The sequence below is a fragment of the Coregonus clupeaformis genome, chromosome 40 (genome assembly GCF_020615455.1).
Source record: "Coregonus clupeaformis isolate EN_2021a chromosome 40, ASM2061545v1, whole genome shotgun sequence".
NCBI lineage: Eukaryota > Metazoa > Chordata > Actinopteri > Salmoniformes > Salmonidae > Coregonus > Coregonus clupeaformis.
In genome coordinates this window covers 1,460,001-1,520,948 of record NC_059231.1, presented here as the reverse complement: position 1 = coordinate 1,520,948, position 60,948 = coordinate 1,460,001, and the positions used below count along the sequence as shown (strand labels likewise).

The 60,948-nt window shown below is 43.1% G+C and overlaps 2 protein-coding genes across 5 annotated transcripts; both read left to right on the top strand.

The window, feature by feature from the left end:
- The first annotated feature begins 2,555 nt into the window (after positions 1-2,555).
- LOC121555162 (1-acyl-sn-glycerol-3-phosphate acyltransferase gamma) lies at positions 2,556-34,465 on the top strand. 3 transcript variants are annotated; one of them, XM_041868970.2, is made up of 11 exons: positions 2,556-2,770; positions 3,389-3,416; positions 27,674-27,735; positions 28,947-29,160; positions 29,870-30,039; positions 30,429-30,590; positions 31,740-31,893; positions 32,335-32,437; positions 33,212-33,287; positions 33,495-33,693; positions 33,937-34,465. In XM_041868970.2, exons 4-11 carry the CDS (start codon positions 28,983-28,985, stop codon positions 34,026-34,028), a joined length of 1,134 nt encoding a protein of 377 aa, XP_041724904.1. In that variant the 5' UTR covers positions 2,556-2,770; positions 3,389-3,416; positions 27,674-27,735; positions 28,947-28,982; the 3' UTR covers positions 34,029-34,465. The 3 variants fall into 3 exon arrangements, with proteins under 3 accessions (XP_041724904.1, XP_041724903.1, XP_041724905.1); XM_041868969.2 differs by lacking the exon at positions 3,389-3,416; XM_041868971.2 differs by lacking the exons at positions 3,389-3,416; positions 27,674-27,735.
- A 13,222-nt stretch (positions 34,466-47,687) lies between these two features.
- LOC121555159 (major histocompatibility complex class I-related gene protein) lies at positions 47,688-57,704 on the top strand. 2 transcript variants are annotated; one of them, XM_041868968.2, is made up of 10 exons: positions 47,688-47,840; positions 52,050-52,307; positions 52,407-52,682; positions 52,988-53,285; positions 53,322-53,332; positions 53,666-53,725; positions 53,952-53,990; positions 55,592-55,685; positions 55,838-55,881; positions 56,024-57,704. In XM_041868968.2, exons 1-9 carry the CDS (start codon positions 47,783-47,785, stop codon positions 55,863-55,865), a joined length of 1,122 nt encoding a protein of 373 aa, XP_041724902.1. In that variant the 5' UTR covers positions 47,688-47,782; the 3' UTR covers positions 55,866-55,881; positions 56,024-57,704. The 2 variants fall into 2 exon arrangements, with proteins under 2 accessions (XP_041724902.1, XP_041724901.1); XM_041868967.2 differs by having other exon boundaries at positions 52,988-53,332.
- Positions 57,705-60,948: the final 3,244 nt, after the last annotated feature.

Genomic DNA, 60,948 nt, shown 5'->3' with positions numbered 1-60,948 from the left:
AGAAGCACGTGATCAATGGGGCCAGGGTTCCATCCAGGCTCTGTCATAGCCGGCCGCGACCGGGAGACCCATGGGGCGGCGCGCACAATTGGCCCAGCGTCGTCCAGGGTAGGGGAGGGAATGGCCGGCAGGGGATGTAGCTCAGTTGGTAGAGCATGGCGTTTGCAACGCCAGGGTTGTGGGTTCGATCAAATAATGTATGCACTAACTGTAAGTCGCTCTGGATAAGAGCGTCTGCTAAATGACTAAAATGTAAATGTAATGTAAATGTTCTGGTCTAGAATCACGGTTTCGACTGCTCCTACAGTTTTGCTTCAGTACTGCATGTTAACTGACGTCCAGCCCAGAAAGACAATTTCCATACTCGGCTACATAGAGAAGTCAGATTAGAAAATTCCTAATAAAACATTTTAGTCATCACCTTTGTTCACAAATCATCCACTGAATTATTCAAATAATTGTCGCTGAGGCCGATTTTTTTTTCAATCACTCACAACCGAAGATATTAACATTTTATATTCATCCAATGTCTGCCATGTTTTTGGATGACGTGATGCTCACGCTGCTCCCTGTGCGCCCTGAGTACTCTTGCGCATGTGATGTTGGTCCATATAAACCGGATTCAACATACACTACCGGTCAAAACTTTTAGAAAACCTACTCATACAAGGGTTTTTCTTTATTTTTACTATTTTCTACATTGTAGAATAAAAGTGAAGACATCAAAACTATTAAATAACACATATGGAATCATGTAGTAACCAAAAAAGTGTTAAACAAATCAAAATATATTTTATATTTGAGATTCTTCAAATAGCCACCCTTTGCCTTGATGACAGCTTTGCACACTCATTTTCAATCTCTCCTTGTCCCAGTCTGTAATCCCAATTTCAAGTTCACCACCATTGTCCCTGTTCCCAAGAACTCCAAGGAAACGTACTTAAATGACTATCGCCCTGTATCACTCACATCTGTAATTATGAAGTGCTTTGAAAGGCTGTTCATGACATACATCAACACCATCATCCCAGACACCCTAGGCTGCGCCTCTTCCCCCTCAGGAGGCTGAAGAGATTTGGCATGGGCCCTCAGATCCTCAACAAGTTCTACAGCTGTACCATGGAGACAATCTTGACTGGCTGGCATCACCGCTTGGTATGTCAATCAAATCAAATCAAATGTATTTATAAAGCCCTTTTTACACCAGCAGAGGTCACAAAGTGCTATACCGCAAAGCGCTACAAAGGGTGGTGTGGACAGCCCAGTACATCACTGGGGCCGAGCTACTTGCCATCCAGGACCTTTATATCAGGCGGTGTCAGAGGAAGGCCCGAAAGCCATAGACTGTTCACTATGCTACCGTCCGGCAAACGGTACCGGAGCATCGGCTCTCGGACCAACAGGTTCCGAGACAGCTTCTACCTCCAAGCCATAAGACTGCTAAATAGCCAAACTGCTAAATAGTCATTTATTGGTACCCAAACTATCTGCACTATAAATAAATAAAATACACTATCTTGCACTGACCCTAAGCACACTTACTAGACTTTATATACACACTCACTTACACAAACTGTCACTCCCACACAAATTCCTCATACATTGAAACACTACATACGCACACACACACACACACACACATAACACACACGCATACCGACACAACACAAACAAACATACATACACACTTTTACACTCACCACGTGCTGCTACTCTGTTCTTTATTTTGCTCTTGTTATTATCTATCTTGATGCCTAGTCACTTTACCCTGCCTTCATGTACATATCTACCTCAAATACCTTATTATTATCTATCCTGATGCCTAGTCACTTTACCCTGCCTTCATGTACATATCTACCTCAAATACCTTATTATTATCTATCCTGATGCCTAGTCACTTTACCCTGCCTTCATGTACATATCTACCTCAAATACCTTATTATTATCTATCCTGATGCCTAGTCACTTTACCCTGCCTTCATATACATATCTACCTCAAATACCTTATTATTATCTATCCTGATGCCTAGTCACTTTACCCTGCCTTCATGTACATATCTACCTCAAATACCTTATTATTATCTATCCTGATGCCTAGTCACTTTACCCTGCCTTCATGTACATATCTACATCAAATACCTTATTATTATCTATCCTGATGCCTAGTCACTTTACCCTGCCTTCATGTACATATCTACCTCAAATACCTTATTATCTATCCTGATGCCTAGTCACTTTACCCTGCCCTCATGTACATATCTACCTCAAATACCTTATTATTATCTATCCTGGTGCCTAGTCACTTTACCCTGCCTTCATGTACATATCTACCTTAAGTACCTAGTACCTCTGCACATTGATTTGGTGCTGGTACTCCCAGTATAGAGCTCCATTCTTGTGTAGTTAATTGTATTCCTCTTGTGTTAGTTTCTATGTTTTGTTTTATTGTATTATTTCATGCAGGAACCAATGGGATACTCGAGGGGGGCGTTCATGCAGGAACCAATGGTATGTTCGGGGGGCGTTCGTGAGGGAACCAATGGGATACAGGAATGCCCACATGCATGAACGCCCCGAATTGCGGGCCGCAATCTCACACTATTGGAGTTTTTAAGCAACAAACAATGGTAACCATCCTGAGTGAATTAGCAAACTACTGAGAATAATTTATCTCGGAATCCAAAAGCAACCAAGGTGGCAGCACTGGTCAAGTTCCTAGCATCTGCAAAACTGTAACAAATCCGGAGACTCAGCCCACGCAGAAAATCAGGTAAGGTTTGCTAGCGTTTCACGCCGTATTACAGCAAGGGTTAATAACGTTAGAATTGTCTTGCTGTTGGGTAGCTAGCTAACGGTATATCGCTAGAACAAAAACATTAATTGTGAAGTTGTATACCTTCCATGCTACATCACTACAATCTCGTATTCGTTTCCTAGACGTATAACTAGTTAGCTAGATTGGTCTCATCATGCATTATGATTTGACGTTTGTAGTTACGTTTGCTGAGCAGTCGTCTAGTTAGTGAGCTTCAAGCTTGCTAGGCAGATAACGGTATTATGTGCTAAGTGTATTGATGAAGAATTCGCAAAATGAATATCACAAACAGCTTTGTGCTAAAATAATATGCAATTCCTGATGCACTCTCTGGGTTTCGGTGACACGGCATGTGTTGTTCTGTGTCAGTCGCGCTGACCTGGCTTGCAGACGTTGTCGTACCACCTCGGGGTTACTTCAGTGCAAACTCTCCTCCTGCGTGGCTTTGCGGTTCTGAACTGCGTAATACCCTTTTATTCTATTGCACCAGTGAAACCAATCTCCTTGAGTGAATTTAAGAAAGCATTAAAAAAAAAAGTTAATTAATAACAAACTGTTTGTTTTAAATATTAGAAACATCACCATGTGGCTGAATATATTCGTAAGTATGTATATATTATATGTACTTAGTTGTATTGGTAGTTGTGGCAGTAGTTTTTATTAGTTGTGTAGTTTTATTAGTTGTATTGGTAGTTGTAGCAGTAGGTTGTGTAGTTGTATTAGTTGTATTGGTAGTTGTAGCAGTAGTTTTTATTAATTGTGTAGTTGGTAGTTGTAGCAGTAGTTTTTATTAGTTGTATTGGTAGCTGTAGCAGTAGTTTTTATTAGTTGTATTGGTAGTTGTAGCATTAGTTTTTATTAGTTGTGTACATATTAGAAGCTCTTGATCATGACTCGCATGCTGTTTTCACATAGGACTTATGTTATTTTGCCTGTAAAGAAAAATTGGCCAATGTTTGTGACCCCCTTGCAAACAGGTCAATTTTTTTACCACATTCTTGCCTGCATACAACTTTTTATACCTGCTGAGTGGTAATAGTGGTGTGCAGATGTGGGTGGGTGTCAATTTTAATATATTTAATATACACCATCAAAAATAAATACATTATTAATTTGTTCAGGCACGTCATAAGAAACATTAAGACCAATAAAATGTATTTTCGTTTTTATTGTACATTTCAAAGATGTACATGTTAGTTTCAAACATATTTTTTTCCCTGTTGGGGAGAACAGAGGTACTATGGGTAACAGGGGTGGCAGGTAGCCTAGCCAGCTCTGGATTCAAACAAGCAACCTTTCGGTTAATGTCCCAACGCTCTAACCGAAAGGTTGCTTGTTTGAATCCCGAGCTGGCAAGGTGGAAAAATCGGCCGTTCTGCCCATGAGCAAGACACTTAAGTTCAAGTTATCTTTATTGTCCCAATTGGGAAATTTGATCTGCAGTCAGGGTTCAACAATAAAAATAAACATTAAAAACAGTGACAACCAATATACACATAACATGAAACAATGAGATCGATTAAAAGGAGCAATCATTGTGCAAAAGTGCAGTAATAAATATACATTTAATGTACAGATTCAGAAGTTTATGGCCTGTGGGATAAAATAGTTCTTGGATCTGTTGCTTTTGAGTTTGGGAAGTCTAAAACGACGACCTGAGGGGAGAAGCACAAAATGGCCGAGGAGGGGGTGATCAGGACAGTCTAGGATACTGTTAGCTCTCCTCACCACTCGCTTTCTGAATGTCACTGAGAGCTGTGCCTGTTGCACCCCGATGACCCTGCTGGCCACCTTAACCACCCTGTCCAACCTATTATTGTTGCAAACATTAAAGATTGTCCAATCCAGGCCACCATCGAGAACATCAATACGGATTCAACAAAACTCCTGTAAAACAGTGTCATTGTCTTGCTGACATTAAAAGAGTTCCATCTTTCTCAACAACAGAAAAGCCGCTGCTGTCCCTTTTTTACAGATGGCATCTGTGTTCTCCTCATCAACGTGTTGTCCAGCGCTGTTCCCAGGTACTGACCAGCTACCAATACCTGCACCCCTTTTCAGTGCTGAAAACAAAAGCCACTGAGAGTGTAAAGGTGTAAAAATGCCTTTTCCTCTCAAACCTACTTTCTGAACCCAAAGTAATCTACGAAGCAATCATGTTTATTTTTTCAGAAGTACAGTGAGGGGAAAAAAGTATTTGATCCCCTGCTGATTTTGTACGTTTGCCCACTGACAAAGACATGATCAGTCGATAATTTTAATGGTAGGTTTATTTGAACAGCGAGAGACAGAATAACAACAAAATCCAGAAAATCACATGTAAAAAAATTTATAAATTGATTTGCACTTTAATGAAGGAAATAAGTATTTGACCCCTCTGCAAAACATGACTTAGTACTTGGTGGCAAAACCCTTGTTGGCAATCACAGAGGTCAGACATTTCTTGTAGTTGGCCACCAGGTTTGCACACATCTCAGGAGGGATTTTGTCCCACTCATTTACATTTACATCATTTAGCAGACGCTCTTATCCAGAGCGACTTACAAATTGACCCTCTTTGCAGATCTTCTCCAAGTCATTAAGGTTTCGAGGCTGACGTTTGGCAACTCGGACCTTCAGCTCCCTCCACAGATTTTCTATGGGATTAAGGTCTGGAGACTGGCTAGGCCACTCCAGGACCTTAATGTTATTATTCTTGAGCCACTCCTTTGTTGCCTTGGCTGTGTGTTTTGGGTCATTGTCATGCTGGAATACCCATCCACGACCCATTTTCAATGCCCTGGCTGAGGGAAGGAGTGTGCTCCTAATCTCAGCTCGTTACCTGTATAAAAGACACCTGGGAGCCAGAAATCTTTATGATTGAGAGGGGGGGTCATACTTATTTCCCTCATTAAAATGCAAATCAATTTCTAACATTTTTTACATGCGTTTTTCTGGATTTTTTTGTTGTTATTCTGTCTCTCACTGTTCAATTAAACCTACCATTAAAATTATAGACTGATCATTTCTTTGTCAGTGGGCAAACGTACAAAATCAGCAGGGGATCAAATACTTTTTTCCCTCACTGTATATCCAATCTGATAACAATTTTGTTGCTGGTAACGCAACTGATCACACCCACAGTCCTTCTGTAATCAGACTACATGTAACTGATCACACCCACAGTCCTTCTGTAATCAGACTACATGTAACTGATCACACCCACAGTCCTTCTGTAATCAGACTACATGTAACTGATTACACCCACAGTCCTTCTGTAATCAGACTACATGTAACTGATTACACCCACAGTCCTTCTGTAATCAGACTACATGTAACTGATCACACCCACAGTCCTTCTGTAATCAGACTACATGTAACTGATCACACCCACAGTCCTTCTGTAATCAGACTACATGTAACTGATCACACCCACAGTCCTTCTGTAATCAGACTACATGTAACTGATCACACCCACAGTCCTTCTGTAATCAGACTACATGTAACTGATCACATGTTAGTCACTCCCCAAAATAATAAAATAGGCCTAGCATATTTTGAGTTTAATTATGTTACATCCAAATGAATGAAATCAATAGTTCATTATTTTGTTCATTAAACAGACAAGACACCTACCCCATCAGTCAACACAAAACATTTTTATAGTAAGAATATAATGGAATATAACTGAATAAAATACAAATAATATTTTCCCCATATAATTGTGTCACAGGAACGTGTGAAACCGCTTTCATATAAAAAAGTGCTATTCCGAAACAGAGCCCATGCCGATTCTTTTTAATCCATGTTTCATCTCATTCCTACCATCATTCCACTTTGCGAGGGAGCAGGTCTTCTCTTCATACCGATAGAAATTAATAGCAATCCTATTTTCAAAAGCATTTGAGTCTCGTGTTCATTTTTCACAACCTCCGGCTTTTGGAGTTGCCTATACGCGATCAAGCTAAATAATAGGCCTACACTTGATTTGGGCTCCATTATAGCATGCTAAATGTTTCTGATCGGTGATAGATGAGCAAACGAATAGATGAGCTATACCACCACTTATTTGCCCAGCCAGAAACCAATTAACCAATTAACCAAATAGCCTATACAGACAGAGATTCAGTGAAGAAAGAAATCCGTCCGTGAAGTCACACAGGCTTTTGGTTGGGCGTAGGCCTAGGCTACTAAACTGTCAAAATGTTCTAATAAATGAGTCAACTAGACAACATGACCATAAGCAGGACTCACCTCAACATAGCTAACACTTCCACAGCCTAATTGTAGCCTAACCAATATCCAAATAGAGATGAAGTGAAAACAAACATCTGACATTTGATTGATTTCTCAAGACTAGTCCCCACGCTTGTCTCAAAGCAGCGCGATTGGCTGTCCCAATCGAAACGGTGCTGAAATTATCATCTAGTTGAACACGCGGGTAGGCTATTGCTTCAAATTTATTACAATGATTGGATGACTTGGGAATTTTTCACGACGCAACTATTTGATGCATGCCTTCAATTGCATTAGCATGCTTTATTCCATTATTTTTGTAATTCTGTGATATTTATTACCACAGTAATTCTTTATGGATCCATCCAGTTGTGGTTAAGAAAACAGTATATGCTTCGTGTTGGGCTATGCGAAGAGCTGGGTGAAGTGTCATGCCTCGCAAAGTTTAGAGCTGCCAGGAGGATGGTAATGACGCTGCCTAGCAACCAGCAACCAGCAAAAGTTTAAGAGCGTAGTGCGTGCCAATGCCGCCTCAGCATAAAATAAAATAAAATGTATTGGTCACATACACATGGTTAGCAGATGTTATTGCGAGTGTAGCGAAATACTTGTTCTTCTAGTTCCGACGGTGCAGTAATATCTAGCAAGTAATATCTAACAGTTCCACAAATATCTAATACACACAAATCTAAGTAAAGGAATGGAATAAGAATATATAAATATATGGATGAACAATGTCAGTATCATGATCAGAGTGGCATAGTCTAAGATGCAATAGATAGTATAGAATACAGTATATACATATGAGATGGGTAATGCAAGATATGTAAACATTATTACGATAGTATAGAATACTGTATATACATATGAGGTGAGTAATGCAAGATCTGTAAACATTATTTAAAGTGGCATTATTAAAGTGACTAGTGTTCCATTTATTAAAGTGGCCAGTGATGTTCAAGTCTGTATGTAGGCAGAAGCGCTGTTTAACAATCTGATGGCCTTGAGATAGAAGCTGTTTTTCAGTTTCTCGGTCCCAGCTTTGATGCACCTGTACTGACCTCGCCTTCTGGATGATAGCGGGGTGAACAGGCAGTGGCTCGGGTGGTAGTTGTCCTTGATTATCTTTTTGGCCTTCGTGTGACATCGGGTGCTGTAGGTGTCCTGGAGGGCAGGAAGTTTGCCCCTGGTGATGCGTTGTGCAGACCGCACAACCCTCTGGAGAGCCCTGCGGTTGTGGGTGGTGCAGTTGCCGTACCAGGCGGTGATACAGCCCGACAGGATGCTCTCAATTGTGCATCTGTAAAAGTTTGTGAGGGTTTTAGGTGACAGACCAAATTTCTTCAGCCTCCTGAGGTTGAAGAGACGCTGTTGCGCCTTCTTCACAACACTGTCTGCGTGGGTGGACCATTTGAATTTGTCAGTGATATGTACGCCGAGGAACTTCACTTTCCACCTTCTCCACTGCTGTGGATAGGGGGGGTACTCCCTCTGCTGTTTCCTGAAGTCCACAATCATCTCCTTTGTTTTATTGACGTTGAGTGAGAGGTTATTTTCCTGAGACCACACTCCGAGAGCCCTCACCTCCTCCCTGTAGGCTGTCTCATCGTTGTTGGTAATCAAGCCTACTACTGTTGTGTCATCTGCAAACTTGATGATTGAGTTGGAGGCGTGCATGGCTACGCAGTCATGGTGTGAACAGGGAGTAAAGGAGGGGGCTGAGCACACACCCTTGTGGGGCCCCAGTGTTGAGGATCAGTGAAGTGGAGATGTTGTTTCCTACCTTCACCACCTCTGGGCGGCCTGTCCTGAAGTCCATGACCCAATTGCAGAGGGTGGGGTTGAGACCCAGGGCCTCAAGCTTAATGATGAGCTTGGAGGGTACTATAGTGTTGAATGCTGAGCTATAGCCCATGAACAGCATTCTTACATAGGTATTCATCTTGTCCAGATGGGATAGGGCAGTGTGATGGCGATTGCATCGTCTGTGGACCTATTGGGGCGGTAAGCAAGTTGAAGTGGGTCTAGGGTGACCGGTAAGGTGGAGGTGGTATGATCCTTGACTAGTCTCTCAAGGCACTTCATGATGATCTTTAGTGAGTGCTACGCGGTGATAGTCATTTAGTTTAGTTACCTTTGCATTCTTGGGTACAGGAACAATGGTGGCCATCTTGAAGCATGTGTGGACAGCAGACTGGGATAGGGATAGATTGAATATATCCGTAAACACTCCAGCCAGCTGGTCTCTGAGGACGCGGCTAGGAATGCCGTCTGGGCCGGCAGCCTTGCGAGGGTTAACACGTTTAAATGTCTTACTCACATCGGCCACGGAGAAGGAGAGCCCACAGTCTTTGGTAGCTGGCCGCGTCGGTGGCACTGTGTTATCCTCAAAGCGGGCAAAGAACTTGTTTAGCTTGTCTGGCAGCAAGACGTCGGTGTCCGCGACGTGGCTGGTTTTCCTATTGCAGTCAGTGATTGTCTGTAAACCCTGCCACATACGTCTCGTGTCTGAGCTGTTGAATTGCGACTCCACTTTCTCTCGATATTGACATTTTGCCTGTTTGTTGATTGCCTTGTGGCGGGAACGACCACTCTGTTTGTATTCTGCCATATTCCCCGTCACCTTGCCATGGTTAAATGCGGTGGTTCGTGCTTTGTTTTTTGTGAATGCTGCCATCTCTGGTTAGGGTTGGTTTTAATAGTCACAGTGGGTACGACATCTCCTGTACCCACTCTGAATCAGCGTATACGTCTATATTATTCTCAGAGGCTACCAGGAACATATCCCAGTCTGCGTGATCAAAACAATCTTGAAGCGTGGATTCCGATTGGTCAGACCAGCGTTGAATAGCTTAGCACAGGTGCTTCCTGTTTGAGTTTCTGCCTATAGGAAGGGAGGAGCAAAATGGAGTCGTGGTCAGATTTGCCGAAAGGAGGTCGGGGGAGGGCCTTGTATGCATAGTGGAAATTAGTGTAGCAGTGATCCAGTGTTTTTCAAGCGCGAGTGCTACAGTCAATATGCTGATAGAATTTAGGTAGCCTTTTTCTCAAATTTGCTTTGTTAAAATCCACACCTACAATAAATGCTGCCTCAGGATATATGGTTTCCTGTTTGCATGAAGTCCAGTGAAGTTCCTTGAGGGCCGTCGTGGTATCGGCTTGAGGGGGGATATACACGGCTGTAAAAATAACCAAAGAGAATTCTCTTGGGAGATAATATGGTTGGCATTTGATTATGAGGTATTCTAGGTCGGGTGAACAAAATGACTTGAGTTCCTGTGAGTCGTTAATCATGAAACAAACCCCCCCACCCTTCTTCTTCGCGGAGAGATGTTTATTCCTGTCGGTGCGATGTACTGAGAACCCAGATGGCTGTATGGACAGGGACAGTATATCCCGAGAGACATATTTCCTTGAAACAGAGTATGTTACAATCCCTGATGTCTCTCTGGAAAGCAACCCTTGCCCTGATCTCGTCCACTTTATCTAGGGACTGGACGTTAGCGAGTAATATACTCGGAAACAATGGGTGGTGTGCGCGCCTCCTAAGTCTGACTAGAAGACCGCACCAGCTGCCTCTCCTCCGACGCCGTTGTTTTTGGTCGGCCTCTGAAATCAGTTCCAATGCCCTGGGTGGTGCGGACGAAGGATCCGCTTCGGGAAAGTTGTATTCCTGGTCGTAGTGTTGGTAAGTTGACGCCACTCTGATATCCAATAGTTCTTCCCGGCTGTATGTAATAACACTTAAGAATTTCTGAGCTAACAATGTACGTTTCCTAAGGACTAGAAGCGAGGAAGCCCTCTCTGGCGGCGCCATTTTCGAAACCGTAGGCTGAACATTACAGAAATTATTTTTTACATAGCAGGGTTGTCCCCAGCACACGGTGCACCCGTGTGATGATCATGCTGTTTAATCAGCTTCTTGATATGTCAGGTGGCTGGATTATCTTGGTAGAGGAGAAATGCTCACTAACAGGGATGTAAACACATTTGTGCACAAAATTTGAGAGAAAAAAGCTTTTTGTGCGTATTGACACATTTCTGGGATCTTTTATTTCAGCTCATGAACATAGGATCAAATCAAATCAAATTGTATTGGTCACATGCGCCGAATACAACAGGTGCAGACATTACAGTGAAATGCTTACTTACAGCCCTTAACCAACAGTGCATTTATTTTAAACAAAAAAAGTAAAAATAAAACAACAACAACAAAAAAGTGTTGCGAAAAAAAGAGCAGAAGTAAAATAAAGTGACAGTAGGGAGGCTATATACATTTACATTTTTACATTTTAGTCATTTAGCAGACGCTCTTATCCAGAGCGACTTACAGGAGCAATTAGGGTTAAGTGCCTTGCTCAAGGGCACATTTACGGCATTTAGCAGACGCTCTTAAACAGAGCGACTCACAAATTGGTGCATTCACCCTATAGGCAGTGGGATAACCACTTTACAATATTTTTTTTGGGGGGGGTAGAAGGATTACTTTATCCTATCCCAGGTATTCCTTAAAGAGGTGGGGTTTCAAATGTCTCCGGAAGGTGGTGAGTGACTCCGCTGTCCTGGCGTCGTGAGGGAGCTTGTTCCACCATTGGGGTGCCAGAGCAGCGAACAGTTTTGACTGGGCTGAGCGGGAACTATGCTTCCGCAGAGGAAGGGGAGCCAGCAGGCCAGAGGTGGATGAACGCAATGCCCTCGTTTGGGTGTAGGGACTGATCAAAGCCCGAAGGTACAGAGGTGCCGTTCCCCTCACTGCTTCATAGGTAAGCACCATGGTCTTGTAGCGGATGCGAGCTTCAACTGGAAGCCAGTGGAGTGTGTGGAGGAGGGGGGTGACGTGGGAGAACTTGGGAAGGTTGAACACCAGACGGGCTGCGGCATTCTGGATGAGTTGTAGGGGTTTAATGGCACAGGCAGGGAGGCCAGCCAACAGCGAGTTGCAGTAGTCCAGACGGGAGATGACAAGTGCCTGGATTAGGACCTGTGCCGCTTCCTGTGTAAGGCAGGGTCGTACTCTCCGAATGTTGTAGAGCATGAACCTGCAGGAGCGGGTCACCGCCTTGATGTTAGCGGAGAACGACAGGGTGTTGTCCAGGGTCACGCCAAGGCTCTTTGCACTATGGGAGGAGGACACAACGGAGTTGTCAACCGTGATGGCGAGATCATGGAACGGGCAGTCCTTCCCCGGGAGGAAGAGCAGCTCCGTCTTGCCAGGGTTCAGCTTTAGGTGGTGATCCGTCATCCATACTGATATGTCTGCCAGACATGCAGAGATGCGATTCGCCACCTGGTTATCAGAAGGGGGAAAGGAGAAGATTAGTTGTGTATCGTCAGCGTAGCAATGATAGGAGAGGCCATGTGAGGATATGACAGAGCCAAGTGACTTGGTGTATAGGGAGAAAAGGAGAGGGCCTAGAACTGAGCCCTGGGGGACACCAGTGGTGAGAGCACGTGGTGCGGAGACCGCTTCTCGCCACGCCACTTGGTAGGAGCGACCGGTCAGGTAGGACGCAATCCAGGAGTGAGCCGCGCCGGGAGATGCCCAGCTCGGAGAGGGTGGAGAGGAGGATCTGATGGTTCACAGTATCAAAGGCAGCAGACAGGTCTAGAAGGACAAGAGCAGAGGAGAGAGAGTTAGCTTTAGCAGTGCGGAGAGCCTCCGTGACACAGAGAAGAGCAGTCTCAGTTGAATGACCAGTCCTGAAACCTGACTGGTTTGGATGAAGAAGGTCATTCTGAGAGAGATAGCAAGAGAGTTGGCTAAAGACGGCACGCTCAATAGTTTTGGAAAGAAAAGAAAGAAGGGATACTGGTCTGTAGTTGTTGACATCAGTGGGATCGAGTGTTGGTTTTTTGAGAAGGGGAGCAACTCTCGCTCTCTTGAAGACGGAAGGGACATGGCCAGCGGTCAAGGATGAGTTGATCAGCGAGGTGAGGTAGGGGAGAAGGTCACCGGAGATGGTCTGGAGAAGAGAGGAGGGGATGGGGTTGGGCGGCCTGCAGTCACAAGTCGCAGGATTTTATCTGGAGAGAGAGGGGAGAAAGAAGTCAAAGCATAGGGTAGGGCAGTGTGAGTAGGACCAGCAGTGTCATTAGACTTAACAAACGAGGATCGGATGTCGTCAACCTTCTTTTCAAAGTGGTTGACGAAGTCATCCACAGAGAGAGAGGAGGAGGGAGGGGGGGTGGATTCAGCAGTGAGGAAAATGTGGCAAATAGCTTCCTAGGGTTAGAGGCAGATGCTTGGAATTTAGAGTGGTAGAAAGTGGCCTTAGCAGCAGAAACAGATGAAGAAAATGTAGAGAGGAGGGAGTGAAAAGATGCCAAGTCGGCAGGGAGTTTAGTTTTCTTCCATTTCCGCTCCGCTGCCCGGAGCTCTGTTCTGTGAGCTCGCAATGAGTCATCAAGCCACGGAGCTGGAGGGGGAGGACCGAGCCGGCCGGGAGGATAGGGGACACAGAGAGTCAAAGGATGCAGAAAGGGAGGAGAGGAGGGTTGAGGGAGGCAGAATCAGGAGATTGGAGGGAGAAGGATTGAGCAGAGGGAAGAGATGATAGGATGGAAGAGGAGAGAGTAGTGGGAGAGAGAGAGCGAAGGTTGCGGCGGCGCATTACCATCTGTGTAGGGGCAGAGTGAGTAGTGTGGGAGGAGAGCGAGAGAGAAAAGGAAACAAAGTAGTGGTCGGAGACATGGAGGGGGAGTTGCAGTGAGATTAGTAGAAGAGCAGCATCTAGTAAAGATGAGGTCAAGCGTATTGCCTGCCTTGTGAGTAGGGGGACGGTGAGAGGGTGAGGTCAAAAGAGGAGAGGAGTGGAAAGAAGGAGGCAGAGAGAAATGAGTCAAATGTGGACATAGGGAGGTTGAAATCCCCCAAAACTGTGAGGGTGAGCCATCCTCAGGAAAGGAACTTATCAAGGCGTCAAGCTCATTGATGAACTCTCCAAGGGAACCTGGAGGGCGATAGATGACAAGGATATTAAGCTTAAATGGGCTAGTGACTGTGACAGCATGGAATTCAAATGAGGAGATAGACAGATGGGTTAGGGGGAAAAATTGAGAATGTCCACTTGGGAGAGATGAGGATTCCTGTGCCACCACCCCCTCTGACCAGATGCTCTCGGGGTATGCGAGAACACATGGTCAGACGAGGAGAGAGCAGTAGGAGTAGCAGTGTTTTCAGTGGTAATCCATGTTTCCGTCAGCGCCAGGAAGTCGAGGGACTGGAGATTAGCATAGGCTGGGATGAAGTCAGCTTTGTTGGCAGCAGAACGGCAGTTCCAGAGGCTGCCTGAGACCTGGAACTCCAGGTGTGGGGTGCGTGCAGGGACCACCAGGTTAGAGAGGCAGCAGCCACGCGGTGTGGGGCGTTTGTGTAGCCTGTGCAGAGAGGAGAGAACAGGGATAGGCAGAGGCATAGTTGACAGGCTGTAGCAAATGGCTACAATAATGCAGAGGAGATCGGAATGAAATGAACTAAACATCTGGGAGAGTAGAGAGCAGGGCCTCCCTCACCAAAAACTTCTACCTCAGAAACTATAATTGTTTCACTGAACCACCCGAACAACAGCTCTACCAACTTCCACCTTTAGAAATCAGAATTGTTGTGAACCACAGCGGTTCAATGTTTAAAGGAATAGACTCAACCCACTTTATTCAGCTAGCTAACTTATGACACCATAGCTAACTAGCATGCTAGCATCCAATAACACACAGTTTAGCACCAACACTTGGTCACAACAAACCACCAATAGTGTGTTAACACACTAAGCAGATAATTCGGCTATGTAGCACAACTATATTGTATTTAGCTACTACAGTACAGTTAGCTGGTCATATATATACAGGGGGGTACCGTTGCAGAGTCAATGTGCGGGGGCACCGGCTAGTTGAGGTAGTTGAGGTAATATGTACATGTGGGTAGAGTTAAAGTGACTATGCATAAATACTTAACAGAGTAGCAGCAGCGTAAAAAGGGTGGGGTGGCAGTGCAAATAGTCCGGGTAGCCATGATTAGCTGTTCAGGAGTCTTATGGCTTGGGGGTAGAAGCTGTTGAGAAGTCTTTTGGACCTAGACTTGGCACTCCGGTACCGCTTGCCGTGCGGTAGCAGAGAGAACAGTCTATGACTAGGGTGGCTGGAGTCTTTGACAATTTTGAGGGCCTTCCTCTGACACCGCCTGGTATAGAGGTCCTGGATGGCAGGAAGCTTGGCCCCAGTGATGTACTGGGCCGTACGCACTACCCTCTGTAGTGCCTTGCGGTCGGAGGCCAAGCAGTTGCCATACCAGGCGGTGATGCAACCAGTCAGGATGCTCTCGATGGTGCAGCTGTAGAATTTTTTGAGGATCTGAGGACCCATGCCAAATCTTTTTAGTCTCCTGAGGGGGAATAGGCTTTGTCGTGCCCTCTTCACGACTGTCTTGGTGTGTTTGGACCATGATAGTTCGTTGGTGATGTGGACACCAAGGAACTTGAAGCTCTCAACCTGTTCCACTACAGCCCCGTCGATGAGAATGGGGGTGTGCTCAGTCCTCTTTTTTTTCTTGTAGTCCACAATCATCTCCTTTGTCTTGGTCACGTTGAGGGAGAGGTTGTTGTCCTGGCACCACACGGCCAGATCTCTGACCTCCTCCCTATAGGCTGTCTCATCGTTGTCGGTGATCAGGCCTACCACTGTTGTGTCGTCGGCAAACTTAATGATGGTGTTGGAGTCGTGCCTGGCCATGCAGTCATGGGTGAACAGAGAGTACAGGAGGGGACTGAGCATGCACCCCTGAGGGGCCCCCGTGTTGAGGATCAGTGTGGCAGATGTGTTGTTACCTACCCTTACCACCTGGGGGTGGCCCGTCAGGAAGTCCAGGATCCAGTTGCAGAGGGAGGTGTTTAGTCCCAGGATCCTTAGCTTAGTGATGAGCTTAGAGGGCACTATGGTGTTGAATGCTGAGCTGTAGTCAATGAATAGCATTCTCACGTAGGTGTTCCTCTTGTCCAGGTGGGAAAGGGCAGTGTGGAGTGCGATAGAGATTGCATCATCTGTGGATCTGTTGGGGCGGTATGCAAATTGGAGTGGGTCTAGGGTTTCTGGGATAATGCTGTTGATGTGAGCCATGACCAGCCTTTCAAAGCACTTCATGGCTACAGGCGTCAGTGCTACGGGTCGGTAGTCATTTAGGCAGGTTATCTTAGAGTCCTTGGGCACGGGGACTATGGTGGTCTGCTTGAAACATGTTGGTATTACAGACTCAGTCAGGGACATGTTGAAAATGTCAGTGAAGACACTTGCCAGGTGGTCAGCACATGCTCGGAGTACACGTCCTGGTAATCCGTCTGGCCCAGCTGCCTTGTGAATGTTGACCTGCTTAAAAGTCTTACTCACATCGGCTACGGAGAGCGTGATCACATAGTCATCCGGAACAGCTGGTGCTCTCATGCATGCTTCAGTGTTGCTTGCTTCGAAGCGAGCATAGAAGTGGTTTAGCTCGTCTGGTAGAGTTATGGTCAGATTTGCCAAATGGAGGGCGAGGGAGAGCTTTGTATGCGTCTCTGTGTGTGGAGTAAAGGTGGTCTAGAGTTTTTTTCCCTCTGGTTGCACATTTAACATGCTGGTAGAAATTAGGTAGAACGGATTTAAGTTTCCCTGCATTAAAGTCCCCGGCCACTAGGAGCGCTGCATCTGGATGAGCGTTTTCCTGTTGATTAATGGCCTTGTATAACTCATTCAGTGCAATCTTAATGCCAGCATTGGTTTGTGGTGGTAAATAGACAGCTATGAAAAATATAGATGAAAACTCTCTTGGTAAATAGTGTGGTCTACAGCTTATCATAAGATACTCTACCTCAGGCGAGCAAAACCTCGAGACTTCCTTAGTATTTGATTTTGTGCACTAACACGAAGCGTGTGACCAACTCTACATGTTGCGTTTAGATTTTTGTTCAGTGTATGAAGAGTGGTACTCAGTGACGTGTTGAATTTGCCCCAAACATAATGCTTTGTATTAGTGCCTTATTGCAAACAGGATGTATGTTTTGGAATATTTGTGTTCTGTACAGGCTTCCTTCTTTTCACTCTGTCATTTATGTTAGTATTGTGGAGTAACTACAATGTTGTTGATCCATCCTCAGTTTTCTGCTATCACAGCCATTAAACTCTTTAACTGTTTTAAAGTCACCATTGGTCTCGTGAAATCCCTGAGCAGTTTCCTTCCTCTCCGGCAACTGAGTTAGGAAGGACGCCTGTATCTTTGTAGGGACTGGGTGTATTGATACACCATCCAAAGTGTAATTAATATTGTCACCATGCTCAAAGGGATATTCAATGTCTTCTTATTTTCATTTTTTTGGTCTACTAATAGGTACTCTCCTTTCCGAGGCATTGGAAAACCTCCCTGATCTTTGTGGTTGAATCTGTGTTTGAAATTCACTTCTTGACTGAGGGACCTTAAATATTATTGTATGTCTGGGGTAGAGAGATGAGGTAGTCATTAAAACATCATGTTAAACACAATTATTGAACACAGTCCATGCAACATATTATGTGACTTGTTAAGCACATGTTTACTCCAGAATTTATTTTTTGCTTGTCATAACAAAGGGGTTGAATACTTATTTACTCAAGACATTTCAGTTTTTCATTTTTAATTTGTAAAAATTCATAAAAACATTATTCCACTTTGACATTATGGGGTATTGTGTGTAGGCCAGTGACACAAAAAAATCAATTTAATCTAGTTTAATTTCAGGTTGTAACACAACAAAATGTGGAAAAAGTAAAGGGGTGTGAATACTTTCTGAAGGCACTGTACATATCTATCTCTATTACCTCTTACCCCTGCACATCGACATGGTACTGGTACCCCGTGTATATAGCCAAGTTATCTTTACTCATTGTGTATTTATTCCTTGTTATTATTTTTCACTCTGCATTCTTGGGAAGTGCCCCGTAAGTAAGCATTTCACTGTTAGTCTACACCCGTTGTTTACGAAGCGTGTGACTAACATTTATTTGATTTGTCCTTGAGGTCAATTAGAAAGTACACTGAAAAAGAGAGCCAGGACAGACAGCTAGCCTGTTAACTGCGCTCTAAGATGTAGCCACGCATGCACACAAATACAGGGCTGGCACAATAATCGTATAGTCTCGTAACCAACAATTATGGACTGTAACCGCAAAGGTAAAGACACAATCCAGCTATTTCTGAACCTTTCCTGTTGAAAAACAATGTCCCACGTATAAATACAGTAATCTACACCCACTTAAAGGTGCACTATGCAGAAATCGCTCCGCCATTTCCTGGTTGCTATCATTTTAGTAGTTCGCCTATTTTGGTGTAGAGAAACATTGTAGCATCTAAACCACTGTGAAATATATTTTCCATAACCAAATATATTGTATTGTCAGCTGTTTGAAGCTGGTGTACAAATCTGAAAGTAAAAGGAACTTAAGAACGGGAAACCGAAATAGCGCACACAGAGCAGATCTACCACTTCTTAGACTTGCTTTCAGTGAGTGACCGATCTATAACTCACATTTCTATGTGAATTTGGTCGGGTCACTCAAAAAGTGACATATTGCAGCTTTAAGGGTAGATAAATGTTTTGAGCAAAATAGTGTTTTTAGACACAACTGCAAACTTCAAGGAGTAAGCCATTTAAGGAGTTGGTCTGAAGGTGCCCTCTGATGACATGCCTCCCCCCTCCATGATTACAGGAACAATAGAGAACAAAAGAGGAAAGGAACACCTCCCCACTTGTCCCATGTCATGAGGATACCTGGACCACCTATTGAGATGTGCATCACATCAGTGGTATCTTGGCTTGACAGGCTATTTCTGTCTGTCGCCTCCTGCTTGTGTGAACCATAATTTGACACTGGTACTGTATGTTCAACCCAAGGGTTCTTGTTGGCTTCCCCGGCGGCCATCTTTGCCCTCTCTGCTTAGTCTGGCTATTTGCAAGGAGGATGAGCCACCTTTTACTTTGAATGTTGCGGCTGAAATAGTGTGTTTATTTAACACAACTTGTCCTTAGCGAACAAAACGTACCACAACAAGAAACCAATAAGACAATTACTTAAGTAGCTAGCCTTTAACCGAGCTCCGAGGTCACTTCTCCTGCCCTTTCTTGAGTGGCACGGTCGGTAGCCAATGGCAGAGCAATGCCAGAACCAACAACTTGTGGTCTAACTGTTACCATGGCAGGTTCTGCCATGCTAACTACACCCCTTTCCAGGAAAACCCATCCCCCTCCAGGTTGATGGAAATGGGAAGTGATTTATCCAGGGTGCCTGTAGCTCCCTAATCAGTGCTAATCTGATCCACCCAGGATTAGATCTGGCTAAGACATGTAAGATACTGCATTTTTATCCTGTGAGAGGAACAGGAGGAGGAGATGGTGCACTGTTCCTCTGTCATCTTTATTGGACTTCACTTACTTTGGCCAATTTTAGGGGGCAGGATCGTCCGAGGACCCCAATCACCTCTTGTGCTGAGTGGGTAGTTTTCTGTGGGATCTCTCCTCCTCCACCTCAACCAGTAGGATCTGGTTTAGTTCTTGCTGTCCTCGTTAAAACTCCATCGTTCCTTCGGCGCGATTACGATCTGCTGTCCTCCCGATCTGGGTTTTATTCAACTTTTTAAATTCTATTTTGGTGGGATACTTAAGCCGAGATGCTGAACCAGAGCGCGGTGATGACCCTCACCGGGATCTGTGGGGCGTTGGTGGTCCTTGCCATGGGCTACTACGTCTACTGGTAAGTAATACTGTGAAGGAGGGGTTGGACCGGCAACTAACCAGGTCCATTCAGATGTTAGATATCTGGGCCGGTTCTGCCACTTCGGTGGGTGCCTGGCTCTTTGATTGGTGAGCTTCAAGAGAAGTCCGCTCATAACCCATCTCATTGGTATGGTCTACCTGTTTGGCAATTTACGACCCAAGCAGTTGTATCATATGGACTTTGAGAATGTTGTCCAGTGTTTACCAGCTGTGGACTAATGGTTCCTCACATCCTAATGTTGACCTTTCCTGGTCTTATAAAATCAGTTTTGCTGCGAACGTGGATGGAATCCAGACATTAAAACGGAATTTAGTAGGAAGTCAACTAAATGTATTAGAAAATTCATACGTTTTCCCAAGATTATCATAAGACATGAACAAAATGCGTCAGTGATCCGTATTTTCCTTCAACTTTCTGAAGAGGAATGCCCCTGTCTGTGTGTCTACCACTTTGTGTAGCAGTTAGCGATAAGGCTAATGTCATGAAAACATTTACATTTACATTTACATTTACGTCATTTAGCAGTCTTCTGGTAGATGGAAATGCTTTCACAAAAGCCTATGCCTACCCGGCAGAATGATATCATGATTATTTGCATAAATCCAGTGGCCATTTGTTTTGTGAACTCTGCAATCACATGAGCGCTACAGAAACATTGCTAACCAAACTATCCAATCTCTGGCTGGTACACAGTTGAATTAAAGGGTAACTACACCCAAAAATCTCAATTTCTTAGATTGGTCAAAATTTGATTTAAGCATTGTTGTGGGCATAGGAACATACAATTTAGTTGTTTTTCAAGGAGTGTTTTGTTTTTTTGTAGAGCGAAAACTGAAACTGGGAGAAACGGAAGAAAAAAAAAAAACAAGATGGAGAAAACGTAATGCGGGAAAAACTAAAACAGATTTAAATATCTAGCTTTCGTAGACTAGATGGCTCCTATGGTCATACACAGCCATAACCCCCAGTGAACCTGCAGCCAGGTGATCAAGGACAGGCAGCAGTTCTTTTCCTACGCAGCTTTAACCCAGTGTCTGTAATCCTTTCCCAGGCATGCGTGAGGTCACAGGTGGGCCTTGCCTTCCTTCTCAGGCTCCTGGGGCTGGGATGGAGCTCTGCTCATGCTGGCGGTTTACTTGAGTTGGATCCCACTGGTATTGCTTCCCATAGAGATGGCCTACTATGTGATGCTTTGAGGGCTGTAGTCCTGAGACCGTGATCACCAACCCTGGTCCTGGAGATGATCCTGTAACAAGGTGTGTTACAATGTGCCCTTTCAGCCCTGGTTGACTTGAAAGACAGACTGATGGAGAGAGTGAGAGAGCTAGAGGTAAAGAGATACTGGAAGCTTAAGATGCAGAAAGATCATGTATAATACCCATAACCCAATGTGCTACATCTGGGTCTGTTACCATGGCAACTCTGTGACCATATGGTCCTCGTGAGGATGTCAAGGGGGGCGTATTCTTTCAGGTGATCCAGTTGTTCATGATTTTTTTTTTTTTTCTGCTACTGTAAGTGCACAAATGCACACCGAAAGCATTTCCTTTCAATATTTATTGCAGTGAGCTGGAAAATACATTGATCCAGTGGTCACACATGAAGAGTGTGTGTGAGCGAGATCTTTACTTTCTCTTGCCTCAAAGCCCACAGCCTTGTCCTTTGATCTCAGTTGGAAGCTTTGACTACAAGGGTACACAGGCAGCTCTCATTCTGATACTCTGGTTAATGCCCTAAATGTAGGTGATTATTACTGAATTGGAATGCCTTCCTATTTTTCACCAGGTGGGACGTGGGGAGATTCCCCCCAATGGTGTCTATCCCAAAGTGGCTTCTCTTGCCTCTGTGTCTAGTCTGAGATGTTCAATAGGTGGGGGCAATATTCCAGTGCAGTTTTGCAATTTTACTAGGATTTTACTTGTTTGGCAACCTGGTGCCAGTCTTGTTTCTACTCCCAACCTCGCGCTTTCCCCCTGGTTTGACTGACAGTTTCTCACAGATGCCCAATATGAAATCCAACCCCTTAGGCCTAGACCTGCCTGAGCCATCTGGACCTTAGATTCCAATTTGGAACACGCACACAGTCCTAATGTTTGGACACCACTGTGCTAGACTCTTCCTGTAGGCCTGGATCTGAGATGATTGGGTAGTCCTAGCCAATATGCCATTAACATGATGATGATGATGATTATTTTGTGTTTGTATTATTTTTCATTTCTATAGAGTTCTTCATAGAATCGCAAAGCGCCTCGAGCAAAAAAAACAAACAAGCAATACATCATGACAGGTCAACCAATAGAGGTGAAGCCTTTGAAAGCTGCATCCTCCGAAGGTGGAGAGGGTCAGTTCATGGCTTGAGCAAATGATGGCACTACAGTGCCTTTAGAAAGTATTCACACCCCTTGACTTTTTCCACATTTTGTTGTTACAGCCTGTATTTAAAATTGATTAAATAGAGATGTTTTGGGGGGGGGTCAGTGGCCTACACACAATACCTGATTTTAAAGTCAGTGGAATTATGTTTTTCTATTCATTTTTTTTTTTTTACAAACGTATTAAAAATATAACGCTGAAATGTCGTGAGTAAATAAGTATTCAAACCCTTTGTTATGGCATTCCTAAATAAGTTCAGGAGTAAAAACAAATCTTAAGTCACACATTGCATGGACTCACTCTGTGTGCAATAATAGTGTTTGACATGATTTTTGAATGACTAACTCATATGTACCCCACACATACAATTACCTGTAAGGTCCATCAGTCGAGCAGTGAATTTCAACCACAAAGACCAGGGAGATTTTCCAATGCCTCGCTAAGAAGGGCACCTATTGGTAGATTGGTAAAAAATAAAAAAATAAACAGACATTGAATATCCCTTTGAGCATGGTGAAGTTATTAATTACACTTTGGATGGTGTATCAATACACCAAGCCACTACAAAGATACAGGCGTCCTTCCTAACTCAGTTGCCGGAGAGGAAAGAAACCGCTCAGGGATTTCACCATGAGGGCAATGGTGACTTTAAAACAGTTACAGAGTTTAATGGCTGTGATAGGAGAAAACTGAGGATGGATCAACAACATTGTAGTTACCCAACTATAGTAACCTAATTGACAAAGTGAAAAGAAGGAAGCCTGTACAGAATAAAAATATTCCAAAACATGCATCCTTTTTGCAATAAGGCACTAAAGACTCACAGCTGTAATCGCTGCCAAAGGTGATTCTAACGTGTTGACTCATGGGGTTGAATACTTCTCTAATCAAGATATATTCGTGTTTTTCATACATTTTTAAATAATATATTTTTGTAACAATTTTTTTTTACAAATGTTATAATTTTGTGTAGATAATTGACGAAAAATTACAATTAAATCAATTTTAATCCCACTTTGTAACACAATAGAATGTGGAAAAAGTCAAGGGGTGTGAATGCTTTCTGATGGCACTGTATCTATACCAGTACCAAGATTCCTCCTAGTGCAAACGACAAGCTGGCTACTGATGTGAATGTAATGTAATTAATTAATTAATTATGGAGAATTTGAAGTATTTAGGAATACTATCACTGAAGTAGCCAATCCACTAAGGCTAGTGAGTGACTAGTCCACATACTCCAATGTGAGCTGTTCACTAAGGAGTATTTGAACTAGGCATTTGAATTTTAAACCCCTATTTACTGTTGGGTTATTTAAACTGCCATGGTTTAAATAACGAGCAGATACTTCTCGAAAGAGCAGACATACTACTAGTATGACATACATTCTACTGTGAATTCCACTGTGCATTCTACTGTGTCTAGGCCAATCCCTGTGATCTAAGCTATTTGTGAGGGTAACACTTAAGTCCCCTCCGGACCTTTTGTAAGCCAGAAGAGAATGAGCCTTGAGCTTCCCTGGTTGTTTGAACTTGTTTACAGGCCACAGCCTAGGTTGAAATACCACAATGACCTGCTGTGTAGTGGGACAAATATCAACATGGAGCTGATGTTCAAAACAGCAGGTAGACCTGCGACCTTCTCAGAGCTGTGAGACACTTATTTGCACTGAGGACGTATCAGTGTTTGTGATCTAGAGACTCTGGGGTCGTTCCATGTCGTTTCAGCTAGCCATGACACACCCACCATCTCAGTTAGTTCGGAAATAATTTCTGTAGTTAGAAGTCTGATTGGCTGAAGCCAGGAGATGATGATGATGATGATGATGATGTCTCTCAGGGAAGGGGAGCGAGACTACGCAGCGCCAGCCAGGTCCTATATTTATTGGATATTATATGAATCTTATAAATTATAATGGCCAATTTGGGTGCAATCAGTTAGCTTAATTTTTATTTTACCTTTATTTAACTAGGCAAGTCAGTTAAGAACAAATTCTTATTTACGATGACGGCCTACACTGGCCAAACCCGGACGATGCTGGGCCAATTGTGCGCCACCCTATGGGACTCCCAATCACTGCTGGTTGTGATACAGCCTGGAATCGAACCAGGGGGTCTGTAGTGACGCCTCAAGCACTGAGATGCAGTGCCTTAGACCACTGCGCCACTCTGAGATCAAATTATATTTTAACAAAATAATGTTGGAGGAATGCTCATTTTCTGTTTCTAACAGAAACTATTTCAGAACAATCTGAGATGGTGGGTGTCGAAGTCCTCTTTCTTGTGCTTTATGAGGTGGAATGACCCTCTGCTATTTCTGCCACCCTGTCAAATGATTTTACACACACACAGACATATCGTCACACAATCTCTGTCTCTCTTCCTCCCCCTCTGGCTAGCTGGTGTTTGGTCCCGAACAATGGAGACATGGTTGTCCTGTCCTGTGAGGGAACAAAACACTGATACTCACTGAAACACACCCTTACAGCACATTCTCTCCCCTATGAGATGAGAGCACACAGGCTCCAGGCATTGTCTGGTCTTATAGTCCAAACCAGAGTTTAAACACCTCAGAGAACAGGAAGGAAAGATGAAAGAGATGGATGGAGAGGTAATGGAAAGTTGAATGAGAGATTAGAGGGATGAAGAGGAGGATGAGTAGGGGTTAAGGAGTTAGTCGGATGGAGGGATGTATTAGAATGAAAAGGAGAGGTGGAGTGCAGCGGAGGGAGCTCTAGGTATTCAGGGTTGATCCTGCCCGCAGTGCATGTAGCCTGGTCTGTTTCTGCTCTCAGCTGCAAATCAGAAATTTTCTGTCCAAAAATGATGCAGAAAAATTAATCCATGCATTTGTTACTTCTAGATTAGACTACTGCAATGCTCTATTTTCCGGCTACCCGGATAAAGCACTAAATAAACTTCAGTTAGTGCTAAATACGGCTGCTAGAATCCTGACTAGAACCAAGAAATTTGATCATATTACTCCAGTGCTAGCTTCCCTACACTGGCTTCCTGTTAAGGCAAGGGCTGATTTCAAGGTTTTACTGTTAACCTATAAAGCGTTACATGGGCTTGCTCCTACCTATCTTTCCGAGTTGGTCCTGCCGTACATACCAATACGTACGCTACGGTCACAAGACGCAGGCCTCCTAATTGTCCCTAGAACTTCTAAGCAAACAGCGGGAGGCAGGGCTTTCTCCTATAGATCTCCATTTTTATGGAACAGTCTGCCTACCCATGTGAGAGACGCAGACTCGGTCTCAACCTTTAAGTCTTTACTGAAGACTTATCTCTTCAGTAGGTCATATGATTGAGTGTAGTCTGGCCCAGGAGTGTGAAGGTGAACGGAAAGGCTGGAGCAACGAACAGCCCTTGCTGTCTCTGCCGGGCCGGTTCCCCTCTCCACTGGGGTTCTCTGCCTCTAACCCTGTTGCAGGGGCTGAGTCACTGGCTTGCTGGTGCTCTTTCATGCCGTCCATGGGAGGGGTGCGTCACTTGAGTGGGTTGAGTTACTGACGTGATCTTCCTGTCTGGGTTGGCGCCCCCTTGGTTTGTGCTGTGGTGGAGACCTCTGTGGGCTATACTCGGCCTTGTCTCAGGATTGTAAGTTGGTGGTTGGGGATATCCCTCTAGTGGTGCGGGGGGCTGTGCTTTGGCGGAGTGGGTGGGGTTATATCCTTCCTGTTTGGCCCTGTCCGGGGTTTCTTCGGATGGGGCCACAGTGTCTCCGGACCGCTCCTGTCTCAGCCTCCAGTATTTATGCTGCAGTAGTTTATGTGTCGGGGGGCTGGGGTTAGTTGGTTATACCTGGAGTACTTCTCCTGTCTTATCCAGTGTCCTGTGTGAATTTAAGTATGCTCTCTCTAATTCTCTCGTTCTCTCTTTCTCTCTGAGAACCTGAGCCCTAGGACCATACGTCAGGACTACCGGGCATGATGACACCTTGCTGTCCCCAGTCCGCCTGGCCTTGCTGCTATTCCAGTTTCAACTGTTCTGCCTGCGGCTCACGAAACCCCTACCTGTCCCAGACCTGCTGTTTTCAACTCTAAATGATCGGCTATGAAAAGCCAACTGAGAGACCTGAGCCCTAGGACCATACGTCGGGACTACCGGCTGTGGTGACTCCTTGCTGTCCCCAGTCCGCCTGGCCTTGCTGCTATTCCAGTTTAAACTGTTCTGCCTGCGGTTATGGAACCCCTACCTGTCCCAGACCTGCTGTTTTAAACTCTAATGATCGGCTATGAAAAGCCAACTGAGATTTATTCCTGATTATTATTTGACCATGCTTGTCACTTATGAACATTTTTGAACATCTTGGCATGGTTCTGTTATAATCTCCACCCGGCACAGCCAGAAGAGGACTGGCCACCCCTCATAGCCTGGTTCCTCTCTAGGTTTCTTCCTAGGTTTTGCCTTTCTAGGGAGTTTTTCCTAGCCACCGTGCTTCTACACCTGCATTACTAGCTGTTTGGGGTTTTAGGCTGGGTTTCTGTACAGCACTTCGAGATATTAGCTGATGTAAGAAGGGCTATATAAAATAAAATTGATTGATTGATAATGGAAGTGTCATGCAAAACAATGTTTTGTCTTGGCAATGACAAGCGGGTAGGCTAAAGCACAGACCCATCTGGGACCATGGGTTTGAAGGTCACAGTGGACTGGAGGGCTGTGACTCAGAGCTCTGTGTGAGTGATTGTAGGTCTACATCACAAAGACTGAGAGTCACTGTACTCACACACACACACACACACTGAAACACATGCTTTTGCTGTGACACACAAATGTAATCCTCCTTGTCTGTCAAACACTCGTTCAGTCTGTGACTGACCTATACTCATACTCTTTGGTGACACACACACACACACACACACACACACACACACACACACACACATACACACACACACAGAGACACACACACACACACACACACACACACAGACACACACACACACACACAGACACACACAGACACACACACACACACACACACAGACACACACACACACACACACAGACACACACACACACAGACACACACACACACAGACACACACACACACAGACACAGACACAGACACACACACACACACACACACAGAGACACACAGACACACACACACAGAGACACACAGACACACACACACACACAGACAGACACACAGAGACACACACACACACACACACACACACACACACAGAGACACACACACACACACAGAGAGACACACAGACACACACACACAGAGACACACACACACACACACACAGTATAGCTCACTCTCATGCTCTGCCAGACAGATTTAGAGGGAAACTGTATGTTTCCCCTCTGGTGTCTGATAGCTTCCAGTTCAGTAGGTTCTGGTTGGTAATGAGGTTGGCTAAACCAGCTTCCTCATCACCACTTCCTGTTGTGCAACCGTACAGTATGGTTTACAGTAGGCTTACTGTCTCCTGACCTTTTTGCCTTTATATTGACCACCTCTCTCTGTGTCTCAGGTCTGTAATATTGAGTGAAGGGCCGTGCAAGAGGGGCTTATAAAGACAACCCACATTGCTTGGTAAGAATGAAACTTTGATTGATGTCTTCTCGAATCACTCTCAGAACCAACTACACACATCCTCCTCCCTTTGAAATTGATTTCTTTATTCTTCTCTCTGAGCAACCTCCTCTCTAAAGTAATGTAACCACATCTAAAGTAATGTAATGTAATGTAACCACATGTAATGTAACCACATGTAATGTAGTGTCACCACGTGTAATGTAGTGTCACCACGTGTAATGTAGTGTCACCACGTGTAATGTAGTGTCACCACGTGTAATGTAGTGTCACCACGTGTAATGTAGTGTCACCACGTGTAATGTAGTGTCACCACGTGTAATGTAATGTAACCACGTGTAATGTAATGTAACCACGTGTAATGTAATGTAACCACGTGTAATGTAGTGTCACCACATGTAATGTAGTGTCACCACATGTAATGTAGTGTCACCACATGTAATGTAGTGTCACCACGTGTAATGTAGTGTCACCACATGTAATGTAATGTAACCACGTGTAATGTAATGTCACCACATGTAATGTAGTGTCACCACATGTAATGTAACGTAACGTAACCACATGTAATGGAACGTAACCACATCTAATGGAGACCCATGGGGCGGCGCACAATTGGCCCAGCGTCGTCCAGGGTAGGGGAGGGAATGGCCGGCAGGGGATGTAGCTCAGTTGGTAGAGCATGGCGTTTGCAACGCCAGGGTTGTGGGTTCGATAAAATAATGTATGTGCTAACTGTAAGTCGCTCTGGATAAGAGCGTCTGCTAAAATGACTAAAATGTAATGTAAATGTAATTTAACCACATCTAATGTAATGTCACCACGTGTAATGTAGTGTCACCACGTGTAATGTAGTGTCACCACATGTAATGTAGCAACCTGTGCTTTGTTTCTCCTTTTACCAATTTCTCCTCTTCTGTTCTTTTAATTTCGCCTTTCTTTCTCAATCACACCTTTTATCTTACCTACTTTCTCCTCCCTGCCTCTCTCCTCCCCCTCCTTCCTCCTGCACCCCCCTCTCCTATCCCTCCTACACTCCTCTCTCCTCCCCCTCCTTCCTCCTGCACCCCCCTCTCCTATCCCTCCTACACTCCTCTCTCCTCCCCCTCCTTCCTCCTGCACCCCCCTCTCCTTCCTCCTACACTCCTCTCTCCTCCCCCTCCTTCCTCCCTGCCTCTCTCCTATCCCTCCTACACTCCTCTCTCCTCCCCCAGGTTGTCGTAGTGTGTAGAGAAGTAGCAGCAGCAGCCATGGGTCTGGTAGCCTACCTGAAGACCCAGTTCGTTCTGCAGCTACTCCTGGGCTTTGTGTTCGTGGTGAGCGGCCTCCTCATCAACTTCATCCAGCTGTTGACCTGCGTCCTGTGGCCCATTGACAAGCAGCTGTACCGCAGGATCAACACCAGGCTCTCCTATTCCCTCTGGAGCCGTGAGTCACCACACTGCAATTGTCCTGTGTGTGTGTGAGATCCTGGGGTTTGTGTGTGGGCGCGTGCGTGCATGTGTTTGACTAGGTATTTGTGAGATCCTGTCTGACGTCGTTAGTACGTAATGCGTTTTGTGTGCATGATGAAGTCTTTTTGTTACACCTCAAAAGGAGACCTTGTAACCAAATGGCTCTTGTGATTCGGTATTGATAGTTGTGACTCAGGTGACTAGTGGAGTCGCTCATTTCTATTTATGGCCATGAAGTTGTTTGTATGAGACTGTGTAATAGAAAGTTATGGCCTGATGTTGATGGTGTAGATTTTGTGGTGACCGAGTTGATACTCTTGATGAAGTCGACACTGAATATGCTCCCAATTAGCACCTTTTTATGGACAACATTTCGATCCAACAAGGATCTTGGTGGGGTGAAGTTGGTCAGAGAGCTGTGAGTAGATGTGACTGTGTTGACCCTGTTGTCCTGCACAGAGCTGGTGATGCTGCTAGAGTGGATGTGACTGTGTTGACCCTGTTGTCCTGCACAGAGCTGGTGATGCTGCTAGAGTGGATGTGACTGTGTTGACCCTGTTGTCCTGCACAGAGCTGGTGATGCTGCTAGAGTGGATGTGACTGTGTTGACCCTGTTGTCCTGCACAGAGCTGGTGATGCTGCTAGAGTGGATGTGACTGTGTTGACCCTGTTGTCCTGCACAGAGCTGGTGATGCTGTTAGAGTGGTGGTCAGGAACAGAATGCACCCTCTACACAGACCAGGCCACGGTGGACAAGTTCGGCAAGGAGCACGTCATCATCATCCTCAACCACAACTATGAGATTGACTTCCTGTGCGGCTGGACCATCTGTGAGAGATACCGAGTCCTAGGGGTCAGTATGTACTCTAACCCTCACTGGCTCGCTCCAACTCTCTCTCACTGTACAGGGGGACCTGGTCTCTGCCTTGATCTGAAAGAAGTATTGTTTGTTGTTTATTGGCCATATTGTTTGACCTGTCCTGTTTATTGGCCATATTGTTTGACTTGTCCTGTGTTTTGGCCATGTTGTTTGACCTGTCCTGTGTTTTGGCCATGTTGTTTGACCTGTCCTGTGTTTTGGCCATGTTGTTTGACCTGTCCTGTGTTTTCGCCATATTGTTTGACATGTCCTGTGTTTTCAGTCCGGATAAACAGGACAGTAGGTGAGGGAGCCACTGTAGACCAGCGCTCTTTACATCTCTCCCTTTTATCTGACCTGACGATCCATGTTTGTTTACCCAGAGTTCCAAAGTGCTGGCCAAACACGAGCTGCTGAAGGTGCCTCTGATTGGCTGGACCTGGTACTTCCTGGAGATCGTGTTCTGTAAGAGGAAGTGGGAGGAGGACAGAGAGACCGTGTTCAGAGGGCTAGAAAGACTCAAAGACTACCCTGAGTTTATGTGGGTGAGTATGACTCCTTAGCTATAGGCCTACATTGCTCTATCCTGGCCTAGATTACTCTAATTCTTGTTTTTCTGCCGGCTCTTAACAGCCATTTGAAACAATGAAAGTAGAGTACATTCGGCCCAGACAGCTCGTACAGCGAATCTACACACAGGACTGATTCTTGAGCTCCTGGCTTCAGTCTGCTATAACAAGTCTTTCGACTAGGTCCAGGAGTTTAGTCTTGTCCAAATCAGGTCTGGTTAGTGTATCTCTGGTGCTATTCAACTCGCCGAGACGCCACAGTGTTATATAGGTCAGTGTGATTCTGGCCTGGTTCCTAATGGCCCTCTTTAGAGATGTTTAGACGCATGCTGTCTCTCAGGCTGCAAGTTTCCACTTCTGCCGCTCGTGAACGGTTACCGGAAACTACCAGAGAGCTTAGGCTAATGAAGTTGTCTGATCTGATTTAAGCGACACCTAGAAAACCCCCACCAACTCAGCTCTGACACGGGGACAGGTCACCTCTGACACCGGGATTTTAAGACACTCTTATCCAGAGCGACTTACAGTAGTGAGTGGATACATTTTGGTAATTTTTTCCCGTTATGGTCCCCCATGGGAATTGAACCCACAACCTTGGCGTTGCAAGCGCCATACTCTACCAACTGAGCCACATGGGACCAGGTCAGCAGATGAGTCCTTGGGTCTGTTAACGCTGTGCCCCCTCTAAATGGAAGTCCTTGGGTCTGTTAACGCTGTGCCCCCTCTAAATGGAAGTCCTTGGGTCTGTTAACGCTGTGCCCCCTCTAAATGGAAGTCCTTGGGTCTGTTAACGCTGTGCCCCCTCTAAATGGAAGTCCTTGGGTCTGTTAACGCTGTGCCCCCTCTAAATGGAAGTCCTTGGGTCTGTTAACGCTGTGCCCCCTCTAAATGGAAGTCCTTGAGATAAGATGAGGACATTATTTAGAGTGGAGTTTCCTGGAGGTGCACTTGTAACTCAACCTGGCCCTGTTGGGGAGTTTGATAGGAGCAGAGATGAGAAGAGGTCACCTCAACTGGAGTGTTTTCTTAACCTGTTTGTGTCTTGTCTGTATTTTTAACTTTGTTGTTTGTCTTGGTGTGTTTCTTTAAGCTCAATGTGTTGACTCTCTCTCTCTCTCTCCGTAGTTCCTGCTGTACTGTGAAGGCACCCGCTTCACAGAGAAGAAGCACCAGATCAGTATGGAGGTGGCAGAGAGTAAAGGCCTGCCCAAGCTCAAATACCACCTGCTGCCCAGAACCAAAGGCTTCACCACCGCACTCAAATGCCTCAAGGGCACAGGTGGAGCATGCATTCACGCACACACACCAGGGTTCTCCCCAAAGAATGGAAGACGGGCGCTGCGCCACCTTGTGGACTGGCTGAGCCACAATGTACATTTTAGTTTTTTAGTTAATTTTTTTAAGGCCAGGCACCACACCCTAATAGCTTTTTATTTTGCTCTAGATTGCAGAAAATGGCATTTACAGGCGTTCAAAAACGCCATACCACTTTTTTTTTTTTTTATCCAGGGCAGCAGGCTACACACACTGCTTTTCTGTTCTTGCTATAATAATATAATAATATGCCATTTAGCAGACGCTTTTATCCAAAGCAACTTACAGTCATGTGTGCATAAATTTTTACGTATGGGTGGTCCCGGGGATCGAACCCACTACCCTGGCGTTACAAGCACCATGCTCTACCAATTGAGCTACAGCTCTGTTTATCTTCTGTTTTCAGTGTCTGCTGTGTATGATGTCACACTGAACTTCAAAGACCACCAAGTCCCCACTCTGCTGGGCATCATCAATGGCAAGAAATACATGGCAGATATGAGAATCAGGTGGGTATGGACCAACAGATATGACCCTGTGATTAATACTGGAGCTGTTTCAGATGGAAGCCCATGATGTTATCTTAGCCCGTTGGCACTGTTCCAAGCACGTTGGATTTTTTATAGTAAGAGAAACGATGGACGGCTCAACTCAGCTGGAGTCTTGCATAACACTCCTTTGTGTTGCTGGGGTAGTCATGTCCTGTCCTAACCAGCACACATGGGTAAAGAGAGGCTGAAAGAGGGGAGAGAGGGTTTAGAGAGGGCAGCGAGGTCACAGAAAAGCTGCGGTGAAAGGCCTCACTCTGCGACTCCCTGAGACGATCATTAAATACCAGAGTTAGTGTCAGGCCTCTGTAAAAACATCAGCTACACTGTAAGATTACAGAGAGCCATCAACTCTTACAGGGAGGAGACTAAACTGTGAGATTACAGAGAGCCAATTGCAGGGGTTAAAGTTCTCCGTCACTGCAACGGATTTCCATCATATGGATTCTGGAGAGGTCGTTTTTGAGATGAGGACGGCTCCCCTGCATGAATGAGCCCTGTGTGAGGCTAAACGGGGAGAGTAGCCTGGTGTGGCAAAAACAGATGCTTGTTTAATGGCCCAGTCCTACTTTTACTGTATGAGGAACCCCCATCTGAACCTTGAGTGAGTTTGCCCCCTGGTGGTGAGATGTTGCTATAGCCGACCCTCATTCTCCTGCATTCCGTTGCCATAGTAGACTCCCCCTGCTATCTCCTGCATTGTTGACTGCCTGTCTCCTCTGCTCCGGCCTGCAGGCGGTTCCCTGTAGAGGAGATCCCAGAAGATGAAAAGGAGTGTGCCAACTGGCTTCATAAACTCTACCAGGAGAAGGTAAGGCTCTTTTAGTGCTTGAGGTTTAACTGAATAGTGTTAAATGTAGAGACATTTTCTTTCCTGTAGAAGTCAGACATATAAACTCATATATCAGATGAGTTACACTGACGCCTACCTTTTTTTATTTTGAAGTAACAACACCATGTTTTGCCAGGTTTGGTAGTAGCCACCTACTGTAGCTTGATATTGTCTCTCTCTCTCCAGGATGCTCTGCAGGAGCACTACCATAAAGAGGGCACTTTCCCGGGTCCCACCATCACCCCTCCACGTCGGTTGTGGACGCTAGTCAACTTCCTGTTCTGGGCGACCCTGCTGCTCTCGCCCCTCATTAACTTCGCCTGCGGGGTGGTGGTCAGCGGCTCCCCCCTCCTCATCCTTGGCTTCAGCCTCTTCCTCATCGTAGGTGAGGAGAGGGTACACAACAGCCTCAAGCACTTCCTCTCCACTGTTACCTTGATCCAATAACAATGAGCTTTATACAGTAGCTAACTCCAACACATATGTGAACGTAACGTAAATGTTGACTGATGTGTATAGTTCCTGACAACAAAGTTACATGTAAGTAAATATTATAATTTTGTGACTGTTTTTTGCCTCTAGGAGATTTGGTCCATCATCTGTCTGTTTTCTTTTTGGTCCTCTTCAGCCTCCATAGCCATCCGGCGCCTGATCGGTGTCACCGAGGTAAAGAAGACGGGCTCCAGTTACGGCGACGAGGGGGCTAAGAAACAGAACTAGACCTCTACCTCCCCCCTGACCGCGGTTCGTTGCTGTACGGTCCTCCTCCCTCTCTTCTGTTGTCCTGGAGGTGCAGTCAGCACGCCGGGGAGGGGGCCAAACCATTACACCTAGAGATAAAACCGATAGATCTGGAGGGGGCCAAACCATTACACCTAGAGATAAAACGGATAGATCTGGAGGGGGCCAAACCATTACACCTAGAGATAAAACAGATAGATCTGGAGGGGGCCAAACCATTACACCTAGAGATAAAACAGATAGATCTGGAGGGGGCCAAACCATTACACCTAGAGATAAAACTGATAGATCTGGATGGGGCCAAACCATTACACCTAGAGATAAAACAGATAGATCTGGAGGGGGCCAAACCATTACACCTAGAGATAAAACTGATAGATCTGGAGGGGGCCAAACCATTACACCTAGAGATAAAACAGATAGATCTGGAGGGGGCCAAACCATTACACCTAGAGATAAAACGGATAGATCTGGAGGGGGCCAAACCATTACACCTAGAGATAAAACTGATAGATCTGGAGGGGGCCAAACCATTACACCTAGAGATAAAACTGATAGATCTGGAGGGGGCCAAACCATTACACCTAGAGATAAAACTGATAGATCTGGAGGGGGCCAAACCATTACACCTAGAGATAAAACAGATAGATCTGGATAATGAGAGGAAAGAAAGAGAGAGAGGGGTATGACCATGGAAGGAGTGTGGAGAGAGAGAGAAAAAGGAGACCGTCTAGAGCCAGCTCTCTGTGGAGTAGGAGAGAGCAGAAGGACTGAGAAGGGGAGGTACTGCTATGACCATGCTCTTTGCCCCCTTAACGCCCTCAGATGCCGCCGGCCCCGCCCACTCTTCACCACCTAACCGCTGGGGTCCACAACACCGGACAGCCAACCAGCTCACCACCCCAGAAGCAAGACCACTTCCTGTTCTGAGCTGCCACTTCCTCTTCCTGTCACATGCTCTGGTCCTTTTTTTTGTTGTTGAGCTGGTGTTACTACAGTGTTGACCTCTTGTAACGTACAGTATATCTCCCCCCTCGTTCTACCAAATGACTGGACTTCTAATGGGAACCAGTTTCTTGAGGCTCAGCCTGATTTCCACTTTGCTTTTAACCTCTGAGGAAAAGGGGTTTGTCTTTTTCACTGTGCTTCCTGTCTCTGCTGTGGGAGCCCGCCCCCTTTATATTTGTTGTCCAGCTTCAAGATCAAATATAATGGGCAGATTCTAGAAGTCTATGCATTCTGGGTACTATTGAATATTACTATAGCACTTATTTGTCATCTGGGCTATGTTCAACAGCAGACATGGGACTTCCAGTGTTTTAAATACTGAGGCAGGTTTGTGTTAAGACTACAGTAAGGTATCTGTATTCATTAACTACACGCTAACTAACTAACTACTTACTAACATCTGTTATCGTTGACATGAAATTTCACACCACCGTTCCAACGCCCTCCAGTTCTGACCGTAATGATTATTTTGTGGATGTAGGTTTTTACAGCATTCTCCCTGCTTGCTCACAAGTAAATGTCTGCACACACATTACCATGCCATTTTATGACGAGCCGGTTCCTGAGTGAGCTATGACCTTCTCCTGCTGACTCCGCTCTGTTTTACACAGCTCAACCACCCCCAGTGTCTTTACACAGCTCAACCACCCCCAGTGTCTTTACACAGCTCAACCACCCCCAGTGTCTTTACACAGCTCAACCACCCCCAGTGTCTTTACACAGCTCAACCACCCCCAGTGTCTTTACACAGCTCAACCACCCCCCAGTGTCTTTACACAGCTCAACCACCCCCAGTGTCTTTACACAGCTCAACCACCCCCAGTGTCTTTACACAGCTCAACCACCCCCAGTGTCTTTACACAGTTCAACCACCCCCAGTGTCTTTACACAGTTCAACCACCCCCAGTGTCTTTACACAGCTCAACCACCCCTGGTTTCTTTACACAGCTCAACCACCCCCAGTGTCTTTACACAGCTCAACCACCCCCAGTGTCTTTACACAACTCAACCACCCCCCAGTGTCTTTACACAGCTCAACCACCCCCAGTGTCTTTACACAGCTCAACCAACCCGTGACTACACAGCTCAACCACCCCCGGTGGCTATACACAGCTCAACCACCCCCGGTGGCTATACACAGCTCAACCACCCCACCCCTGGTGTCAGTGTGACTCTTATAATAACCAATTCCAGTCCAGACTATAACCCCACCTACCCAGTCCAGACTATAACCCCACCTACCCAGTCCAGACTATAACCCCACCTACCCAGTCCAGACTATAACCCCACCTACCCAGTCCAGACTATAACCCCGCCTACCCAGTCCAGACTATAACCCCGCCTACCCAGTCCAGACTATAACCCCACCTACCCAGTCCAGACTATAACCCCACCTACCCAGTCCAGACTATAACCCCACCTACCCAGTCCAGACTATAACCCCGCCTACCCAGTCCAGACTATAACCCCGCCTACCCAGTCCAGACTATAACCCCACCTACCCAGTCCAGACTATAACCCCACCTACCCAGTCCAGACTATAACCCCGCCTACCCAGTCCAGACTATAACCCCACCTACCCAGTCCAGACTATAACCCCACCTACCCAGTCCAGACTATAACCCCGCCTACCCAGTCCAGACTATAACCCCACCTACCCAGTCCAGACTATAACCCCGCCTACCCAGTCCAGACTATAACCCCACCTACCCAGTCCAGACTATAACCCCACCTACCCAGTCCAGACTATAACCCCACCTACCCAGTAGCTACTGATTCTCCTCTCCAGCTGTAGACTAGTAATGTTTGCCTCTGCAATGATGACTGTTTGATTGGTTACAATGTTCCCGCCCTACCCCATCTCTTAGGCTAGGGTGACTGTTTGATTGGTTACTAAGTTCCCGCCCTACCCCGTCTCTTAGGCTAGGGTGATTTGATTTGTTACTAAGTTCCCATCTCTTAGGCTAGGGTGATTGTTCGATTGGTTACTTGTTCCCGCCCTACCCCGTCTCTTAGGCTAGGGTGATTTGATTTGTTGCTAAGTTCCCATCTCTTAGGCTAGGGTGATTGTTCGATTGGTTACTAGGTTCCCGCCCTACCCCATCTCTTAGGCTAGGGTGATTTGATTGGTTACTAAGTTCTCATCTCTTAGGCTAGGGTGATTGTTCGATTGGTTACTAAGTTCCCGCCCTACCTCATCTCTTCCTCTACTAAAGTCTTGTACTCAGACACACTCCACCAGTCCTTCATCCGTAATGGTGCACTGTGGGTAGTTGAATTTTCTCTGGGTTAGTACTGTTATGTTTATGGGTTTATTTGGCCTTGGTTTCTGTTACCATGGTGCAGGAGTATTAGGATCTTATTGAATTGTAATTACACTTACATGTGTCATTTAGCAGAAGCTCTAATCCAGAACAATTTACAATACCGTCCATAACAGTACTGTTCTACTTCTCAGTAGCCGCGATGTGTTACATGATGTTACTAAAGCTGCTTACAGGTCCTGCGCTGCACAGGAAGGAGGAGTTCCCTTCCTGCTGCTATTCCCTGCAGGGTACAGAACCACCCTTGGCTCACGCACGGCAACTGCACTTGCTTTCCAAACACCTCACATTGTTTATCTCTACTCATTGGACAATTATTTACACTCTCTGACGACCTGCCCCACCTGTGGTCTGAAGGGTTGTATTAGGGAGGGGGATGACTTTCCTTTACAACTGGGATTGACATGAAAGCAGACGTCAGATTACAGGTGACTGGTATTTCCTCAGTGCAACATGCAGACATAGGAGCAACACATCCTCATCATCCCTTGTCTGGAGAGGACACCATTTTGTGTTACAACGTCACCGGTTTTTCTCCCTATGTTCATAATGTCCTTTGTTCTTCTTCTTTTTGTTTTATTGTTAAATGGTTTTTAACCAGGACAGATTCATGCAAGCCTTAACAGACAGAGAGTGCAGCTTCATTATATTGTATTGTGTGAACTTAGACAGACCACACTTCCTCAGCCCCATTGTAGTACGTTTGGATTGGCAAGTGGTGTGGGAGACTGATTTAGTAAGATTCACATTCATCTGCCCTCTGTTAAAAAAGAAAAGGAACTCGAGTTTATTTCTCAATGTGGAATCTTGGAAACAAGTAGTTTGGGTTAGTTGATAAGGTATAGTTAGTGTTAAGCCTGAAGAGATGGGGGTTCCGTCAGAATCTGCTCATTGTTACAGAAATAGTTGAGGGCCCCATTTTAGGAATAGACTCAGTGTCCTGTGATGATTCTGTGTTCGATACCTCTGTTACAACTCCTGTTACATCTCTCAACTGTCAATACAACTGTTACAGTAGCTTAGGAGAGATCTGGGCCCGTATCCACGGAGTCTCAGAATAGGAGTGCTGATCTAGGATCTATCCATATATTCTTATTCATAATGATCTAAAAGGCTAAACTAATCCTATATCAGCTCTGAGAGGCTTTGTGGATACGGGCCCTGTTCTAAGTTGTGTGGCATACGTTTTGGCTCATCTCCACAGTGTCCTTCCCATACTGTAATTCCAAACTACAATACCCATCAGGCACTGGTGCAGTCCCACCTCTCCCTCAGGTATCTGTCAGCTGTGTTTACACAGGCAGCCTTATTCTGATATTTTTTTCACCAATTGGTCTTTTGACCAATCGGATCAGCTCTGAAAAGATCTGATGTGATTGGTCAAAAGACCAATTAGTGTAGAAACGATCTGAATTGGGCTGCCTGTCTAAACGCAGCCTATGGTGTATCTATTCCAGAGCAACAGGACAAATGCAGAGAAGCTAACACTATTTGACATTTTCTAACACTGGAGGTTTGTACTGCCAAAAAATCCCACTACTGATTTTCTTATTTTTGTTCAAGTTCTTGAAACTAAAGAATCAAGTAACGTTAGAAATTCAACACAGAAATTTGACCCTTTTTGGCATGAAAGTTGTTCACTTAAGTGGCATCTCTCAACTCAATTTACATTTTTGTTTTTTTTCTAAGTCTATTTGTATCTGTTTCTTTAATTAAACAATTAAGAATATTAAAGGATTTAATCACTCAATTCTTATTCTTTCAGTTTGTTTGAATTTGTCTGAATGAATTTCTCAATGTGTACTTGTGCAGCAGAACCACATTGTCTTCAGACCGATGACGTCATTCTAACGAGACAGCGTTGTCATTAACTATCAGCTGACCTAAGACAATGTCAGAACCACGCAGAGCAGGCCCTTTGATTGCGTTTACACAGGCAGCCTAATTCTGATATTTTTCCCAATTGTTGGCAAAAGAGCTGATCTGATTGTTCAAAAGACCAATTAGTGGGGGAAAAATCTAAATGTGCGGCCTGTGTAAATGCAGCCTTAGGATCACCAACATCATCCTTCATCCACATTACCCTATACCCCTCAAACTCAACTCTGGACCTCGAAGCCAGTTCCACTACATTTGTCCTTGTTCCCCTCGAATCAGGGACTGCTTTAGACCTGGGACAGCAGGTGTGTGTGTACAATTAATTATTAGGTAGAACAGCAAACCAGCAGGCTCCGGACCTCGTCGGGTAAGAGTTGAGTACCCCTGCCCTATACTAACCAGGTACACTCTATCAGTCAGACCCTTCACGCTGCCATATCACATTGAAACACCATGGTACAAATACCCGTACTTTATATCCAAGTCCTACCAGAAACTGAATACATGTTTTGGCAATAATATACCTTTTTTTTTAAATTACATTTTGAGAATCTACTGTCTAATCAAACACTGACATATCTAACCTTTCTGAATGGCGGCTTCAATCTTGAACTGTATCTGTAGAAAAAACACGCTGGATTGCGAACACAGCCCTTTGTTATTTAAGCTTAAAAACCTTCAGTGACTCCAGAAAGTCCTGCAATAACTATTGCTAGAGGAGAGAGCTTGTTAAGCATTTTTCGATAATGACTGTAATTAATCATGATTTCTTAACTTTAGCCTATTTACTGTTTGCATGGTGTGCATTGTTGCACACATACTGAGTTAATTCTGATTGCGGGATTATTTTACAGACTGGCAATAGAACATCTTAATAATAATAATATTGAACAGCTGTTATATTCACTTTGAATCGGAATAAAAAAGGCTATCTCCGGGAGCTGAAAAAGACCAGTTGATATGCAGGCACACCATTCTAAACTTTACTTGACTCTACATGACCCTTTTTTAAAGTTATTTTCGGAACTTTAGGAATCAAGGACATGGCAGAAATGATAAGACTTGACACTGTACATACAGTGCCTTCAGAAAGTATTCTTAACCCTTGACTTATTCCCCATTTTGTGTTACAGCCTAATGGATTAAATATTTATTTATTTTCACCCATCTACACACAATACCCCATAATGACAAAGAGAAACATGTTTTTAGAAATGTTTGCCAATTTATTGAAAATGAAATACAGAAATATCTCATTTACATAAGTATTCACACCCCTGAGTCAATACATGTTAGAATCACCTTTGGCAGTGATTACAGTTGTGTGTGTCTCTGGTTAAGTCTAAGAGCTTTGCACACCTAAATTGTGCAATATTTGTACATTTATACTTTTTTAAATTCCTCAAGCTCTGTCAAGTTGGTTGTTGATCATTGCTAGACAGCCATTTTCAAGTCTTGCCATAGATTTTCTGGCCGATTTTAAGTCAAAACTGTAACTAGGCCACTCAGGAACATTCAATGCCGTCTTGGTAAGCAACTCCAGTGTATATTTGGCCTTGTGTTTTAGGTTATTGTCCTGCTGAAAGGTGAATTTGTCTCCCAGTATCTGTTGGAAAGCAGACTGAACCAGGTTTCCCTCTACGATTATGCCTGTGCTTTGCTCTATTCCATTTATTTTCATCCTAAAAAACTCCCTAGTCAATGTCAAGCCCTTAACGATTAGAAGCATACCCATAACCATAGCAGGAGGAAGTCGTTTCGGGGTCGGGCTGCGATTATTTTTGTAGACCGGGAGGGTGCTACATCGGTCCACCAACACAGGACTATTAAAGGCCCAGTGCACCACCTTTGTGAAAAAACGTTTATTTGTATGTATTTTTAATTCCGATTTTTCAGGGGGTGCTGCAGCACCCTTCATGCGGCTATACCCGTAACATGATGCAAGCACCACCATGCTTGAAAATATGAAGAGTGGTACTCAGTGATGTGTTGTGTTGGATTTGCCCCAAACATAACACTTTGTATTCAGGATGTTTCTTTGCCATATTTTTTGCAGTTTTATTTTAGTGCCTTATTACAAAAAGGATGCATGTGTTAGAAATGTTGTATTCTGTACAGGCTTCCTTCTTTTTACTCTGTCATCTAAGTTAGTATTGTGGAGTAACTACAATGTTGTTGATCCATCCTCAGTTTTCTCCTTTCACAGCCATTAAACTCTGTTACTGTTTGTCCTCATTGTGGTGCCAGGACAACAACCTATGCTTTTACTTCAGCAAAACAAAGGAGTTGATTGTTGACTTCAGGAAGCAGAGGAGGGAACACGCCTCGATCCACATCAATGGGACTGCAGTAGAGAGAGTCAGGAGTTTTAAGTTCCTCAGAGTCCACATCACTGAGGACTTGACATGGACCAGCAACACCACCACTCTTGTCAAGAGGGCGCAACAGCGGCTGTACTTCCTAAGGGGCCCGAAGAAATTCGGCATGCCACCCCGGCTCCTGTCCAAATACTACCGCTGCACCATCGAGAGCGTCCTGACCGGTTGCATCATGGCCTGGTACGGGGATTTCTCCACCCACGACCACAAGGCCCTCCAGCGCGTGGTGACAACGGCCCAGGACATCACTGGGGCCGTGTTCCCACACATCCATGAGATCTACTTGAAATGGTGCCTGAGGAAGTCCCGCAACATCATCAAGGACCCCACACACCTCAGCAATGAGCTGTTCTCTCCCTTATCGGAGCATGAGGTCTGATACCAACAGGCTCAAAGACAGTTTCTTTCTACAAGCCATCAGACTGCTGAACACTTGAACTGGACTGACCACCTGCTCTGACTCTCCTCACCTTAGCACACACATAGTATTGTACTGTATAACTAACCTTGTGGGGACACACAATTTAGTCCCATTCAAAATCTTATTTTCCTTAACCCTAAACCTAATTCTACCCCTAATTCTAACCTTAACCCTAAACCTAACCCTAGATCCTAACCCTAAACCTAATTCTAATCCTAGCACTTTCTAACCTTAACCCTAACCTTAACCCTAAACCTAACCCTAGATCCTAAACCTAATTCTAACCTTAAACCTAACCCTAGATCCTAACCCTAATTCTAACCTTAAACCTAACCCTAGATCCTAACGTTGACCATAACCCTAAACCTAACCTTAACACTAATCCTTACCCTAAATCCTAACCCTAACCCTAAACCTAATACTAACCTTAACCCTAACCCTAGATTCTAAACCTAATTCTAACCTTAACCCCAGCTGGTTGTTTGTTTACTATTCTTGTGGAGAATTCTGTTCCCCATAAGTATAGCTAAACACACACACACACACAATCATGCTACACACACTTCACAATTGCTGCTACCAGACTCTTATTTACTGCTGCTAATACTGCACAATTTAAACACTTGCCCTCCAATCCCCCTTTTGTCTGATACATGTTTAAACGTGTTACTATAAATTGTGCCTTCCTGTATTATACTTATACTAAAATGTTTATTCTATTCTACTGAGCCATTTACTTTATGTTTATATATTATTTTATTTCTTAGTGTTGTTGCATTGTCCAGAAGAAACCTGCAAATAAACATTTAGTTGGACGGTGTATACCATGTGTATCATGTACTTACGACTAATAAAACTTGAAACTTGACATTTGGTCATACTGCAATGCCTAAAATCAAATGTGTTATTTGTCATAAAACATTCACTCTTCTCTCTAATAGGGCATCAGCATAGTCTCCCTGAGCTGAGAATTGTCCTCCTGAGGAGGGATTGCCTGGAGACGAGTCTGACAGGAAACACCATACTGGACAGGAAGCTGTTTGACACCATGAGGGACGTGGAGATGTGTTAGGAGACAGAGTTTAGTGGACGGCCGGCGGGTCACCTTGGTCAGCACACCAGAACGCTGGATCCAGTACTCTGTGCAGGACCCTCTCCTTGTCCACTGCAACAAGGAAGCCAGCATGTCCATGTGTAAACCAGGTCCCCATGCCTTCGTCATGGTAATCCCTGTAAACTCACGCAAAGGCAGGAACTGGACAGTAGAGGGCCACCTCGAGCTTCTAAACCACACTGTGGAGGCACATGACACTGAGGGGCAAGTCACTAGATGAGACATGGTTTTCTCCAGGAGATGGTGGAGAATTGTGGGAATAGGTACCATTCTAAAAACACCAGGTCAAACAATGCATGGGATGATGACATCACTCAGGACCCAGAGCTGCTGAGGAAGATAGATTAAATGGTGGCAGGAAACAGTGAGGGCAGTGGTCCTGGTTATGTTATCATTAATTAAAGTTTTTCAATGGCCGTTGAGGCGAAGAGGTCGGCAGAGGTCTGTGCTCCGTGGTGAGGGTCAATAAAAAATGTTTTTTTACCAAATAAATTCAGCAAAAACCTTTACCCTTACATTTTAACTGGTTCTGTGCCATATATGAAATGATGCAAATAGATTATGTTATCTAAAATAATAAGGGACTACCATAGGAGCTGCCGCAGGGGGCATGGCTGGCTCTGTGAGGACTCCACTAAGGGTAACAACAGGGACTGCTATAGAAGCTGGGTCTGTGAGGGCTCCACTAAGGGTAACAACAGGGACTGCTATAGAAGCTGGCTCTGTGAGGGCTCCACTAAGGGTAACAACAGGGACTGCTATAGAAGCTGGGTCTGTGAGGGCTCCACTAAGGGTAACAACAGGGACTGCTATAGAAGCTGGGTCTGTGAGGACTCCACTAAGGGTAACAACAGGGACTGCTATAGAAGCTGGGTCTGTGAGGGCTCCACTAAGGGTAACAACAGGGACTGCTATAGAAGCTGGGTCTGTGAGGGCTCCACTAAGGGTAACAACAGGGACTGCTATAGAAGCTGGGTCTGTGAGGGCTCCACTAAGGGTAACAACAGGGACTGCTATAGAAGCTGGGTCTGTGAGGACTCCACTAAGGGTAACAACAGGGACTGCTATATGAGCTGCAGTTGGGACTCTGCTGGGGAGTTTACTGATATGAGAGGAGGCCAGAGAGAAGAGAGTGGAGTCAGATTACCCTCATTAACAATAACAAGGATATATATGGAAGATAAGCTGGGATTGAGGCAAACTGAAAGAAACATTACAAGCACAGACTCAGTTCAACAATCAACATCATTACAAATTCAATGTGGAATAAACCAAACCTTTAAAGGTCCAATGCAGACATTTTTATTTAAATATTAAATCATTTCTGGGTAACAATTAAATCACTTACTGTGATTGTTTTAAATCAAAGATCAACATTACTTTGGATAAAAAAGAAACGATTTTAAGTACATAATTTGTTTAAAACAATTTAATGACAAAACATTTTTTTTAAATAATGGCTCCCTTGGTTATGATAAGGGTAAAAGTAGCAGGGGCGCAACTTTCACTTGACCACCCCACATTCTAAAATTGCATATTTCTCCCCCATCAACATACACAACACTGCGGGGTGTGCTTTAGGACCATGCGGACCCCTCAAAGCGGTCGGGGAAGCAGTTTTCCAGTTTCAGCAGGCAGAGTTTAGGACTGCAATGTATAGGACGGGAGAGATGAACACAGGCAGCTGCTGACTGCGTTGCGCTTTTCTCCAAGTTGTAAAAGCAACACAAAAAAAGTACTCCCAGTGCTGAGCTAGTAGTGTAACTGACATGTTGCATTAGCTAATGTTTCATCACCTCTCGACCGAAGTGAATGAACTAGCTACTAGCTACCACAGCCAGTTCAGCTCTAGCTAGCATCTAGCTATCTGTTAGGTAGCAGTATCTAACAGCTGTTGTGTGTGTATGGAAATGTTTTGTAGCCTTTGTTTTGTCCCGTTTCAACAGAAGGACATTTGATGATGTACCATTTAGCTAGAGCTAGCCAAAAGTTGGCTAACGTAAGCTAGCTAGCTAACTAGATCCCAAACTGTAGCTATTATTTTTGCCTCAAGCACACTAGACCTGAATCAAACAATGAAACCAGCTGCCAAACGATTGAAGACCAATATTCTGATGTTTTTTCAGCGCAATGTGAATATACTGTATGAGTCAGTATTGCAATGTAACCTTATTGATCTGTCAGTTTCCCTAGCTAATTCCCTACTTTTCACACTGACACGGTATAAACAGCTCTACAGGCTTCACTGTCATGGTGCACAGTTAGTACACAACACTATGCTCATCATGTCTTAGCAGGATCCGATGGTGACAGGTGTCCCTGAAGGGTCAGACAGCCAGGGAAGTCTACGGAGCTCAGGTGAATTTTGCAGTATATTTATAACAATCGGTGAATTGATACAAAGTTCCATCTTGAGTTGATGGGTAGGCTAAAGTCTAAGATCTGGGAATAATGGTCATTTCAATTATTGAACCATTGATTCTATCCATGGTTAATATAATGTATAAATGTACACCAAGGTCATTCTTTTGTCATGCCTCATCTGAGCAGGATCAGATGGTGACAGGGGTCTCATCAGGGTCAGGCAGACGAGGAAGCCAGTCTGTGACATTGCAGAGGTGAACGTTTGCCGATAAAACACTTTATTCTCTATGCAGAAAGAAGCTTCAAAGATTAAAACTATTTAAAGGCAGTCTAACAAACTTCTAAAGTTGATTTCCAAACTGTATCAACGGTTGATAGAGGATTTTCCCAAAAAAATGTGAGGAAGACTTGGGAAACGCTATTGAAGATGACGAATGGATACAGATATGTTAAATGCCCAGTCATGCTCATGTAATTGCAGACATAAATTACTGCAGTTTAAGACCATCCATAGAACGTACTATATGCCAGTGAAACTGAATATCATGCACTCAGAAATGTTATTCTTCTGCTAGAGGTGTTAAAACACAAAAGGGGACATATTTGCATATGTTATGGTCTTGTGAAGGCTGGCTGAATTCTGGCAAAGACTATGTTCCTTCATCTCAGCATGTCTACAGATTCTTCATTCTCCCTGTTTTTGTTTGCTTGGAAATGTTGATACTGGAGACTGTTATCAGAAGAAACTGTGTAACCTAGCATTTATAGCGGCTAAGAAATGGAGTGTCATTAATTCAAAGGTTGGTTATCCTCTCACAATGGATGGAAGAAATGTCAAGTTATGTATCACTAGATTTGATTAATTATAAGATTAAGGGTATACTGTGCAACTTTCATAAGGTCTGGATGCCTTGTATGGAATACTGTACGACAAAAGGAGTCTGTATTGAAAACACGCCCACGTCAGGGGAGATACCTATTTAGGCAATCCCTAGCTGCTGGGCTGCTCAGTCCTGGCCCTGGGGGTCTGCCGTACTGTTGGTTGTCACTCTGGCCTTGGCCTAACACACCTGAAACCAATAATGAATGTTTCACTAAGACCCTAAAGCTGAGTGGGGTGTGTTGGGTTGGGGCGCTGCAGGGCCGTGGACCCCTAGGGGCAGGACAGGGTGACCCAGCTTTATTGTGCGCAAGTAATAAGAGCTCTACAGTACTATTAGGCCTATGATATGAATTACACTGAACAAAAATATAGTTCAGTCTTACCGATCACTTAAACATATTTAGTAATGATCTCTTACCAACTAGCTTGATGTCTGTGGGCATTTTTGCTTACTTTTTGTTGTTCTAAATAGAGACGGATAGAAGGGCCATGGGTCATATTAGATTGTGTAGAAATTAAGGAAATGAGAACCCCCAGATCCCCTGCCAAGTTATGTCCCCCCCACTTCTGAAACCAAAGTTGTGGCCCTGAAAAGTAGTATTACTTTTCATGAAAGTATCCTAATATATTTATTTATTTATTTCACATTTTTCTAACCAGGTAAGCCAGTTGAGAACAAATTCTCATTTACAACTGTGACCTGGCCAAGATAAAGCAAAGCAGTGCGATAAAAACAACAACAACACAGAGTTACATAAGGGATAAACAAAACCTACAGACAAAAACACAATAGAAAATCTATATACAGTGTGTGCAAATGTAGTAAGTTATGGAGGTAAGGCAATAAATAGGCCATAGTGCAAAATAATTACAATTTAGTATTATATCCTAATATTCTAATTCTAAATCGTAATTATCCAAAAAGTATATATTTAATTAATTGAAATTACTTGAAAATGTTGCATTAATTACCTTAAAGTAAAGCAATCGAAAACAACGTGTTTTATTTTGAATTAAAGTAGTTGAAAAACACGCTTAATTTCAAGTAAGCAGTTGAAAAATGTGTTTCGTTTCCAGTAAAGGAGTTGCAAATGTATTTTCAATGTGGAAAAACAAGTCCAGCAGGATTTTACTTTATTTTATGCTTGTTAGGGCGGTTGGCAGACTGATTTCTGCCTAGCTACATGTGACCGTGTTAAGGCCATATTAATCATTCGCTACATTTGTGTGCGCCCATTTGGTGCGCATATAAATACGGATATGGACGCTGGTCTACTCCGATTCTTGGTCTTAGTGCAAAGAAGAACTTCATTAATGTACACCAACGGTTGCTGGTACTACCAACCGTTGTAGTACATTAAACATGGTAGGCCAAATCCAGGTGATATGGTTGTGTCTCAGCGTGCCTACAGTATACTCAGGTGAGAGCATTTATATTGTTTGGTTAGGCTTAAAGCGGCTAAATATTTATATTGTTTGGTTAGGCTTAAAGCGGCTAAATAATTGCCTTAAATCAAATGCTGTTTTTGTAGTAAAATAACCACAATCCAACAACGCTATTTCTTATAGACTTGAATGTGGTACCGTTAATGTAGGTTGAGTTACGAGATTATTGGCCAAACTGAGTGTCGGCCTCTGCAGCCAGGGAAGGGTTGATAATATAAACAAGAAAAACCTAATCGTAGTCTAACGTTATATGTCTTCTATCCCAAATAGAGGAAACAGATTTGACATTATTTATATTTCCTAGGAGGCTAAACAAATGAAGAGCATTCACAAAACAGGCCACTTTAGACTTCTAAGGCAAGCGCACTCATTGTTTAAAGAAATGTACCTTTTCTTGTAGCTAAATCTCTTAACACTAGGCTACAATCACCTGCCCTGGATATCTTACTAAATTACCGTGGCACAATATTACTCAATTTATAAGTCAATGAAACCATTTTTAAATCTTCAGTATAGCCTATTGTGTCTTTCAACGTGATCTCTCGAAGTTACTTTCACTTACAACCTGCACCAGTACAGTTTACCTAGATATTAGTGATGATGACTACAACTGGATTTTTCAACCAATCACGCGTGTCCAAAGTTGATCTCGTTCCCTTAAATAGTTTTGCTTCGATTGAGGTATTAAGTTTCAATTAGGATTGTTCATATTTCTACCATATTGGTAACGTATTGGATTCTCAAGACATGCGCAGGTGAGTGATTTTTTTTTTCTCACTCAAGAGGTATAAATATAAATATTTAGTCTATTCCTTGATTTGAAAGCATGTGACCTATAATTAGTGTACCAAGGTACTGGATGTACAAAAGGCCCTCCTGTCCAGTGGACATACCAATTCATTATATGTAATCATTGATTCTTGAAGAATACCATTCTTCATAAAGTTAATTACCGTCTTACCCCGATAGGCTATATCTGCATTTCAAGGCTGTGGTCCATTGTTTCCATTTGTTTTTGTAAACCAACATACCAGATATCAAAGTAGGACTCAGTTGTCAAAAGGCTTACCATCTTCACTGTTATGCTGCTAGTGCTACCATGATTTTAATAGGTCATTATGAGTGTGTTTACGTCCATTAAATTATAAAACTTAATTGTACGTCTTCTGTCTGAATAGAGAAACAGATTTGGCATTATTTCTATTTTCTAGGAGGCAAAAAAACATGGAGCCTACACAAAACAGGCTACTTAAGACATATAAGTCAAGTACACACATTGTGTAAAGAAATGTAAGAAATGTGATTGTTTTGCATCGACGTATCAAGTTACTGCTAGGACTAGGCTATTTCTAATAGTTTCAAAATACGGTTGTTCATATTTTTACATGGTTGGTATTCCCATCACATGCGCAGGTGAGTATTTTTGTTCCCACGAAGGGTACATAACATATTGAAATATATAGCTACATATTGAAATATATAGCCTACCCCATGATTTGAAAGAATGTGACCTATAAATAGGTATGTGCAATAGGCCTAGACCAACAGTCTAATAGACATTTATATTAATTAACTATATTTAATCATTGATTCTTGAACACATGCCTCATAAGTACAACGGCCTTTCCCCATTAGACTGTACCTCAAATATAAGCCCTGGACAAGCACACCTGATTCAACTGGTCAACTAATCATCAAGCCCTCAATGAGTTGAATGAGGTGCGTTTGTCCAGGGCTACAACGACAATGTATACTGTTGGGGGTACTGGAGGACCAGGGTTGGGAAACACTGACCTAAAATAGGCTGTGCTCCATTGTTTTTGTAAACACACAATGTTACAAGGTCAAGTTTTATTTGTCACTTGCACCAGCACAATGAAATGCTTGACTTTCTTGCCCTACCCAACAATGGCGTATTCAATATCAACAAGTAGAACCAATAACAACATAAAATCTCTAGACATACTCAATAAAAGAGGAAGCTACAGTAAATGCCAGTATCACATTTACAATGTGCAGGGATACTGAGGTAAATATGTACATGTAGGCAGGGATTATTAATAACAATAATACTACTAATAAACAGTATGGCAGAAGTGGTGTAACTGTGTGTAAGAATGTCAGTGAACGTATGTATACCTGATATCAATGGCCCAGGTTTTAACAGTTCAACTGTTAGGTCATAAATGGCCTGTTCACTGTTATGCCACTAGTGATACCATTATTATTATTCTGTTATACCACTAGTGCTACCATGATTATTATTCTGTTATACCACTAGTGCTACCATGATTATTATACTGTTATACCACTAGTGCTACCATGATTATTATTCTGTTATACCACTAGTGCTACCATGATTATTATTCTGTTATGCCACTAGTGCTACCATGATTATTATTCTGTTATACCACTAGTGCTACCATGATTATTATACTGTTATACCACTAGTGCTACCATGATTATTATTCTGTTATACCACTAGTGCTACCATGATTATTATTCTGTTATACCACTAGTGCTACCATGATTATTATACTGTTATGCCACTAGTGCTACCATGATTATTATTCTGTTATACCACTAGTGCTACCATGATTATTATACTGTTATACTACTAGTGCTACCATGATTATTATTCTGTTATACCACTAGTGCTACCATGATTATTATTCTGTTATGCCACTAGTGCTACCATGATTATTATTCTGTTATACCACTAGTGCTACCATGATTATTATACTGTTATACCACTAGTGCTACCATGATTATTATACTGTTATGCCACTAGTGCTACCATGATTATTATTCTGTTATACCACTAGTGCTACCATGATTATTATACTGTTATGCCACTAGTGCTACCATGATTATTATACTGTTATACCACTAGTGCTACCATGATTATTATTCTGTTATACCACTAGTGCTACCATGATTATTATTCTGTTATACCACTAGTGCTACCATGATTATTATTCTGTTATACCACTAGTGCTACCATGATTATTATACTGTTATACCACTAGTGCTACCATGATTATTATTCTGTTATACCACTAGTGCTACCATGATTATTATACTGTTATACCACTAGTGCTACCATGATTATTATACTGTTATACCACTAGTGCTACCATGATTATTATTCTGTTATGCCACTAGTGCTACCATGATTATTATTCTGTTATACCACTAGTGCTACCATGATTATTATTCTGTTATACCACTAGTGCTACCATGATTATTATACTGTTATACCACTAGTGCTACCATGATGATTATTCTGTTATACCACTAGTGCTACCATGATTATTATACTGTTATACCACTAGTGCTACCATGATTATTATTCTGTTATACCACTAGTGCTACCATGATTATTATTATGTTATACCACTAGTGCTACCATGATTATTATACTGTTATACCACTAGTGCTACCATGAGTATTATACTGTTATACCACTAGTGATACCATGAGTATTATACTGTTATACCACTAGTGCTACCATGATTATTATACTGTTATACCACTAGTGCTACCATGATTATTATACTGTTATACCACTAGTGCTACCATGATTATTATTCTGTTATACCACTAGTGCTACCATGATTATTATACTGTTATACCACTAGTGCTACCATGATTATTATTCTGTTATGCCACTAGTGCTACCATGATTATTATTCTGTTATACCACTAGTGCTACCATGATTATTATTCTGTTATACCACTAGTGCTACCATGATTATTATTATGTTATGCCACTAGTGCTACCATGATTATTATTATGTTATGCCACTGGTGCTACCATGATTATTATTATGTTATACCACTAGTGCTACCATGATTATTATTATGTTATGCCACTAGTGCTACCATGATTATTATACTGTTATACCACTAGTGCTACCATGATTATTATTCTGTTATGCCACTAGTGCTACCATGATTATTATACTGTTATACCACTAGTGCTACCATGATTATTATTCTGTTATACCACTAGTGCTACCATGATTATTATTCTGTTATGCCACTAGTGCTACCATGATTATTATACTGTTATACCACTAGTGCTACCATGATTTCAATAAGTAATTGTGTGTGTTTATGTAACAGGATTGCTTCTGTTTCCATCCATTAATTTATACCTGTGCTTGTGATTTTTTTTCTAGCTACCCATTACCTGAAATATTTCTACACAGCGCTCCCACAATCTACTGGCCTTCCAGAGTTCAGCGCTGTTGCGTATTTGGATGAGCAACCAATTTATTTCTATGACAGCTCTACAAAGCAAGTGGTAGCTCGACAGGAGTGGGTAAAAATAGCTGTGGATGCAGACTTCTGGAGAAGAAATACACAACTTCTTATGGACACTGAGAAGGTGTTCAAAACCAACATGGACACTGCAAGAAAACGCTTCAACCAGACAAGTTAGTAGGCTATCATCAGAGCATGTTTTGATAGATAGCTAAAAGTAAACACTCATTGAACACTGAAGGATCAATGTTATTATGTTGGTTTCCCTTTAGGTGCCCTTGCATTGCAGAAAATGTATATCTGTGAGTGGAATGAGGAAACTGGTGCTACAGATGGACATGAACTGTATGGATATGGAGGAGAGGACTACCTGTCATTTGATCTGGAGCACGAAAGATGGATTGCACCTGTTCTGCAGGGATTTAAGACCAAAATGAAGTGGGAGGCTGATGGTTCTATGCTTAAAGCCAAAACTCACTATCTAACCCATACCTGTATTGAATGGCTGAAGAATTATGTTTCTAATCAAAGCATGTGGGATAGGAAAGGTATTATTAAGACTTAATTCGTTTTTTGCACAATTTGAGTGGGTTTACTATTTCTATGTCTTGGAAATTCTAATGACGTGTACATACTGTTAGATTATTGAAACATGCAGTCAGTGTTGTTGACTTGTCCAGTAGCCATCATCTGTGGAATAGTGTACAGTCAGATGCTGTCATCTGAATAACAAAATACACTCTGTAGAGGTGTATATATTTGATCAATATCCTGATGTTTGTATATTTGATCAATATCCTGATGTTTGTATATTTGATCAATATCCTGATGTTTGTATATTTGCTTTCCACAGTCCCACCGCAGGTAACTTTGCTTCAGAAAGAACCCTCCGATCGTGTGACCTGCCATGCAACAGGCTTCTATCCAGACGCTACCATGATATTTTGGAGAAGAGATGGAGTAGAGATCCATGATGATGATGTGGAGCATGAAGAGACCCTGCCTAACGGGGATGGGACGTATCAGAAGAGAACCCATCTCACTGTGTCCCCTGAAGACCTACAGAAGCACAACTACACATGCACTGTCCAACACATTAGCGGTGATGTGGTTCTGTCTGCCAACAGGGACAGCATTCGCAGCAACAGCAGGTCTGCTAACAGGGACAGCATTCGCAGCAACAGCAGGCATACTCAAAGTTAGTAGTTCTCCTATTATCCAAATCAGTTCTCAAGGACCCTGGGAATCCAGGTTTTTGTTTCTAAATGTTACATCTAAATGTTATGTTCTAGACTTTTCTATGTTATTCATCAATTAGCAAACCAGTTGTATACGACAGCCTCTTTTCAAACGTGCATTCTTAGGGGCTGCTGTGAAGTGATGTTGTGACCCTCTGAACCCTAGAGTCTGATGCGTTTTAATCACGATTTAACACAACTTGATTAATTATCTAATCGATGTCTTCCTAATAGTGTGATGTTAGTCTTGAAATCAAATGTATTCACATTGAGCAATTCTTCTTTGATCTCAGGGCAGTACATCTCCATCATCATTGTCTCAGTGGTCTTTGCATTGGTCATCTTTGTTGTTGGTATGTCAAGCCCTCTTCACCGCTATAGACACCAGCAGACACACAAATGTGGCAACAACTAAAACATCCAGTGCATCAGTACATTTTAATGTCAATAACACACAACACCATAGTGTTAGATGTATTTAGTTTAGTCATTGAAATGATTGAAACAGATTGATATGATTTAGATTACCGATGATGAGGAAAAAACTAACTGCCACATCTTTTTCTCCTATTATCCAAGTGGTTTCCGTAATGATACTGAAGTTCAGCAACGGAAAAGGTAAGTTCCCACCTATTCTTTTAACCACTATATATCCCTGTTGATAATACTGCAAAATGAGGGGTTTCAAACTACTGTACTCAATGAGAGGTTTCTAACTACTGTACTCAATGAGGGGTTTCAAACTACTGTACTCAATGAGGGGTTTCTAACTACTGTACTCAATGAGGGGTTTCTAACTACTGTACTCAATGAGGGGTTTCTAACTACTGTACTCAATGAGGGGTTTCTAACTACTGTACTCAATGAGGGGTTTCTAACTACTGTACTCAATGAGGGGTTTCTAACTACTGTACTCAATGGGGGGTTTCTAACTACTGTACTCAATGAGAGGTTTCTAACTACTGTACTCAATGAGGGGTTTCTAACTACTGTACTCAATGAGAGGTTTCTAACTACTGTACTCAATGAGGGGTTTCTAACTACTGTACTCAATGGGGGGTTTCTAACTACTGTACTCAATGAGAGGTTTCTAACTACTGTACTCAATGAGGGGTTTCTAACTACTGTACTCAATCAGAGGTTTCTAACTACTGTACTCAATGAGGGGTTTCTAACTACTGTACTCAATGGGGGGTTTCTAACTACTGTACTCAATGAGGGGTTTCAAACTACTGTACTCAATGAGGGGTTTCTAACTACTGTACTCAATGAGAGGTTTCGAACGAGAGGTTTCTAACTACTGTACTCAATGAGGGGTTTCTAACTACTGTACTCAATGAGGGGTTTCTAACTACTGTACTCAATGAGGGGTTTCTAACTACTGTACTCAATGAGGGGTTTCTAACTACTGTACTCAATGAGGGGTTTCTAACTACTGTACTCAATGAGGGGTTTCTAACTACTGTACTCAATGAGAGGTTTCTAACTACTGTACTCAATGGGGGGTTTCTAACTACTGTACTCAATGAGAGGTTTCTAACTACTGTACTCAATGAGGGGTTTCTAACTACTGTACTCAATGAGAGGTTTCTAACTACTGTACTCAATGAGGGGTTTCTAACTACTGTACTCAATGGGGGGTTTCTAACTACTGTACTCAATGAGGGGTTTCTAACTACTGTACTCAATGAGGGGTTTCTAACTACTGTACTCAATGAGGGGTTTCTAACTACTGTACTCAATGAGGGGTTTCTAACTACTGTACTCAATGAGGGGTTTACATGACTTGATGCAAGGTATTTTTGTGGACCTGAAGACGCTGTCAAGTTTTGAGTTTATTGATCATCCAGACCTCTTACATGTTCTTAAAAACGAACCTAAGTCTACATGGTGGCCTCTCCTCCCCCAGAAATTACTTTCAGTTTGTTGTTTGTTTATCCACACATCACAAGCACAAAGAAGGTGAAGCGTAATTGTGGAGGGTGACAGAGAGAAAAAACGTAGCTTGTGGGAGGGATCTTACTCACATTTACATGCACACAACACTGTGATTATTGTCAATAGATTATGGTCATATACAGGATATGCTGTTTACATGCAATGAAAAAGATTATTCCACTAATATTTTAGTGCAATCCATTTTTAAAGTAAATAATCTTCTGCTGTTTTAAGGTGTATTTTGTTCTGGAAAGTTCAGGATGAATGTTTATGCATTTAAGGTTTTGACAGAACGTCCAACAGAAACAGAACAGTTTCCTCTCAGTCTGGTGGCTCTGCCGACTCTGCCGACTCTGGCGGCTCTGCCGACTCTACGTAAGTATCCATTATGTTGCGATCCTTGTATTGTATAATACCAGCATGTAAAGTAAATGTATTGAATCCTGTGTGACAGATTAACTTGTGCATTGATTTTGTACATGGAGATAATACTAATTATAATTGTTTTGATCTTTGCTTTCCCCTAGAAAGCCTCTTATCAAGAAATTATATTAAAAAGGATGGAAAACAAGTAAGTTGGAATCTGCTTAACATCTCATTTGCTGTATGTTCTTGAATAGTTTTGATATTCTTTAATGACATGAATCTGCATTAATAACATACATCTGCTAATAGTGCTGATAGTATGTTCTCTTTCCTATGTTTTTGTCTAGGCCAACTGCAGTTGGAGTGTCTTCTTTCGTGATCTTGGAGACCTCAATTATCCGTGGAGTTGCAAACTATATCAGAGGGTTTGGAATGTGTGAATTCAGTATATTGGCTACCATCCAAAGCTCTTGGCTACCACAAAAAAGACAACTTCCTGATATTAGGGCTGGCACAATTGTCATATAGTCGTGTAACCGACAATTAAATCAAATCAAATCAAATTTTATTTGCCACATGCGCCGAATACAACAGGTATAGACTTTACAGTGGAATGCTTACTTACAAGCCCTTAACCAACAATGCAGTTTTTCTTTTAAAAATAGTAAAATTTTAATAAAAAAACATTATACCTGTGCAAAGCAATGCACACCTCTAGGTTTCTTACAAACTCATATTATTTGTTATTGTTATTTGATTTATTTGGCTCGCTCTAGCGCTTAAACAATTGAAGTTATTAACACGAAACCAACTTCCAAATGTGCAGACTGCCCCAACTCGGGTTGCTTGAGAAAATATGTTTGATGGCATTTATACTTTTTGAACTATATAACAATATTGTAAATCAGCTCCGATGCAGGGAAACGGGCCGTAGACTTGAATGCTAAAAAGATTATTGCAATTTGTACACATATCTCCTCTTTCACCGTTTATGTTATCAACTGCCCCAAATGAGGTTGCTTGAGCGTTTCTTTCAGATAGCATTTATACTTCTTGTACTACAACAATATTTAAATGAGCTCCCAATGCATTTTAATGGCAATAAAAATGCCATAGACTTACATGGGGGGAATGTTGAAATGTATCTCCTCCTACACCATTAAGCTGTCAATTTATACTTTTCATACTATAAGCATCTAATTTGCATACATTAACATGGGTTTGAATTAGACTTAACTATGATTATATACATTTGCATAAAATAAATCAAATTCAAGCTACATTCACCAAACCAACTTTCAGTATGTAGGTTAATGTGTTCTTGGGAAGCCTAACATGTTGTACAGGTCTGATAGTAATATGCCTATGTAGGTAAGACAGGGTGTACTGTATGTCTTATAGTAGTATGCCTATGTAGGTAAGACAGGGTGTACTGTATGTCTGATAGTAATATGCCTATGAAGGTAAGACAGGGTGTACTGTATGTCTTATAGTAATATGCCTATGTAGGTAAGACAGGGTGTACTGTATGTCTTATAGTAATATGCCTATGTAGGTAAGACAGGGTGTACTGTATGTCTTATAGTAATATGCCGGTGTAGGTAAGACAGGTGAATTGTGCTGAATTGTAAGCAATGAGCTACTTACTGTGAGAGTGTCTGGGAAATAATTGTACTTTATTCTTCTTTCCAGTTTTAACTGTTGTTGTATTTATCAGGAACATATTTTGTATTTTCGGGTTAGAATTAATGGGGACGTAAATGTCCCTATTCTGTTACATTTATATGCTTTTGATATACTTTTATGTGATTACCTTTACATTTTAACACATATCTGCGGTGATACACCTTGAATATAGCCCTAAGAGTCTGTCACTTTAAACAGGCAGGTTTGTACTCCTAAGGTAACTCAATTAATCTTTTAACGTTGACGTGTTTTGACATTAACTCAGGGAGACCCCTGCCGGAGAAATACTGCAACTTATCATTTATTTTTTACAAATAATAAAGATGTTATTGCATTGCTAAAGGTTGTGGGTTTGATTCCCGCTGGGGACAAATATACTAAAATGTATGCAGTTACTGTACTGTAAGTTACTTTGTATTTAAGTGTCTACTAAATGTCATATGTTTGTTTCTCTATAACAATTAGAGGTCACATTAACAACATTTAAATAATCAGGGTAGTAAAAACATCTAAATAACTGGGATGACTTGCTGCTACTGTCACGTCCTGACCTATAGAACTCTAGTTAGTTTGGTCAGGGTGTGAATATCATGTGTGTGTTGATTCTATGTTTGTATTTCTATGTTTGGCCGGGTGTGGTTCCCAATCAGAGGCAGCTGTCGCTCGTTGTCTCTGATTTGGGGATCATACTTAGGCAGCCAGTTTTCCTGCCTGTATTGTGGGATCTTGTTTTGTGCTAGGTGAGTTTGGCTTGTGTGTATAGCCTTCCGACGGCACGTTTCGTTTATTGTTTTGTCGAGTGTTTATTAAGTTTAAATAAACATGTATGCATATCACGCTGCGCCTTGGTCCGTCCCGTCTATGAACGGCCGTGACAGCTACTAACCAGAAGACAGATGAGGAGTAATATATACACTACCAGTCAAAAGTTTGGACACACCTACTCATTCAAGGGTTTTTCTTAATTTTTACTATTTTCTACATTGTAGAATAATAGTGAAGACATCAAAACTATGGAATAACACATATGGAATCATGTAGTAACCAAAAAAGTGTTAAACAAATCAAAAATATATTTTATATTTTAGGTTCTTCAAAGTAGACACATTTTGCCTTGATGACAGCTTTGTACACTCTTGGCATAGCGCCACACATCTCCGTCGCATAGAGTTGATCAGGCTGTTGATTGTGGCCTGTGGAAGGTTGTCCCAGTCCTCTAATGGCTGTGCGAAGTTGCTGGATATTAGCGGGTACTGGAACACGCTGTCAAACACGTCGATCCAGAGCATCCCCACCATGCTCAATGGGTGACATGTCTGGTGTGTATGCAGGCCATGGAAGAACTGGGACATTTTCAGTTTCCAGGAATTGTTTAAAGATCCTTGTGACATGGGGGCGTGCATTATCATGCTGAAGCATGAGGTGATGGCGGTGGATGAATGGCACGACAATGGGCCTCAGGATCTCGTCACAGTATCTCTGCATTTAAATTGCCATCGATAAAATGTAATTGTGTTTGTTGTCCATAGCTTATGCCTGCCCATACCATAACCCCACCGCCACCATTGGGCACTCTGTTCACAACGTTGACATCAGCAAACCACTAGCCCAGAAGACGCCATACACGTGGTCTGCTGTTGTGAAGTTGGACGTACTGCCAAATTCGTTAAAACGACGTTGGAAGCAGCTTATGGTAGAGAAATGAACATAAAATTATCTGGCAACAGCTTTGGTGGAAATTCCTGCATTCAACATGCCAATTGCATGCTCCCTCAAAACTTGAGACATCTGTGGCATTGTGTTGTGTGACAAAACTGCACATTTTAGAGTGGCCTTTTATTGTCCCCAGCACAAGGTGCACCTGTGTAATGATCATGCTGTTTAATCAGCTTCTTGACATACCACACATGTCAGGTGGATGGATTATCTTGGCAAAGGATAATGGGATTAAGGTCTGGGGAGTTTCCTGGCCATGGACCCAAAATGTCGATGTTTTGTTCCCCGAGCCACTTAGTTATCACTTTTGCCTTATGGCAAGGTGCTCCATCATACTGGAAAAGACATTGTTCGTCACCAAACTGTTCTTGGATGGTTGGGAGAAGTTGCTCTCGGAGGATGTGTTGGTACCATTCTTTATGCATGGCTGTGTTCTTAGGCAAAATTGTGAGTGAGCCCACTCCCTTGGCTGAGAAGCAACCCCACACATGAATGGTCTCAGGATGCGTTACTGTTGGCATGACACAGGACTGATGGTAGCGCTCACCTTGTCTTCTCCAGACAAGCTTTTTTCCGGATGCCCCAAACAATCGGAAAGGGGATTCTTCAGAGAAAATGACTTTACCCCAGTCCTCAGCAGTCCAATCCCTGTACCTTTTGCAGAATATCAGTCTGTCCTTGATGTTTTTCCTGGAGAGAAGTGGCTTCCTCGCTGCCCTTCTTGACACCAGGCCATCCTCCAAAAGTCTTCGCCTCACTGTGCGTGCAGATGCACTCACACCTGCCTGCTGCCATTCCTGAGCAAGCTCTGCACTGGTGTTGCCCCGATCCTGCAGCTGAATCAACTTTAGGAGACGGTCCTGGCGCTTGCTGGACTGTCTTTTGCGCCCTGAAGCCTTCTTCACAACAATTGAACATCTCTCCTTGAAGTTCTTGATGATCCGATTAATGGTTGATTTAGGTGCAATCTTACTAGCAGCAATATCCTTGCTTGTGAAGCCCTTTTTGTGCAAAGCAATGATGACGGCACGTGTTTCCTTGCAGGTAACCATGGTTAACAGAGGAAGAACAATGATTTCAAGCACCACCCTCCTTTTAAAGCTTCCAGTCTGTTATTCTAACTCAATCAGCATGACAGAGTGATCTCCAGCCTTGTCCTCGTCAACACTCACCTGTGTTAACGAGAGAATCACTGACATGATGGCAGGGCTGAAATGCAGTGGAAATGATTTTTTGGGATTAAGTTCATTTTCATGGCAAAGTGGGACTTTGCAATTAATTGCAATTCATCTGATCACTCGTCATAACATTCTGGAGTATATGCAAATTGCCATCATAAAAACTGAGGCAGCAGACATTGTGAAAATTAATATTTGTGTAAATCTCAAAAACTTTTGACCACGACTGTATATGTAACCTATACAAAAGTTCTGTATAGTTTGTTTTAAGTAAATAGAAACTCCAGTGTGCCCACCAGAGGGCTGTGTAGCTGTTTGATACCCATCAACTCCTCTCAGTGTCTTGAGGGTAGGTCAACTCAGCTCATAGGGAAGACAGTTTGGAGTGAGTACAAGCAAATATCAGACAGATGCATGACTTGTGATGTATTAGCAGTTGTTTCTTTGTTAGAGGTGTCGGGTGCACGGTGCATAGCAATACATCTACAGGGAAATGAACTATTTCAGTATATGAGGACGAAAGAGATGGAGAGGGAAGAATTATGATCTCAGTTTCAACTGACTGTGAGAGCTGAGTGAATAGGACGTGAATGTTTGATTAATTTTAACTGTACTGGTTCTCACTCAAGGAAAAGCAGCTCTGGATGAGTAACGAGACCAATGATTCAGTGCAGGAGGACTAGATGGGCTAC

Coding starts and splice junctions, on each gene's coding strand:
- LOC121555159 (XM_041868967.2), top strand. CDS start 47,783: ATGGTAGGCCAAATCCAGGTGATATGGTTGTGTCTCAGCGTGCCTACA. Junction 47,841..52,049: donor CGTGCCTACAGTATACTCAG/GTGAGAGCATTT, acceptor TTTTTTTTCTAG/CTACCCATTACCTGAAATAT. Junction 53,726..53,951: donor ATTGGTCATCTTTGTTGTTG/GTATGTCAAGCC, acceptor CTATTATCCAAG/TGGTTTCCGTAATGATACTG.
- LOC121555162 (XM_041868971.2), top strand. CDS start 28,983: ATGGGTCTGGTAGCCTACCTGAAGACCCAGTTCGTTCTGCAGCTACTC. Junction 30,040..30,428: donor AGAGATACCGAGTCCTAGGG/GTCAGTATGTAC, acceptor TTGTTTACCCAG/AGTTCCAAAGTGCTGGCCAA. Junction 30,591..31,739: donor ACTACCCTGAGTTTATGTGG/GTGAGTATGACT, acceptor CTCTCTCCGTAG/TTCCTGCTGTACTGTGAAGG.